General features: G+C 47.1%; 4 protein-coding genes across 6 annotated transcripts; 1 reads left to right on the top strand and 3 right to left on the bottom strand.

Annotated features, from left to right (window-relative positions):
• Positions 1-4,627: 4,627 nt before the first annotated feature.
• On the bottom strand, positions 4,628-21,738 carry NDFIP1 (Nedd4 family interacting protein 1). The gene is made up of 8 exons (XM_051631386.1): positions 21,580-21,738; positions 12,522-12,609; positions 11,278-11,408; positions 10,411-10,498; positions 10,110-10,234; positions 8,526-8,592; positions 7,815-7,920; positions 4,628-5,678 (listed from the first exon to the last, which is right to left on the bottom strand). Exons 1-7 carry the CDS (start codon positions 21,616-21,618, stop codon positions 7,817-7,819), a joined length of 642 nt encoding a protein of 213 aa, XP_051487346.1. The 5' UTR covers positions 21,619-21,738; the 3' UTR covers positions 4,628-5,678; positions 7,815-7,816.
• Positions 21,739-26,829: 5,091 nt separating this feature from the next.
• GNPDA1 (glucosamine-6-phosphate deaminase 1) lies at positions 26,830-31,759 on the top strand. Its single transcript, XM_051631380.1, has 6 exons — positions 26,830-27,064; positions 27,138-27,239; positions 28,344-28,526; positions 29,140-29,324; positions 29,900-30,074; positions 30,362-31,759. The coding sequence occupies exons 1-6, from the start codon at positions 26,941-26,943 to the stop codon at positions 30,457-30,459; spliced, it is 867 nt and encodes a 288-aa protein (XP_051487340.1). The 5' UTR covers positions 26,830-26,940; the 3' UTR covers positions 30,460-31,759.
• Positions 31,760-34,178: 2,419 nt separating this feature from the next.
• On the bottom strand, positions 34,179-41,631 carry RNF14 (ring finger protein 14). Of its 3 annotated transcripts, none has more exons than XM_051631377.1 (9): positions 41,465-41,631; positions 40,265-40,465; positions 39,578-39,759; positions 38,737-38,888; positions 37,898-38,419; positions 37,244-37,472; positions 36,405-36,577; positions 35,756-35,886; positions 34,179-34,588 (listed from the first exon to the last, which is right to left on the bottom strand). In XM_051631377.1, the coding sequence occupies exons 3-9, from the start codon at positions 39,729-39,731 to the stop codon at positions 34,531-34,533; spliced, it is 1,419 nt and encodes a 472-aa protein (XP_051487337.1). In that variant the 5' UTR covers positions 39,732-39,759; positions 40,265-40,465; positions 41,465-41,631; the 3' UTR covers positions 34,179-34,530. The 3 variants fall into 3 exon arrangements, with proteins under 3 accessions (XP_051487337.1, XP_051487336.1, XP_051487338.1); XM_051631376.1 differs by lacking the exon at positions 41,465-41,631 and adding an exon at positions 40,988-41,044; XM_051631378.1 differs by lacking the exons at positions 40,265-40,465; positions 41,465-41,631 and having other exon boundaries at positions 39,585-39,671.
• Positions 41,632-41,786: 155 nt separating this feature from the next.
• HSPA4 (heat shock protein family A (Hsp70) member 4) lies at positions 41,787-60,041 on the bottom strand. The gene is made up of 19 exons (XM_051631375.1): positions 59,850-60,041; positions 55,735-55,792; positions 53,970-54,110; positions 53,169-53,291; positions 52,687-52,786; positions 52,145-52,278; positions 50,058-50,302; positions 49,587-49,663; positions 49,159-49,310; positions 48,086-48,192; positions 47,611-47,744; positions 46,994-47,175; positions 46,500-46,589; positions 45,828-45,980; positions 45,171-45,296; positions 44,336-44,443; positions 43,906-44,025; positions 43,336-43,497; positions 41,787-43,070 (listed from the first exon to the last, which is right to left on the bottom strand). Exons 1-19 carry the CDS (start codon positions 59,954-59,956, stop codon positions 42,870-42,872), a joined length of 2,520 nt encoding a protein of 839 aa, XP_051487335.1. The 5' UTR covers positions 59,957-60,041; the 3' UTR covers positions 41,787-42,869.
• Between the last annotated feature and the right edge of the window lie 907 nt (positions 60,042-60,948).

Consider the following 60,948-nt stretch of genomic DNA (forward strand, 5'->3'; position numbering starts at 1 on the left):
AGTGGGTTAGCTTTTGGGGTGTTTTGCCAAGTCAGGGTTAGGGCTTTGGTCAGAGGTTAACATGTTTCTGCTGCCCAGCTCCTGAGCTGCAGGGTGCTGCCCCCAGCAGTAACTCACCCCCCAGAGCTCCTAAGTGCAGAGGGGCAAATTCCAACAAGGATCCGGAAGAGTTTTTGCTGGTCCCACTTACCTTTATGCAGCTTAGAGAAATAAGTTTCAAGAGAATTATTTTCCTGTGGCATGGGATGCCAGGACTTCAGGACGAGCTGCTTGTGCTTAGTTCCTACAGTTTGCACAGGGGCTTCACAGTGTTTCTGTGAGAAAAAAACTTGGAAGCAACAGCTCAAGCATGCCCCTCTCCAGAGAAGAAGCACCTCGCGGCACAGGATGGCGGTGCTGCTGGGGGTTACAGCCTATCTAGGGGTCTCGGAGCAAGACTGGGGCCCCGGGGAACTGCTTTCCCCCAGGCAGAGCTCCCCCCGCCTGCTGCCGGCAGGGAAACCGCAGAGCGAGTAACCCGGGCACAGCTGCGGCTTTGGGAGCTCCCGCCCGGCCGCAGCTGCGGGCAGGACGAGCAGGAGCGGGCAGGAGCGGGCAGGACGGGCAGGAGCGGGCAGGACGGGCAGGAGCGGGCAGGACGGGCAGGACGGGCAGGAGCGGGCAGGACGAGCAGGAGCGGGCAGGACGGGCAGGACGGGCAGGACGGGCAGGAGCGGGCAGGAGCGGGCAGGAGCGGGCAGCGAGCGCAGCTGCACCGCACGATCCCGCCAGCGCGGCCCGGGGCTCCTGGCGAGGGGAGCGGCCCCTCCGGGCTCCAGCCGGGGCCCCGCGCAGTCCCGCAGCGCCAGAGCCCTCTAACCGAGGCTGCACCGCGCGTGGGACGGGGCGGGCGGGGGCACGAGCAGCTGCCAAGAGCCCGAAAACATGAGCACGATGTCACCTGCAGGCGGCAGCTACCGGAGGCAGCGGGGGGCGGGCAGGGGGGACACCCCGCGGCGCGACCCCCTGTCCCGGGCACGGGGGGGGCTGGGGTGGCCCCAGCGGCCCCGCGCAGCTGCAGCCCCTTGTCTTGTTGATTTGTTTTGTGGGGGTTTTTTTATTATTATTTTCCCAGATCGCTTTAAATGTCCAGATTAGGACATAATTAGAAAAGCAGCTGAAGTGGGGACCCTGCGAGGGCGGCGACCTCGGGAGGAGGCAGGAAGCGGCAGAGGTGGGTGGGCTGGGGGTGCAGCCCCGCACCCCGCCGCGCCCGACGGGCACCCGGCAATTAGCACCGGGCTGCAAACGCTCCTTCTGCACCCCCCGCCTCCCTCCCCCGCAGCCTCAGTTTCCCCATCTCCTCAGAGAAAGCAGGGGGTCGGTGGCCGGGCCGTGCTGAGCCACGCCGAGTGCCCCACGCACCGTGGGACCAGCACCGCTGGCTCAGGCACAAGGTGCCCCAGCTTCTTTCCATCCCTGGGTCTGACCCATCAGGCTTGTCCGGGGACTTCCCCGCTGTCACTGCTCCCCTGCCCCGATGTGTGACCGTCAGTCCCTCCCGCTCCAGCCCCAGCGGGCACGGGGCAGCCGGGGGGGGTTCCATGCGGGGCTCCCTTATCGCCGCCCCAACCTCTGCTGGTTGCAGATTAGTGGCGGGAGCCAGTTGGATTTGTTTGGTTTCTGTTGATGGTTATTAGGCAGAGGAAGTGCCAGAAGGGATTTTGACCTCGCGTTTAAACCTACTCCAATTAAAGCCACTGAGCCTTTAATTACTGCGCTCCAGCCACTTCGGTTAAAGCAACAACAAAACGAATCGCGGAATCTGGTTGAGGATGGGCTTTTCTTCTCATCGGCTCTTCAACCTGCCACCTGCTTTGTCCATGTGCCGTGTGACGATGGGCTGGGGGTGTGTTGGCCCATGAAGCCCCTCACGCTGCCTCCAGACCCAGCAGCTGCCACAGGTGACACTGCTCCAGGGGGATGCCACGGGCAGGGGGCACTTGGCCCTCACCCACCCCCCTGCACACCATCCACCCCTGGCCAGAGGATGCTCCAAGGACCATCTCCTGGTGCTCAGATGGCTCCAGCTGACAAACACCCAAGGTTACCGTTCAGGGGCCCATTAGAGCCCACCGAGAGGTGATGGGTGTTTCAGAAACACTGTTTCTTTACTTAGCAGAACTATTGAATAATTCAATTTGTATAAAAGCAGCCCAGAGCTCTTTTGCATGTTTGTCTGCTTGGCTCTGGGGCACAGACAGTGTTTTACTCATTGTGGGACTGCTGCACGTTTTAGCCCCTGGTGCAATCCCTTTCTGACACTCCAAGCCCTGGGCAGAGATTCCACACCTTTTGCTTTATTTCTTACACCCACTTCTTTTAGGTTTTATTAACTTATTTAAGCTTAGCAAAACAGGGCTCTTATCTGTGTAAGTCCTACAATTTAAAAATAGTTTCTAGGATCCATCCAGGGGTGGATTTTTTTATGTTAAGCCATTACTCATGCTCTGATATTTTCCTTCCCTGACCAATGTTTGTCCATTCCCTAAAAATTTCAGGAAAAAAAGGAAAAAAGCAAAATGGAAATTCTTGTCCTGAGTGCTGGAGTTTGAATTTAAAAATGTGTTGGTTTGAGTTTAAAAAAGAAAACCAGCGAAGAAGTATCTGCAGAGGGGAGAAAGTTGCCAGCTTTGTGTGCCCCAAACACAACACGATCAATTCATCACAGCATTTTCCTGGTGAGAAAGGACTTTGGCAGTAAAGGAAAAGGGTTTACAAAAATCATGTGTCAATCTAGCAATATTTGTCAACTTCTTGGAAATACAATTGTGTATTAGCTAGAGCAAGAGGAGAGAGGGGAAAGTCTTTTTTAAGCAAGTGGGAGGTCTCCCACCTAGTGGTCTTGTTCCTCAGCATAATCCTCAGTTTCTCACGGATGGGACAATTAGCACCGATCTTTGCTCTGGAGGCCGAGCTCCCCCCGGAGCCGGCGGAAGCGCCTGGACAATGGGCAGATCCCATTCCTGCCCTCCACGGCCCTCCCACCTTCTCTGTTGGCACATTTGATTTCCTCCAGCACGTGCTGTTCTCCCTTCATCTGATCCTTCCCCCCTCGGGTTGCTTTTCCTTCTTTCATGGGAACTGGAAATAAGATCTCAAGATGCACTTCTTCCAATACCTGGAAAAACAACCTTAGAGCAACTTTCAAACGATTGGAAAATACTTCTAAAAATCAATTGCACAAACAAGGGCAAAGAAAGCGACTCCTCTGTAGCACAGCCCAGCTTGTCTGTGTAGGGCTGTTTAACTAGTGTAACCATTTTGGGGATTTATGGTGGAATAACCTGCACCAGCACCCAAAGCCTCCATCCCTCTTCCAGGCACAGTTGGGTGAGAGGAGCTCGGTCCTTCTTGCGTAGAAATGGTGATTAGATTTAATGTGATTATCTGCAGAATCTTAATCTCTGTTAGCATTTCTTGCCATCCCCTCCAAGGCCAATGGCCAAAGGAGAGTTAGGGCATTTGTTTGGATCAGTCCCTCGCTCAGGGGCTGCATCCCAGCACTTCACTGTGCTCCTCACAGCTGGACCTGAGCACGACTCAGATGGTGACAGGCCCAGAAACCCCAGGGTTGTCAAAACGCAAACAAATTTAAACCAAGGGGGTGAGGGGAGGCAGGGCCATGGGCTGAGGTTTCTGAGGTGCAGGCACACACAGAACAGGAGGTGTGACACAAACCACCCCCCCAGCAAACTCCAGGAAAATCCCATTGTTGTGTCTTCTGCAAAGGTCTGAGCCCTGTTGGGACCTGCTCAGAAGTTTATGCTGGTGGGAGGGGAAAACCACCTGGCCGAGAACGTGCCATGGGGAAGGGCAAAGGGGACTGGGGTGGCCACAGACCTGCCACTTCCATGGTATAAAGTGGCTGAGCTGTCACAGACCCAGGATCATTTGAGCTTGGAGGCAGTGCCAGCCCTGGCTGAACACAAAGGGGGGTTCCTTGGGTCCCTCACCCACCCGCTCCCAGCACAGCTCCGCAGGGAAGGATGGAGCAGGAGGTGCCTGCAGCTTCGGGCCACCGGATGAAGAGAAACAGGAATCCCAAATATTCCAGTTCTCTGAATATACAAGACCAAATAAGGCCCAGATGCCTAGAGAGTAAACACAAGGCTGACCTACCAAGTTTGGGCAAATGTGATTCCGAGTTCCCTAATGCTGCAGATTTTGCCTTCGGGATAAATGGAATAATTCTGTCTACACTTACTGTTTAAAAAGGCAGTTTCTGTGTAACCTCCACCTGTCTGTGTCAGCCCCAACTGCTTGTCTGCAAGGACTTCACGTGTGGGAAGTTCAGCCATGAACTAAAACCATGAACAAACCCTTTCAGGAGGCAGAGAGGTTATAGATGTGAGACTAGGAAAAAAGCCAGCATTTCCCCCAAAATGTACAGAATTGCCCTTTCCTGACCTGCCCAGTTGGCCTTGGGGACTGTCTTGGGGTTTGGAAACAGACACCTTGAAGTGGAGATTTGTGTTACACCTTCTATGGATAAGGAGTGAAATTCCCACAGATAATCTCCATTTGTAATCAATAACGAGGTGCAATGAAGCATTGAAACTAAACAAACACTGCTCCACAGCACAAATTGCTACATAAGTGACATTTATTAATGTTCTGCTATATTTACAGTTTTAACATAGTAAAACTCCAAAGTGAATTACCACTTGGCAGAAAGCACAAAAGTGCACGTTAAATCTACAGTTATAACACATCATAGTCTCTGCTAACACAAATTATGAAAGCAAGAATTACAAGTATGTTAGGAATTGTCTCAAAAGTCCCAAGCCAAAGGGAAAAAAAAGAGAAAAATAAAAATGAGCTTTGTTTTGCAAGGTAATTTTTTTATACAAAGTTGCAATGTCATCTTTCATTTTCACACTACCAAGGTGTGCTGTGAAAATCCCTATAGAGCCTGAAAAGTAGGGAGTGTGGAAGTGAAGAATGGGACAACACTGAGGATACAGACTGGTAAAAAAATTAATGTTTGTGCTGCCTTCAAACCAACCCCCTGGCCCCAGGGCACCTGGAGGGTCTGCCCTGCAGGGACCCTCCCAGCCACAGCCAGCACGGGTGCTGTTGGGTGTGAGCAGCAGAAAGGTGCAGCCGCAGGGATGCCACCCCTTGTCCTCACAGCACTGCCACCCCTTGTCCTCACACTGCCACCCCTCCAGCCCTGTGCTCCCCCGGGGCTGTGCAGGCTGCAGAGGCCAGAGCAGAGCCCGGGGCCAGGAGGAGGAGGAGGAACTAAAGCAAGTGTGTCCCCTGCTGGCCCCGGGGACAGGCTCAGGCGACCCACAGCACGACAGACACGGCCCGGGAGAGGCTGTACGAGCACGTCACAGACTCACTGCAATAGCTTTTTCAAACATTAGCCACTATGATTACAGAATTCTGCATTAATTATTAAAATTTTACACCTAGAAACAAACAGAAAGAAATGCTTCTCCTTCCTTTTTTTTTTTTTCTTTTTTTTCCCAACAGTACTTTTATTTCTTTATTTGTTTATTTTTATTTTAAAGCAGGTGAGGATTTTTTTTTTTTCTTCTGCTCCAGAGTCTTGATTCACTTCCTGCAGGTGTCCTGTTGCTTCTTGAGGGGTAGTTCACTAAGGCAGGAAGACGTTTGCCAGAAAACATCTGTCAGAGAAGGATATTGAAGATTGAAACTATAGTTAGGTTGTTGTTTGGGAGAAGAGAAGGATGTAGAACACAAAGAGTGCAGGATGCCTAAAGGCTTATGAAGCATCTCTGTGCACAATGACCTGCCTGGAGGGAAACACCTCCTGTTCTGTGCACACTGGAGAGTTCTGAAGAGTTAAAATTCCTCAGAGGGAACAGACACCAACACAAGCACCAGCCTTACCACTAGGCTCCCTTCCACCAGTTAGTCTTTTCTGATTTGCACTGATTATTCTTCTCCTCCTCCCCTACTGATTTTCTAAAAGCTATCCCTGCTCTAAAAGGAAAATGATCATTCACCAGGCCCTTCTCATTAGGCCCTGCAGAGGAAATCTCATCTTAAGAACAATGATACACTGAAAATGCAAGTCTTCGGTGGTTTCCCCGCTCAGAATTTCAGATTCAAGATTTATTTTCAAGGGACATATAAAAGTTTTAATATTTATAAATTATTCTGGACATTTATCTCCACATATCTAAAAGAGAGGGTGGTTTTTGAAAGCTCTAACATGTCCAAAAATTAAAAAAATACATTAAAAAAATGTTAAAACCTCTACACTTCCATCCTCACAAGTAAGGAGCCAAGCAAGGTCTCTAAAATTGTAACTTGAAATTCCCAACACAGGAAAAGCCTGTGCACCAAGGAACCACACAGCTCCTTAAAAAGTTTCAGTAAAGGAGCAAAATGCAAAAAATTGTTCAATGAGAACAAACTATGGATGATGCAGCTGATGCTTAAACATGATCAGACAACTGAGGGAAACAAACTCTCTGGTGATTCAGCAGGAATTTGAGAGGAATTACAGATCCTGGAGGAGGTCATAAAGCATAATTTTGTTAAACAGAACTGAAACACTTAAATAAATTGACTGAACTATTTTTACACACTCTCACCAGTGGGAAACACTGCACAATGCCCCTCCTGTATCATGTGTCCTCATTACAGGCTACAAACAAAGCAGAATCTTATGCAATTTGCAGTTCCTAATAAAAGGCAAGTGCATTTGGAAACTCAAGCCTTGGTTTTAATATCTGACAATTTAATGAGCCCAAATTTAAAGCTGGGGTTTGTTGGGTTTCTTTCTACCCCTGTCCCAGCTGCAATTGCTTCATCCCTGTCTTGGGGAAATCTGGTGTGATGATGACACTTCTGAAGGGAGCATCATGTAGCACCACCAGCTGGGAAGCAACCTCGGGCAGGATTTCCTTCCCCTAGGGGAGGGACAGTTAATGCAAGGCCATTATCTGCTGTCAGCAGGAAATCAGGCTGCAAGGGCCCAACTACTTAAGCCTCCTTCTTTAAAGTCCCATTAGGAAGACAGATAGTTCAGCCTTAAAGCTAAAGACTTGTAGGCATTAAGGTCTGGAAAGATTTTCAGGCAGGACAGTATGTTCAAGTCTGTGGGAGAGCTTTTAAAGAGCAGAGGTGTGCAGGAGTTTTGTTTCTTCAGGAACTAGGCAGAAAATGCCAACAGAAGGCAAAATTCAGACCAATTGTTCCTTCTGGGACACGAGCCAAAGACATCAGCACAATCTTCTAACATTTTGTGACCTTTACTCATGAGGGAGATTTAGGTGAGACATTAGAAGGAAATTCTTCACTATGAGGGTGGTGAGACACTGGAACAGGTCACTCAGAGAAGCTGTGGCTGCTCCATCCCTGGCAGTGTTGAAGGGCAGGTTGGATGGGGCTTGGAGCAGCCTGGGCTGGTGGGAGGTGTCCCTGCCCATGCAGGGGGTGGGTCTGGATGATCTTAAAGGTCCTTCCAACCCAAACCATTCCATAATTCCATGTTTAGGACATACCATGTGTCTCAGGCATGTGATCTATTCTGAAAGACACACCTGCCAAACACAGTCATGGAATCCAATCAATATAGAATTCCTCAGAGCAAAAACTCAGAAAGAAATGCCAAGTATTCCTCTGCTCCCCACCAAGTCAGTCTGGACTCTGCAGGAACAAGAGCCAGAACTGGGATACCAAGAAACAACTGTTTTCTGATGCCTTGTGTTCTAAAACTATTCAAGCAAAGTCTGGCCTAAAAGAGTCACTACAAAAAACAAAACTTAAGTTCAGGAAAGTAGAAAGTTTACCTTTAGTAAATAAAGAGAACTCTGGTTCTGGGGAGAGTGGAAAAAGTATCTGGCATCTTCCTAACCTTTGCATAATTAATGAATCCTCTGAGGAACAGCAGAAAACCTAGATGGAAGAAACACATTTGTCCAGTTAACACAGGTTTTGCTTTTTCAGTTAGAAAAGGAGCAGTTAGTTCAGCTCCCCAGTACCAGCACAGAGGAACCCAGGTTGCTGGGATGCACAACAGCTGATTAAATACAGCTTTTTTTTTTTTTTTTTTGTATCAATGACACCTAATCTTTCCATTTCAGACAGCCTTAAAAACAAACTTCCCCTGGGCAATCACAAAACTTCTGACTCCACATGAGACCCAGTCCCTTCCAAAGGAGGGGAAAAAAAAAAGAAGAAAGACCACAACCCACTCTTCCATTTAAGATGAAGAACAGAAACAACATCAGTTACTCTAAAGACATGCATTGTTCTCCTCTATACTCCTGGATGGTAAACAGGATGCTGCCACCAAGAAATGACAACAAAGGGACAGTGTCTGTGTGTGCCTTTAACACCCAGCAGGCATTCAGCAAGGGGAGGAGTGCTGGGAGAGTCTCATTTCAGTTTCACCTCTACACATGTTTTAATAGCCAGTAAAGCTGTGCTCAGAAAAGCCCTAATTGCACTTTACAGAGTTTCAAGATGCATTCCCTCTTTCCCCCAGAACAAACACTCACCTAGTACAAGGAAGACCCACCAGAGCCAATACTGGCCATCAAAGTAACCAGGAAAATAGGTGGAGAACTGAAACAAATAAATTTAAAAAAAAAAATTCAGTTAGAGCACATGGCAGTTTCTGAACCCAAATGTTTTCTCACTGATTTCAGCAGTAGCAGACCAAGCCCACTGCACACACATGCTACATGGCCTCCACTGCTCAGGCTGAAGGGAACAAGCTCTCTCCAACAACTTCTATTTCAGTTTTTCCTACACCCATCAGACCAACTCCCAGACCATGGGGAACTTCACTATGCCAGTGGATAATGCAGCATATTTTTTTTTGTTTTAATTTTATTCAGGTTTGAAAGCCTAACAAAATGTAAGCTTGTTATAAAAGTTTAAATCAAATCCAGAATTAATGCCACCTGTTTATGTCACAGCTCTTACTCCAGCAAATAGTTCCTAACTCCACTGTTACAAGATGACCCCAAAAATCTTGACTTTCTACAGAAAAAGTTAACAGATACTGTATTTACAAATTACAATTCCTAGCCCAAAGAGACAAAGTATGAATTGGCAGCTTAACACCAATGCTCTCTACTTCCACTCATGCACAGCTAATAAGATTTTTTGCTTGAAATTCAAAGTTTGAGCTCGGATGCCTCTGGGCTACTTTCAGACACCTTCTTTTCACAGGCTCCAAATAAAGTTCTTCTGGTATTTTCTCACAGTCCCTCAAAAAAGTATTTTTACTTTTTTTTTTTTTCTTTCCTTCCATTCCTCCATCATCAGTATATCTATAGTCTCTTTTTTCTTTTTTTCCCCCAGAAAGGTTTGTCTTTCTTCTCCTCCAAGTTTCAGAAATGCTCCCTCAGCAGAGCTCTGTGCTCAGCAGGGCCCCCCAGGCTCCCATCACACAAAGCAGTTCTGGTCAGTTCAGCCCCTTCCTCTCCCTGCCTGACCTGCTGAGAGGAGGGAGCCCAGTGGATGTTCCAACAGCCTGGATATGGTGGGAGTTTATATGGAAATAAAGAAAACCAATGTGCTCCTCCTGCTCCTCTGCTGCCTGTGCCTCAGGCAGGACACACCAGAGGGCACCAGAGGGCTTCTCCTTCCCACGACAGGCAGCAGCTGCCTCCTCTTCCTCCAGCAACAGCAACCCTGACTCCTCCTATTTCTCTACTCCCTCTTTCCCTCTCCCTATCAGCCATGCTCACGGTTATCCCACATTTTAGATAACTGTTTTTTTTCTCAGAGGAGCACCAAAGGAACATCACCCAGGACAGGCACATCTCTCTGCTGACAGCAGGGCTTGCCTGAGCTGGATCAATGTTTTACAGGGATCAGATCGTTGTCAGCACACACAGACAGAGCCATACTTGGCTGTGCAATCTTTCTTCTCTTTTCTTTCAGTAATAATCCCAGCATATAATCAGGACAGAATGATGAAAACTCTCTGTTCTCAGTGAGTAAGGGGCTCAAAACCTATTTTGGTATAAAAAGTTAAATTTATAACTAACTTCAGTATAAGGGGGATAAAAATGAGCCAGGGAAAAAGGGTACCAGTGTCTATGTATGTGTTTTTTCACTACACAACTTACCCTGACAATAAGGATCCATTTGATAAGAGACAGTCCAAACCCAGAAATGGCCCCGTATCGTCCTGCAGCTGATGTAGTCAGACAGAAAGACAGGAAAAATCCAATCCAGTTGAAGAGGAATGCCACTGAGAAAGCAGGAGAAAAGCAGCAGGTCAAGCTCCCTTTACATTTCCAGGAAAAAAAAAACCCATAACCCTCTTGCACACTGTTTTTTCCTGCTGCTACCTAAAAATAAATGTGAAAATCACTCCAGCTGGTTTGTGTCAGTGCCTGGAATAAGTAAGTTCCACCATGTACTTACTGAAGAAAGTCAGCATGAAAATACCATCATTTCCTATCCTCAGCTGGTCAGTGTCATCAAAGTCATCCCGTGTCACAAAGTCATCATCCTGCAAATCAAAAAGACACAAGACATGGGTGGATTTACATCCATAGGCTTCAAGTGCAAGCAGAAAAAATTCCTGCTTCTCATCCTGAAATGGTGCAGGTCATGAAATACTACATCACTGGTGGTATCTTGTTCTTTTAAGACAGTCAAGACTGGGCATGTTCTTGTTCATACTGTGAATTCCCCTATTCAATAAAACAAAAACAACCCTCACCACCTCAGGAAGGAATCTGGCTTCTGTGAAAAGTATAACAAGCAGTAAAGATATAAAGCTAGCAGGGGTGGAGGAAGAGGTAACAAGAGATCATATTGAGAAGATAAAAATAAATAAAAAATGAAAAAACAATTACTCCAACAGAATGGTTTTATCAGCCTTCTATCAGCTACACTGAACTCTGGAAAAGTCAACTAAATAAGGGGCAGGAGTATCCAGGGTAGATGTGCTAGATGGATGAACAGTTAATCCTAAATCTTCTAAAAAACAACCAAACCCCAATAAAAACCCACAGTGACAGTGCACACGGACACAGGGCAGCTCCTCTGTCAGCTTGCCAGGCTAATCTGCACAGCACATGGTGGCATTTCTGAGAGATCTTACATCATCACAGCAACCCAGAGGAAGATTAAAAAAACAAACCATCAGCCCCAGAGCTCTTGGGGTGTGTGATATCACCAGCCCAAAAAGCTTAAAAAAGAGTCTAGACACTTGATGGGCAGGAGTTAAACCAGAAATTCTACAGGAGAAATGTGAAGGACATCCAGCCAGACCAGCCTACTCACCCGCCCAGGAACCAGGGGGATTGTGGCTTCAGCCTTGGTTCTCTCCGCCTCATCATAACTAGGCAGTGTTGTGGCCACGTTGTAAGATGGAGGCTTAGGAAACCCTGACTCATCCTTGTAGTCAAAATAAGCTAAAACAAAAAAAGTAAAAAAAAGTTATATAGAAGGTAACTTGTCAGTTCCTGAAGAAACCCGTGATGGGAATGAGAAGGGTGTCAGGTGACTTCAGCAGGAGACATCCGTGTCCCAGACTGATGGAGCCTGCCCCTCCAAAACAGAAAGTGAAAAACACAGGAGCACCTTATCTAATGTACAGCAACAGGCAGAGCACTACACCACGCCTGGCAGGACTTATTTTTAAAACAATGACACAGGATGTGTCCCTCCTGGTTTCATTAAACAGAAGCAGTCAGATTTTCAAACCCCAGGAGAGTCAGAGAAGGATCACTGCAAGCCTGAGCCCACCCGTGATCAATTTCTCCAGAGAGAGACTCCAAATTGTTTTCTGATGGAGGGAAAAGGGATTGGAATAAAAATCAAATGAGCATTTCTGAGCCCCAGCTGCTGAGACTCAGACCCAACAGAACATCTCCACAGTGTGTCCAGGCAGGACACTCCATCAGCAGCTTGAGAAACACAACATTCCAGATTCTCTCCAAAGCCGCTGCCTGCTTGAGAAACTGACAATGTGCTGCATTTGTCTCACAAATGTTACTTGAAAAATTGACTTTGAAAGCTCTGGAGGGAAAAATGACAAGACTTACCTTAGCCAGAGTACTCTGATCCATAACCAACACAAGACTAGCTGTTCTGCTAAGAGCTATTAGCCACTTGACAGCATGAAGACTCAGAAGTACAACTCTTGCATCCTGAGCTACTAAAAACTGCAGAAAAAGTGAATTCTTCAATCCCCTTTAAGTAACAAGTCATTTGTGGAAGGAGCACAGCATCATCCCAATGCCAAATAATGAGGGGGGAACCACAAATCCTCGCAGCACTTTGATTTTAATTGTCTCCAATCTACTGAGAACACTGTGAAATGTAACTCGAACACCCCTTGATGGGATGACATCAGATGGATGTAGCCAAAATGCTTTTTCTAAACCACAAGTAACAACAGCCTCTCTGGATCAATTCTGATCCTTCACAGCCTTGGTGGGGATGCTGCAATGCCATCCATCAATAAGAAGAATGATGAAGAAAGAAGAGAGCAATCCCAGCTCCTTCCTCTGGGCTGGACATACCTGTACCCTCGGCAGAAATGCTGCTGTAGGGCGGCGGCGCGTCGTTCACCACCGGGGCAGCCTCGCCTGGCTCCTCTTCATTCTGCAGCTGAACAGACCCCCCCAGGCAGGAGAGGTTAATGATGTGCCTCCAGTTCTGTGGAATTACCCCTCTAGTTTTAATTGCATATAACAGATTCTTCTGGAAGAAGTCTGCTCTACAGCAGCACGGGACATTGCAGCAGCTGCCCAGGCTCCCTCTAAAGCACTCCCACTTGAAAGGTGGTTTTAAATAGCATCCTCACAGCCCTGGCCTCTGGCAAAGCACAGCACACCTCCCTTCAGTACCTTTTGACTTCCTCAGACTGCTCAGCTCACACTGCTTAGGAGCTGCATCCATTCCAGTTGAAGGAATACCAGGAGATACGCAACAAAAGCCTCCACTGCTGCCTGTGGCTTTGCCAAGGAAGGTGGGTTTTTTTCCATGGATACATTATACAATGATAATGCAAGTATGAATCTTGCCATTTCCCTTCAACCTTTCACACTGTGTGACTGAAACAGAGACACACTGAAACGGAGTTTATTTTGTGCACTGCACTTCCTACAGGCTCTGTATAAATAACCAAGCAGCTCATCAAACACATAGCACCACTTGCATGAAGCTGGGATGCAAACAGGCTTTGAGCAGAGCAGCTGGTGATGCCAGGCCAGATGCATTCAATGCAGAAACACACCAGAAAGGAATTTACAAACCAGCTGCCATCTCGTTTTTTATTTCTTTCCGTTTCTCATCATCTCATCAGCAAAGAAATTGAGCTGAGATGCAGCAGACAACTTATTTCAAAAAAGCAGCTTGGGACTGAACCACCTGCCCGAACACAAAGGTACTGCCCCCTCCTGTCATCACCACAGAACCCTGCCACTTCTCCCTTAACATCTTCAACTGTCCCCTCCTGCTAATGCTCTAGAAGTCATCCATAATATTTTGCTTTCTTTTCTTTGGAGACATGTTGCCATTCAAGTCTTTCCCAAGCATTTCATGCAAGGAGGTGGGAGGGGAGGATATGTTTTTATTTTATTTGTGTATCTTACGAGGGGAAAAAAATCAGCAAATCAGCTCACAGTTCTAAATTAAAGTCTTGCTTTACACCTACCTTTTTCATGCCTTGGGTTTTTATTCCTTTTGCTGCCTAAGATCCAAGATCAAACTACACCCATGTCCTCTGTGAAAAAGCCTAAACTTTTTCCTACATTTAAATGCAATTCATTGGACCTTTCCATCCAAACCACAGCCGCATGGTGAACTGGGAGCCACCCCAGCCCTAAAAGATTGCAGAGAAGAGCACGGATTGTCTCTGCCCTTGCCCTCCAGGCACACACCCCTCCCAGCTGCACAACCCAACTGTGCACAGGAGACGGACCTGCAGGTCCGTGGCACAGTGTCCCAGTGTCCTTGCTGGCTTTTCACCCAGATGTCCTCCCCACCCCGCTGTGTTACAGCTCCACCTCAAAAGGGTTTGAAACACACCTGCTGTGAAAGGAGTTGAACCCGGTTTAAACGCCTTGAGTTGGAGGAAAGGAAGAAATTATACCAGGAAACATGAGAAAAAATTCAGCAGCACTGTCACCCACTGCAGCTGTACCTAAACAACAAGAACATCACAGCCCTGCACTCTGTGTCACTGCCAGGTGAAGCTCACCTTGCTGCACCAAAGGGAGCCTCCATCCTCTCCCCATCCATTTTCCAAACAGGAGAGGCTGAAAAAAACAGAGCTGGTCAGCCCAAGCTTGCTGGGTGAGGACTGCCCACGTGGCACTGAGCTGAACCACTCCCTTGAAGGAGAAATTAAGTGATCCAGATGAAAATGTAATCCGCATTACACCCGCGCAGCTCCCGCCCAGCTGCCGGCAGGAGCCATCTGCAGCACCCTGACCCTGCCACGGGTCTGTCCCTCCAGACATGCCTCCATGGATGCAGCTTTAATTAGCACACCAGCAATTAACATGATAAGCTGCAGCAACTCCTGTAACAGCAACGCAGCTTCATCTTCTTCAAAGCAGCTAACTCAGCGTGAGCCTGTCCCCAGAAACAAAAATGCCTTATTTCATAAACTCCATGGAGTTCAGTCATTAAGAGAAAATGCAAACTCGAGAAGTAATTGCCTATTAAAATAAGCTTTAAAAAATAATAAAAAAGAGAGCACTGCTGCAGAGCCCCAGGAGTAGCCTGCACACAGCACAAGAGCCAAACTAAGGGATAATCCTGTAAAACACAGTCAAACTAGTGGGTTCAGTTTCTCCCAGCTCCATATCTGGTCTGTGAATTCCCAGAAATGCTCCACACCAAGCTTATCTTCAGTCCATCCATGAAAATTCAGTCCTTCTACACATTTTTTCTTCTGCCTATGCAGGACCCAGTCTATTAACAAAGGATGAAAGGCTCTGAATCACCAGGGACACTGGACACCACATGCCCTGTGCTACCTGCTCTCCTGGGGGGGTGGGGCGAAATTAAAACCCTGATCTTTGTAAGAAGACACATACAACCTGAAAGTACAATCACCAAGGAGGGGGAAAGGAAAGCACCAGATGTGAAAATACTGCAATAGATGAGATAAAAGAGGACACAGATAGTTGAGAGTAATATTAACTCCTACTACTGGAATCCTTACAAGGTTTTCCTTTCAGTGGTAAAAAGAAAAATACACTCTTACCACTGCCTCGTGTGGGAGAAAGCAAGCTGAGTGCACTGCTAGCTCCAAACCACTGCAGTTCAGGTAATGACACAAAAATGTAGTTACTTCTCAAAGTTGAGCTAGAGGCTGTGGAAGGTACACAGTTATAGAAAACAGATTATTCTCCTAATGGACAAGGTACACAAATGCCTTCCAGCCTTTTTAATAATTCCAGGCATCTAAAATTCAACTAAGTGCTTATTAGCAAAGCAGAAAGGGTTCATGTGACAGGAAAAATGAGTCATGGTCAGCTCTGCCATGGCCCAGACTGCCCTGGCTGGGTGTTCTCCACCTGCCCTGGGCAGCAGGGACACACCGTGGGCAGGGCCATGCCAGGGGCTGCACAGGCAGCTCCCCCTGGGCCACTGCCCAGAGCCCTCAGTGCCCTAAGACCAAATGAAAGTCATGTCTGGCTGGTCTATGTTGCTGAGGCTGTGGGGTATTCTTTTACTTTATATATTTATATATATATATAAAAGTTTATTTTCTTTCTTATCTTTTATAATCCACTGATGGATTTCAGCTTATGAAGCACGACTGTATTAATGCCATTAAAAATAGTCTTTACAGCAATGCATACACTTATTAAAACAAAATTTTGGCTGTGATTTTTTTTCACCAGATGGCTAAAACAACAGAAAGTTGCCTGGCAGAACAGGTAAGGCCCAGGGATGCTTATTTTCCAAAAAAAGAACCACCAGAAGCATGGCTCTGAGCAAGAGGTCGCCTCTGTCGGCCACTTCCCCCTGCTCGAGACATACCACGTGTGAATACACAGTAGCATTCAAGTTCAAAACTCACAGAATGTTTGGAAGTATTTCCACATAAACTCTGAAGAAAGCATTTCCAATAAATATCTCTGTTAGTTCTTCCAAATTGCCTAAACGTAGCACAGTTTTGGATGTTTTTTTTCCCCCCTCACCTTGCCCCAGGCCTTAGGCTGCAGCAGATATTCATTACACTAAGATTTTTGTGTAAGTCAGGATTACCACAAGCTGTGTCTCAGCAATACATCATCAGTGACACACTAACTCAGCACTCTACCATCAATGTTTACTGCATCTCAGTCCTTACTTTCTGTTCTGTCACGCATGGTAGACCTGCACAGAAATCCCACAGGAATCCTGGAATGAAGATACCCCTAATCCAAGCTCATTTTTGTTGTTACTATGGTTTCTGTGAGCTTTCAAAACAGCAGATACTGAGGCTAATGACAGAGAATTGGTATTTTTTAAAAAGGAGACAGGATTGGTTTCTTCACAACAATGAAATCATCACCTGGGCAAGCCAAATGCTAAAAAAAAATGTGTGTATCACTACTACATTTGAGAGTGCTCCATCAAGGCAACAACCTGCCCACAAAAAGGTGACACCTCACTCCCAGTGCAACACTCCTCACTTTCCTCCTTCCACATCTCTGGCCTTTTGGAAGCAAATGGAAGTTTCTACCAACTCCAAAGCATAAGATAATTCTTTTTTATTGACTGATGCTTCAGTCTGAACAGCCCCTGATTTGAATTCCTGACTTTTGCCCAACGCTGCTGCAGATTCCTATAACTTACCAGTATCAGTATTTCTATAACTTAGTATCAGCTTATAAATCAGCAGGAATAATGACCAGCTATTAGACGAGCCAATCCACGCACCTCAGCCCCTCTTCCTTGATCAGCAACTGTTTTCTCCCGCAGGCACTTCCAGCTGATTTAAGGGCAGGAGTGTGTCAGCCCTGCCTGCCCCAGCTCTCAGGTGACACTCCCGGCAGCCGCTGTCCCAGCAAACCCCCCCACTCCGGGAATTGCTGCTGCTCCTGCCCAAGCCCTGCACTGGGGACTCGATTCCCCCCAGAGCCCCGAGCACACCCAGCTCTGGGCAGCGACCTCCGACGTCTCTGCCAACCCGAGCTACTCCCTTTTAACAAAGGACTGAAGCCCTGCCTGCACTCCCCCTGCCCCAAAATGCTCCCCCCGAAAATGCTCCCCCCTTTCCAGCCGGAGCAGCTCCCTGCCACGCAGCGGGATGCAGAGGGCAAGGAGCAGAGCCCGGCAGGAGCAGCCCCGGGAAGGGCACGTTTGCAACGACCCTCCCAGTCACCGGGGTAAAAAAAAAACCCTCTCAAAACGTTACTCATTCCATCAAAACACAACTCACGAGGGTGTTGCTCTTCCCTGACTCACTGCAGTTAATGGCCTGACAACATGGAAATACACCTCGGTCCTGGGGAACAGGCTGATCCAATTCCATTGTCTCTGTTCCAACTGGGAAGTCTCCTGGTCTGGCCAGGCTGTAAACCAGAGCTTGGGTCAGCCCAAACCTGTGCCCACGGACTGTCCTCAGCTCTGGTGTGCAAGATCTTCAGACAGGAGGAGGTTTTTACCTTAGAGAGCTGTAATTAAATTTCCTGCCCCTAACACAGCGTAAGGCCTTACCATGATATGTAGGATCACATTAACATTTTTCTGGACATCACAGCAAAATAATTCAGGATCTTTTAAGCACTTTGAAATCTCTCTTTTTTATTATTATTTTCATATGAAGAATGTTAAGTATCTTCAATGAAAAAAATCCTCCTGTGTCACCATATATCAAATTTGGATATCTCACCAGAAGAGGCAGGAACAGAAGAAATGGACACACCTTAATACTAAATTTTTCTTCTTAGTCCTGATGACAAAGAACCAGAATTGACACACACAAAACTTCTGCCATTTGCTTTGGGCATGACTCCTCCTCAAGCCCAAAGCCAGCCCACCTGAAAAAGCAGCACATCTGTGAGCCACTGACCAACCCAGAGGCCTGAGGGACTGTTCCTACTTCTGCTTCCCAGCTGGGAAGCCACAGGAAGAGATACCTGAGATAATACTAAGTTTGCTTGCAGGGCTATTTTCTGCCATTACACAAGCTATGTGCTGGTAGTGGGCTACTAGCTCCACAGCATTTCCCAAGTCCTTTGAGTAGAGATGGAATCTACTTTCCTTCTGTAACTACTTTTTCACATAGACTGACTACAACCTTGCAAACTAGCAAGCACATCTTAATCACACTACCAGTACTTCTCCAAGGAAACCAATAGTCACTAACATCATTATGGAACCAATTAAAAAATAAGATATATTCTCACTTCTCTGTTTCAATCTGCACACCCATTTCCACTGAAAAATTAAAGACAAGGTTCAGGTTAACACAAGTTGCCAACTTACATCTGACTCCCTGTGTCATGCCAGCCTCCCCAGGTATTAAGTAAGCACTGTGATCCTTCCTGGATTTAAATTGTATTCACACTGTATCTTCAGCAATGTATTTATTGTGCAGTTTCACTGCCAGAAAACCAAACAAATGGAAAAACCTTTCTTCCTTCTATTAACCATTTACACCTCCCCTTACAAAATGATTGATGACCCTTGTAAGCCTTCGACACCCAGAACAGGAAGAAATAGCACTTAAAAGGAATGTCTTATTATTTAACACACCCACCATTTTCTATGTGGGTTTACGTTACTCATATACATCACAGATTGCCTCAAGTAAGAAGCATGCCTCAGTTAACAGGCAGTGCAAATAAACCTATTAAAAGCCTGGCTATTTTTTCTAGAATGGAGGCTAGATTCTATTCTAAGGATGAAACACAGCTCTGCCCCTGAACTCACAACCCAGGGGTAATGCTCAAAGGGCTTTAAACCACCTAATCCTAACAACATTGCTGTGCAACTCCCAAAGGCAAGTCTAAATGACAGCAGCCTCCCAGCGTCCCTTTTCGGGACACAGCACCGCCCAGAATAACAGCCCCAGGGCGTGCTGCCGCCTTCCTTCCCCCCAGCATATCTCCCATTCCCACCTCCAACAAGCACAGCCGGGTCAGCAGCCTGCAGAGGAGGAACTGGATGCAGAGCCCTGCCCTGGTTACCCTGCCCGCCTCCAGCTCCCTGCCCCAACCCGTGATTCCCACGGAAAGGAGCCGGGAGAAGCAGAGATCCTTTCTCTGGAGTTTCAGCTCTATTCTTCACAGAGCTGCACTTCCTCAGTACACTAGCTCAGACTGCCCCATCATCCAGCAGCGTCATCGCAGGCTATTTTTTATCAGATTATCTAACGCCAGAACAAAGAACCGGGGCTAGAAAAGTTGGCTTTAGAAAATAAATCATATGCCAGCGCATGTGCCATCAGGGAACAGACCCAGGCTGTGGGTTTGCAGCAAAGGGAGCTGCTGGGCTGCTCAGCTCAACCCCATCTGCAGGGCAGCACCAGCTGAGCTGTGGGGCAGAAGAAGAAACACTCAGCTTTCAGTTACCACGTCCTGTTGTCCTCAGATCATCCTCATTAACTATCACCTTTTTTTTTTTTTTTTTCCTGAAAATACATACACTAAGGGAATCCTACAAATATTTCACATGTTCAAACAGTGCCTGCACCTCAACACACAGGTTGATACCCCAGTAACACTCTGGAGCAGGGGTTCCACGACCCTGGCACACTTGGTCTGTGTATCACATTTAGCTCTACAGGAACCACCTTGTTATGTGACAGTAAGTTTCAAAATTCTCAGTTCTCCACCACTGCCTCATAAACGAATAACTTAAAATATTAAATGAGCTTGTCATTTTCTGCAGGCAATCTCCACTTACTGGATCCTGTACTCAGCTCTAGGCCTTATGGTATCAATTCCCTTCAAGTCTTTCACTCACTGGCACAGGGTATGTTCATTAATTGTACATTTGTGCACACAGCAAGTTTCAATGTATGGAAAAAATTGACCAAAAAAATATTGAAAAAAATGCTGGAGAGACTCTCCCATCCTCTCATCTCCTCTTCATCTAAATATCAATTCAGCATCTGTAGTTTGACAGCTTGCAGGGTTTTTTGGAGCAACACAAGCATTAAGAACCAGTTCAGCAATAACACACTTCGCAACAACGTGAATACCAGGGCTCTGGCAGAGGGTGAGGGGGAAAAAAAGCCATTTCTAAGCACCTACGCTGAAATTAGATCCATGTATACATGAGTTTCTGATTCTGAACCCTGCTACACCAGGCGTTTCATAGAGCCTCCATTATCTGCTTGTCTTTAGCAGTACCAACCCCCTGGGGCACAGCCTGCCTCCCTGTCTCTGCAGCACCAGTGCCTGCTCTGTGTCTGTCAGATGTGTTAGCAAGACCTGCCAGAACCACAGCTTCACACATTTCTCTTTAAGGAAACCAGGATTGTACTTATCAGTCAGGTTCGGAGTTGCTGAAGAGTGTCCTTCAGCACAATTCCTTGCCTGTCTCCACAGGCTCAAGGCAGCGGGACACGAAGTGAGACCCCTTTTTTGTGAAGACATTTGTTGGGGTCAACACCAACGACAAGACTCTGATGGGAAGACCTGCTTATCTGTACCTGCCGTTTCTGACAACAACAGTGAAGAGACTGGTGTCCATAAGCCAACACATCTGTTTTGCACAGAACAAAACCAACACCACCTAAGTTTTACTTAACTTTTACATGCCCAGTATGTAAAAAATAGGAATCTCCAGCTGTCATGATGAGACTAATATTCTAATGCCAACGGGAAGGTGAGCCTGCCCAGGATGAAAATGCTACCAAGGCAAAGTCCTCACAGTCATTTAGTGTATAAAATCTCTCAGGCAGGAGAGAGCTGTGGGCTGTTCTGAGGGATTTCTCCTTTACTTTCAGCCACGAAGTCCCCCCGTCAGAAGCACACACGCCCGGAGGACACGGCTCCCGCAGCACGGACACCTTTCTGCACGGCTGACCCTCCCGATAAAGCCCGTCCTCGCCCTCGGGGGGCAGGGAGGGGAGCACAACCCCAGCCTGAGGAGGCAGCTCCTTAAGGGCAGTCTCTGGCCCGCGGGAACGGCAGCCCGAGCCAGTGGGGACCACACGTGAACTAGCAGATAAAATGACCGCTCAGGTCAAGGCGGTGCAGAGGGAGCGGGGCTCCCGGGCAGCGCCCCCGCCGAGCCCGCTGCCCCGCAGCCCGTCGGGCCGTGCCCGGCAGGACAGAGCCCTGCGCACAAGGTCGCGCCGCCGCGGCCTGTCCCGGGAGCGGCCGGGGCTGGGGCAGCGCGGCCCCGCAGCCAGCGGGAACCGGCCCCGCGGCCCGCCCAGCGCCGGGAACCCCGCGCTCAGCCCCGGCCCGCGCCCCGCGGCCGCTCACCGCCCCGCTCTCCCCTTCTCCGCAGCGGCCCCCGCAGGCCCGGCCCAGGCCCCGGGGCGAGGCCCGGTGTCGGGGCAGGGCCGAATCCCCGGCCCCACAGCGCGGGGCGGCGGGTCCCGCCCCAGCCCAGGCTCCGTCCTCCCCGGCGCGGCCTACGGAGCCGCGGCGCTCGCGTCCCCGCCGCCCTCACCTGCTGGTAGCGGCCGCTGCGGGGCTCGGCGGCCGCCATGGCGCTCGGCGGGGCGGAGGCAGCGGCGGGGCGGGACGGGGCTCGGCGGCGCTGCCCCAGCGGGCAGCTGCGCAGGGAGGCGGCGGCAGCGGGGGCTCCTCGCTGCGGGCTCCGCTCCCGCCCCCCGCCCGTCACGCTCGGTCGCGCCCGCCTCCCGCTCCGCCCGCCGCGGGGCCGGGCCCGGGGCCGCCGGGCGGGGGGCAGTGCTGGGCCCGGGCCGGCTGCTCGGGGCCGCCACGGCCAGCCCGGGGCCGGTGTGGGCCCGCAGCGTTCTGGGACAGCCGCAGGAGGCCCCGCACAAGCTCCGCGCACTGCTTCTGCGCTAAGCTGTGCTGTGCAGGGTGGAAGCTTCCGTAGGAAGCGCTGAAAGAAACCTGGGAGACAGAAAATGGATGTAAGCTCGTGTAAAACTGAGGCCACCGCAGTGAGGAGCCAGCCGCTTGCTGGCCAGCCGGGCTGGCTCCGTCCCCCGCGCCCGCCCGTCCGCACCGGGCAGCTGGACGGGCAGATCCGAAACCTCAGTCGACAAGAAGCAGACGTAGGGAACCGTGCAGAGGTAGAAGGCTGTTTATTCGGAGAGTTTTTCCACAGAATCGCAGAACAGTTCTGGCCGGAAAAGACCTTTAAGATCGTTGAGCCCAACCTTCAACCCGGCTCCACCAAGTCCATGCTAAACCATATTCCTGAGCACCACATCTACATCTTCCGGGCTGGTTAAGTGACTTTCCAGCTTGTGTAACCTTTATTTTCTACGTGTGCCGTTCAGCTCGAGTCAGGATTTTGCGAAACTACCCATATCAATCCCTAAGGTTGATGAGGCTTAAATGTATCAGCTTTGGGAGGAGGAAGGCTGGATCAGCCCGGCTGGGATCCCAAGCTGCGAATTCAGGGAGTCGCAAGCATTTAAACCTGAGGACGTGGTTTTGAACTGCATAGTCAGTCATAAATACATGCCTTAATGCTCGTTATTCAGTACCACAAACAGATTGGGCTTCTGTTCTGTATTCTGCCTTTCAGGAGCAGGTAGTGCTCCCGTGCCTTAGTGAGAGGAACAAACACAGTCCCCGTGGCGAAGGAGAAGCAGGAATCATACAGGATTTTAGGCAGGAATAACCTCAAAGAGTGACTCCTGAGAGATGCCAGAGACATGAGGAGAATGCAATTTTCTTGCAACACCCTTAGATTTGAAGGAGCTGGGATGAGCACTGCAGGCACTGACAGATTGGCTGGTTTCACCTTTCCACAAGATCCACGAGCTGCTCTAAGAATGCCTGCAGAAAGAAGCTGGCCTGATGACACAGATCTACTTGCTGTGGAAGTGGGATTATATCCCTAAGTAAGGCTATAGCCACAGCCATAATTAGCTGAACACTGATTGACTTGGACATCGTAGGGACTAAAATAAGAAGCAACCTGTGCATGTCCTCAGGAAAGATGCTGCCAAGGATCCTGAGGAAATGGGGAAACAGTTTGTGGCACAGCAATTTTGGGGGCAGCTGGAGGCAAATCACGGGCTAATTAGGCCATCAAGACTGAGCAAGACTAATTCAGGAGAGGGAATGGCAATTTTTTCCAGCTGCTTTCTGTGTATGGATTTTGTTTTCTTAGGTGGGGAAGCTCTGTAGAAAGATGCTGCTGTGGTTACAGCGGGGACTGGTTCTGCTTTCATTTTCCACATGGTTTTAGGCAAATCACTTCATGCCTCTGTGTTTTTTGACTTTTCCCCCAGTCCAAAAAACGTGTTTTCTCCCAAGAGACGTTCTGAAACCTGAAATCAATACTTTCCAGTGACTTCCGCAGGGGACCTGCTGTGAAAGTATTTGAAAGTAATTGAAAGTGTTACAGAATAGCATTAGAGTGAGTCTTCTGAAATCCTAGCACTCCACAAGTGTTCCTTTAATTATAGCGTGTGACTAAGCAATGAAGGGAACATTTTAAATCTACACTTTGTGATAAATATTTAACTCTAAAAGCTAAATAATAAACCTCAGAGGCAGGGTGTTCTACAGCTAGAATAAGAAATAAGCAGGACATTCAAACTAGATAATTCTTCTAATCTTTTAGTGATAAATGACCCAATTAAGAAAAAAGCAAAGGCAAAGCATTCACATAAGCTAATGGGTTGGATTGTACCTCTGAAGCTCTCCAGTTTAATGGCTGGATCATATGTAAGCAGGCTGCAACTGGCAGGGTAAGAAAACTAAGATGTGATGGTTTTGGAGCCCTAACACTGATTTCACCAGCAATCTTTGTCACTCTATTATTTTTTTCAGCCTACTGGAGAAATCACTGTCCACCAATGGTTAATTTAATCTTGCCATCCAGATTAAATCCCTTACTGCACAGACCAGCAGTTTTTAACCTGCTGGGGAGTGCCAGCTTTCCCATGGGAGCCTGATCTGCCAAGATGGGAAGAGGCTGGTGTGTCTGCTCTCCCGAGCTACCTGCTCCTGCCTCAGCCTGTTGGGACCGCCAGCAAACTCCTACCTGGGATTTGACTGCTGCTGGGAGAGCTCAGCACTGAGCAGGGCTTCCAGAAAAGAGCAGATTCCCTTCAGATTTATCCAACATGGAATCTTGCTTCTCCTTTTCTTATAAATAGGGGTGAGAAGGTGAGTGGAACATGCTGGAGCAGGAAGAGGTGACAGATCATGGATATTAAAAAGAGTTTTGAATTATAGGATTTGGATAAAGGGTCTTTTATGGAGACAATTTATTTAATTGTTACTTAAAAAAAAAAAAAATCCCAGTGCTACCAGGCAGCTCCCAATAGTGAAAGGCCTGGTCTCTGAGCACTGTTGACTCTAATCACTTCAACACAGAGAAGAAGAAAATGCTGTGCTTGTTAGAATCCCTTGGTTAAACTTCAGCTTCTTCTGCAGATGAGTGTTTGTTTCCTTCCATCTGCTGCCTTTGCAAGGAAGGAAAATCAGCCTGTTCAGATACCAGGAAGTTCTTCAACATTTGAACAGCTAGCTGTAAAGGCAGAAACAATAACATGCATAAATTATCATACCTAAAAATACCCTGCTTGCTAGTCACACAGCTAGCCCAGCCCTGGAGCAATTCCTAAGTAACATAAGAGTGCACAAAAGACAAGATACACGGGATGTGGGCAGAGCAGGGCAGCTGCAGTGGCAGATGCACATGCCTGTCTCTCTTGCACCATTGTCATTCTCTCATCAAAACACGTTTTGCTTTTACTGGGAGCTGCCAGCTGCCTCCTCCGTCTTTGTGAACCCCGTCTGCCAAAGCCAGATTTGTACAGGAGGCTAAAGCAAGAGCCAGACCCTTTGCAATCCGCAGAGACCCACAGCATGGAGCTTAAACCAAATCCATCCTGCGGCTGGGGCAGCGGGAGCAGCGTGGGAGGATGCGGGAAGGCTGATCCTCCAGAGCAGCAGCTCCATCGCTGGCGGGGGCCAAGGAAGGCAGGGCAGGGACAGGCCGGGGCTGCAGGCAGACAAACCCGGCCGCCCCCGGGTCATCCAAGGCAGGGACGTGCCCGTTGCCCCACAGCTCACCGCGGTGGGGAGTCCAGGGAGCCTCTGGCAATCCATTCCTCTGCGGTCTGTGCCTCCGCTCTTTGCCCTTCAGCAGCCCTGGCCGCGTTTCCACGGCGACGCCGAGCGCAGCCCGGCGGGCTCCCTGCGGAGCGCGGGTGCTGCCGCCGCTCCCGGCACAGCCCTGCCGCGGCTCGGGCTCTGCGGGGAAGCAGGGGCGGGATGTGTCCCGCAGCGCAGGCCAGGAGAGGGGCTGCACAGAGCCCCCCGCACCGGCAGGGCCTGACAAACGGGCTGGAACAGCCCCAGCACAGGGGCTTGTCCGACCACGGCCAGGTCCCCGCTGTCCTTCCCTCCCAGCAGAGACACGACCCCTCCTCAGTCCTGTGCCCATGAACCCACCGACGCTGTGATTCCCGGCAGTGCCCAAGGGACTGGTGGGTGGAGCACACTGGTCTGACCCAGATAGGATATATGGAAGGGCTGCTTCAGCCAGAGCCCAAGCCCAGGCTGCCCTGCACTGCAGGAGAGCTGAGGCAGCTGCTGCTGTCAGCTCCTCACCCAGCACTGCAGCCCCTGAGATCCTTTCCTGCCTGCTGGCTAACCGCTGCTGATGGAAACACACAGCACTTGCAATTTATTTAGTCTCTGTGGCCTAAAACTCTTCCCGTGTTCGACCACAGCCATCTGGCTACACCCATCATTCCCCATCCAAAGGCAAACCAGGCCAGGGCTTCTCAGCATACACGATAAGACACTGTCAAGAGCACTCAGTCTAGCCAGGCTGCTTAAATTATTAAAATAAGAAGGAACTGCATGGGCTGGATCCTAGTAAAGCAATTTATATGACTTTTCCTTCCAGTGAAAAGCTGTCTAACTTTGAAGTAAGAGCTTTGCATCTCAACGATGAACCAAGACTTTGCATGAAGAGCTCAGGTACGTTTCCTTGAAGGCAGCTGGAGCAAGAGCAGGAAGGCCTGTTGGGGGTGTCACTGCTGTCAGGAGCAGCAGGTCACAGCCTGTTCCCTGCAGAGGGCAAATCCCGAGGTCCCTACTGAACACCTCAAGGGCGAGAGCTGCTTGCTCCTGCCTGGGACACGGCTCCTGGCTTTGCTTTGGGGATGGAGGGAGGCACCTGAAGGGCACCCCAGAAACCTGAAGGAATAAGGACATTTAAAGATCTGTTGCCTTTCTAATACACGTGGGGAAAACATCAGTTTGTCCGAGCATAAAGCACAGGTGAAGCGTTCATCAATTCTACGCAGACAGTTGGCAGCCCGGGCACTTCCTTACTGGGTGTGCTTAAATCATAATTTACGATGACGAGACCCTGGCCCAGGTTGCCCAGGGAAGCTGTGGCTGCCCCATCCCTGGCAGTGTTGAAGGGCAGGTTGGATGGGGCTTGGAGCAGCCTGGGCTGCTGGGAGGTGTCCCTGCCCGTGCAGGGGGTGGGACTGGATGATCTTAAAGGTCCCTCCAACCCAAACCAGTCTGTGATTTATCGATTACCTTGAACTCCGGCCCTGCGACCGCCGAGCCCGGCGCGTCCCTCCCCTCCCGCTCCGCGGGGCCGCGCCCGGAGCCGCCGGAAGGGGCGGTGCGGGACGGGGCGGGCCCGGCAGGGCGGTGCGGGACGGGGCGGTGCGGGACGGGGCGGGCCCGGGCGGTGCGGACTCGGCAGGGCGGTGCGGGGCGGGCCCGGCAGGGCGGGGCGGTGCGGTGCGGGGCTGCGGTCCCGGTCCCGCCCGCGGGGCCGATCCCGGTGGGCGGGTGTGTGAGCGGGGGGCGGTGTAGCGGCGCTCCCGGCTCGGCCCCCGCCATGAAGCTCATCATCCTGGAGAACTACGCGCAGGCCAGCGAATGGGCCGCCAAGTACATCCGCAACCGCATCGTGCACTTCGGGCCCGGTCCCGGGCGCTTCTTCACGCTGGGGCTGCCCACGGGTGGGTGTGGGGGCCGGGAGGGGCGGCGGGGCCCGCCCCGGCCCGCCCGGCTGAGGCGGCGGTCTCCCCGCAGGCAGCACCCCGCTGGGCTGCTACGGGAAGCTGGTGGAGTACTGCCGGAACGGGGACCTGTCCTTCAAGTACGTGAAAACCTTCAACATGGACGAGTACGTGGGTGAGTGCCCGGCCGTGTCCGCGCCCGGTGCTGCCGTCCGGGGCGGGGGGCCCAGCCGGACCCGCCGGTTCTGTGTGCTGGGTGGGTGCAGAGATCCCACCGGGAAACGATTTCAGGTAAGGAGGGTAACATCGCGCTAGCCGAGGGAGTTTAACAGGAGCGAGGAGCAACGGGCACAGGTTGGAACGTGGGAAGTTCCATTCAGATATGAGGAAAAACTTCTTCACGGTGGGGGTGACAGAGCCCTGGGACAGGCTGCCCAGGGGCTTGTGGAGTCTCCTGCTCTTGGAGATACTCAAACCCCACCTGGATACAGTCCTGTGGAAAGTGCTCTAGGTGACCCTGCTGCAGTGGGAGGGTTGGACTAGATGATCTTGAGGGGTCCCTTCCCACTCCAGCAATTCTGTGATTCTGTGAAAACCTATATAAGAAGTATTAAAAGGTCTCAGCCTTGCTCAGCATTACCCACACTACACACTGCTGCCTTTACCTGCACTTGGGCTTTGACCAGGTGAGCACCCATCTTATCACTGCTGAGCTAGTGTGTGATATTAACCCCCACCTTTGCTCTGGGGTTGGGAAGGTCACTTCAGCTCCAGGGCTCTTACAAGACTGATGTGATGATACCCTTCTACAGCCAACATGCATTCCTGTAAAGATAGCAGAGGACTGCCTAATTTATGAAGCTGTGATGAAATAGTCTCTTTAGAAGAAAGATTAGTGGGCAACCCTAAGGCTCCAAAGGTGAAAAAAATACAGGCTAAATATTTGCTAATACTAATTTTACTCTAGTCAAGAAGTTTTTCTGTGGACAACTCTAATCAGGCAGCATTCGAAAGGAAAGAAGTCATGCAGTGAGTTTTTCCCAGGCTTCTGCACAGTTTTTAACTGTCTTTACTAATACAAACTGGTAGGAATGTTTGCTTTTCTGGAATATGCATCACATAAGTATGAGCATGTTGTCCTACAAGAGCTAGTGTGATTGATTGAGTTTTGCTTTTTAGGGACATAAAACCTCATGAAAGCTGAGGGCGTCACAAATGACAGGGGTGATGTGTGTTATGTGTGATACTCTGTCTTAGTCTGTATGTGCTCTCTTACCAGGTCTCCCAAGGGATCACCCAGAAAGTTACCATTCCTTCATGTGGAATAACTTCTTTAAGCATATTGACATCTCGGCAGAAAACGTTCACATCTTGGATGGCAATGCACCTGATCTACAGGCAGAGTGCGACGCATTTGAGGATAAGATCAAAGCAGCTGGAGGAATTGAACTCTTTGTTGGAGGTGAACACCCCGAGGTGTGGCAGTCTTGGGGTGCTGGCAGGGAGCACTGCCTTCCCTCCACCACCTACCCCCTGTGTTAGCAGGAGAGTTCCTGATTTTCATTGCAGTTCAGTAGGTCTGCAGTGGAAGCCACCCCATCCGCCATGGCCCTGGGTGCTTGTGTGCTGGCAGCCCTGCCTTCCAGTGCACTGCTCCCCCAGTTTTAATTGTTTCAGTCTGGAAAGTGAATTGTTGAGGAAACGATGAGCAGGAGCAATGGGCAGGGCTGGGGTTGTACCCAATACAGAATGTTTCACAAGTGCCAGTGCCAACTAGAACCTGCTTGCAGTAGTCAGGGGGGGCTGAGCCAACAGGAGCTCAATGCCAGCTTTTCCCATCAGTTTGCCCTGAGATTCTGCCATCTACTTGCTGTCCCAGCAAAAGTAGGGAGGGGTCTCTGTTGGCTTCAGAGGAGGCTTTTGCTATCATTCCTACCAGAGCAGAAGAATTGCAAGTGTTCTTCTCAGATCTGTATCTGTTCCTGGAATGTCCTCCTCACAGGAGTGCTGCTGGCTCTGCCTCCTGCAGTACCACAGCAGCCACTGTCCTACCTCTCCACCTCTCTCTGCCACAGGTATTGGCCCAGATGGTCACATAGCCTTCAACGAGCCCGGGTCGAGTTTGGTATCCAGGACACGAGTGAAGACCTTGGCTATGGACACTATACTGGCTAACGCCAGGTTCTTTGATGGTGACCTCTCCAAAGTCCCCACAATGGCTTTGACAGTGGGAGTGGGCACTGTCATGGATGCCAGAGAGGTTAGGAGAGAAGCAGCGGCTTCACAGTCGAGCAGGGCTTCCTGCAGCAGCTCGAGTCTCCAGCCCGTGGGCAGCATTGCACCCTGCTGGCCCGGGCCTGCTCCTGCTTTCCCTGCCACAGGCAGCTGAATGCCTGACAGGCTCTTGCGGTCTCCTGTTTTTGCTCTGCTAACACATTTGTGTAGCCCTGCAGTGCACTTGTGACCCCCAGGGAGCTAGAAAAGTTTGGGAGGGTGTCTTTGGTTAAGAAACTCATCTGGGGAAATAAATGCAAGAATCCCTGGTTACACCAGCAGAAAGTGAGAGCCTCAAGTCTATCTTGATTTAAACTGATCCCAGTATAAAGGTGCTTAACAGGGGAGCTCAAAGTATCCAAATCATTACAGTGACTGACCAGGCTATGATTTAGTTGACAAAGAAATGCAGCCAGAGCAAAGAGTGAGATGCAGCCAGAGGCTGGGGAGGACAGGGCCTGTTGTCCCAAGGGAGCGGGGCAGCTGTCCCAGGCCAGAGGGGTGTGGATGTGCCCATGTCTGCCAGGCCCTGACCGCCACTCTCTGTGTCTCTGAGTCCAGGTGATGATCCTCATCACAGGAGCCCACAAAGCCTTTGCTTTGTACAAAGCCATTGAGGAGGGTGTCAACCACATGTGGACAGTGTCTGCCTTCCAGCAACACCCCAACACTGTGTTCATTTGCGATGAGGATGCCACACTGGAGCTCAAAGTGAAGACAGTAAAATACTTTAAAGGTGAGCGTTTGACCAGACCAGGCAGCTGTTGTACTTAGTTTTTTAGTGTCACAAGCCGTGCTTTTCATTAGATGTTTCTGTTTACTCAGCTCCTGAGGGAGTACATGCCTTAAATACAACAGCTGAGATGTACAGTGATAACTAAAGTGCAAAGGGAATGCTTAACTGTGTGGGCACGGGAGCAAAGGACCAAGAACTCTAGTAATGCCCAGGTTCATTAGCATCCAATGAACGAGAGTTTTGCTTTATTATGTCTACTGAAGTCATCTTCTTACTACCTACATCAGGTTTAATGCTGGTTCACAACAAACTTGTGGAACCTTTGTACAGCATGAAGGAGACAGGAGCAGGAGGAAGCCAGTCGAAGAAGCCCTACATCGACTAGTCCTGCTGCTCAGAGGAGCTGAACCAGCTTTTCTGTTGGAAACCAGCTGTGAAACAAGCGAATTGATGCAGAAATTCATCTCACAATTGTTCTTAAATTAGCAAAATGATGATGTGCTCACTTTTATCCATTAAAAAGGCAGATGCCAAACACCTGCCTGCATTAACCAAATGAGGATGGGATCCAGTCTACTGTGTTCTCCAAATTTCTGCCACTTATTCTCTGAAGGTAAAGCCAATGGTGAATGGGTTGTTTAACCTATGAAGCAACTATAATGATGTGGACTGAAGGCCCCAAAACTTAAATGTGAAGATACCTGAAATTCCAGTGTTGCAGGAACCAAACAGGTGCTCACTTTGGGCTGTATTCCTTGCAGTTAGGACAAGTACCTCATGTGTCACTCCCCCTCCACATGTGAACACTCTTACATTATAGTCATTTAAAATGAACTGAGCTTGCTCAGCCTGGGGAAGGGAAAGCTTCAGTATGACCCACCAGCAGCATGCTTCACAGCTAGGAGGTTCTCAGGAAGATGAAGCCAGGCTCTCCTGGGAAGTGCAGCAGGGGGAGATGAGAACTGACAATGGGGCACGAGTTGAGACAATCTGCTAAGACTGGATTGAAGGAAAAAACCTGCGAGGACAGTCGAGCAGTGGGGCAGGTTCCCTAGAGAGGTTGTGCAGTCTCTGTACTTAAGAGGTTTTCAAGTCCTGACTGAAAAAGCCCTGGCTGTGCCCCCCTTTGAGCCATATGAGACTTGAGACCATCTCAGCCAAAGGGAGGCCAGACAGCACTGAGCAGTGGTAATAATGCAGTGCCATTAATGCAGTTCATCTTCAGTTTACACGTCCACACGGTTTTATCTGTTGCCACACAAGAACCTTACATGTTCCATTTCAGTGTAATTTTCTATGCCCTGGTGCTTTAGGAGGTATCACAGATTTTGCAGAAATGCCCCCTCTGTGCTGCTCAGCACTCTGGTAACTGTGTCAGCACAGAGCCTAAGGCAGTGAGGTCCCTCTCCCCCCCAGTGCCTTACATTGCTACAAGGCCAAAGAAGCCTCAAAGGAAACACTGTTCTGTCTGGCCTCAGCCTGTGCTGTATCACAGAAGCCCCACACAGGTGGACAACAACCTGCTCTGGCCAGTCTGGAACCTGATGCCTGGATTTCCCATCAAATGCTGTCATGAGAGGGGCAAGGCAAACTGGGGAGCATTTCTTTTCTTTGTGCAGAAATGCTGTAAGCTCTTGATCTGTAATGTAACTCTCTACAGTAAATGTCTTCATTTCTTAAACGGCCATGGTGTCTGTGTCTGCTGCTCAGTCTCCCTGTGCTTATGAAACATGGAGCAGCTGGTGTGGCTGAGCAAGACCTGCAATGCCAGCTTTGGAGAGGACACCACCACCTTCAAAGCGTGGGAAAGACCTGTTCTGCACAAGATTTCTGTCACCTAGAACCAAAGCTGTACTGAAAGCAGTTTGGTAGGAACAGCTACTGCTGCTCCCTGCTTCTGAGCTGCCTGCCCTGCCCAGTCTTTGCTGGCAGGTTTCCACTGAGCACCTGCTATGGCCCTGTCCTGCCAGGCAGCAGCCATTTCATGTCAAAAAGTGGAGATCTTTAAAAGGACAAGGTCACAGCTCTCCACCTAGTACCACAAGATGCCTGCAGATAATCTAATGCTCCTTCTGTGAAAGCACAGAAATGGAGAAAGTGAACTTGGCCAGAGGGAAAATAAAACAAGGAAGAAACTCTGTGCCCTGTTACTAGAGGTGCCTGCCTTGCTCTCTGTCCATAAAGACAAGATTCTGGTTTTTGCTGTTCCACTTTTGCCACTCCAGCTGATTGTCCTATGAGTGCAGTCACCTGTTTGTCCCCTCCTCAGAGGGTCTGTCCTCCTCTACCTCCCTGCAGAACATGGAAGTTCCAGCCCAAGGGTCCCCCAGTGCCCAGAATTCAGAAACAGTGGTGGCTACATCCCTGTTCCTCCCCTACGCACAAAGCTCCTGAAAGCAGAGGTAGTCCATACCAACACCTTCAAATACTTCACCATAGCAGACATTCCCAGCCCTGGTCTCTCATCCCAATGTATCCTTTGGTGTCCAGGCCCTGCCCTCAGCCCACCTCTCCTGGCAGAAGGAACTTGCCCAGCTCCCTGTAGGCTGGAGATCCAACACCAGCCCCTCCATCCAGGCAGGAGAATAGGGTTTAAGCACAAGCAGCTGCCCACATTCACAGCTTAGAGAGAAGAAAGCCCCCTCAGAAAGCAGGCAGCTTCTGGAATCACCTGTACAGTTAAAAATGGTGGCCAGGGTGGAAACTGCCATGGGGATTGCAGCTAAAAGCTGGCTCCATCCAAGGCAGCATTCCCAGAGCAGTGGCACAACAGTCACCATCTTGCAGGGCCCTGCATCTTCCAGGGCAAACCACAGCTCTGGGCACACACCAGCCTCCACACTCCTCTCAGCCTGGGCTGGGCTGTGCCATTCCACAGGCACCATTCCCACTGGGAGCAGGGCAGGGCTCTGCCCCACTGACCTGTGCTGCCCAACACCTGCCACAGGGAAGACAACCTGGGAGAAAACGGCATTTACTGGCCTCAAGTGAATTTAATGTGTGTGAAAGGTGCAGGAAATATAATTTAAACCATACACAACATTTCCCTACACACCATCCCACAGCCTAAACCAAAACAAGAGCTGCCCTGCCCATCTCATCTTTTCAATCACTGCTAATTCTAACAGTTCAGACTGTCCTCCTCTGCCACGGAACAGAGCAGAACTCCCTTTGGCCAGACACCCAAGTAAAAATCTATTTACTATCAGTCAAAACTGAGTTAAGAGGTGTTCACCTTGAGGCTCCAAAGAGTCTTCCAGCTCCTGGGCTTGCCATCCAGACCCTGCTATTCATTCTGAACACAGCATATGCAGCTTCAATTTAATATTACATTTTTAGACCATACTGCAAGTGGAATAACTTCTAAAAAAAACACAGTGGTTCCCTCCACCAGTTACTTTCATGCTCACAAAATCACTTACTGAAATTTTAGGGGAAACAATTTGGTTTTTGAAACAATTTGAAGTGCAAGAATGGTGGAAATAAGGGATCTAGTCCAGAAGAAAAACTATCAACTAATAACATTTCACATATGAAGAGTTAGTAAAAAATAAATTACTTCATCATCTGAGAATAAAAGGTAATTATTTTCAGTATCTTGAAGAACTCAAGTTAATCTCAACTAAGTATCCATTTTAAAAGTGTTTCAGTATCTGGTACTTCCCCCCCCACTCACTGGCCACCTGCTGTTCATGGCCTCAGCCCTCATTACTGTCAGAATGAGAGGAAACATGAGTGAACACAACAGCAACACTGAGAAGAGGCAAACTGATTCCAACCTCTGGAAATGGTTGTTGGACATTTTCTGCCAGAGCATTCAGTAAAGAGCCAAGGCACTACACCCAGTAGGATAATTGGTTTTGCCACCATTAGAAAGTATCAGTGCCAGAGTAACGAGTTGTTTCTTAGAGAAAAGCATCAGGAAATGCTACAGCAGCAACAAGTTCAGTTGCTGCCACAGAATAAATTTTCTGTATTGTACAGAAACCTCTCCTTGTGCAAGCAGCACCACTGAACAGCTCCAGAAGAGCCCTCCAGCTGCTCCAGAACTGCCCAAAACCCCATGATGGATGTGAGCCAAGATCCTCAAAAGAACAGTCTCACTAAAGGGAACACACAAATATTTTTATGACTTGGTGCTTCAGATCTGTTTGCTTTTGAAAAAGAGACACCTCTTTGTATCTATTTTCCCAGTATATTTCTAACTTCTGACTTCCTCTATTTGTCTTCAACAACAATTACCATTATGAGGCTCTTCCACGATGATCCTGACCACAGGCTGGGTCAAATGGTCTCCTTTAGTTTTGGCAACAGCCTCTGAAGTGTGAGTATCCTGCAGTGCAAGATAGTTACCACTCCTCTACCATGTCATGGAAGTGAAAAGCAAACCAACTTGACACAAAAATGGAAAGCATCTGTCTCTGGTTTGTTCAGCTTTTGGTGCTACAGAAACCTACTAGTCTTCATCTTCATCCTCCCAGAACTCACCATCCATATGCCTGGCTTGAAACAACCTGCAGGACAGCCAAGAATATACATCAGGATGTTAAAAAACGTGAAATATGTAAGAAAAAAAAAGGAATTAAAAAAAAAAAAAATCAACCTAAATGTGACCAAAAACACAAAAGCAGCAACTTTCACTGGATTTCTGTCAGCATCACAAACCACTCCCACTGCAATCAAAGTCAATTAAAATCAGCTGCTCTGCACTTGTGCAGCTCATGATTCCAGAAGCTTGTCCAGCACCTCAGAAATATGATGGCTCAAGAAATCCCTGAAAATATGAATAGTCCAAAAGGTACTGAAAGGAGCCCAGCACCCTGCATTCCTGGCTGTACACAACAGCAGCCAAGCCTGCCTGCTCCAAACAGCTTCAGGCAACACAGCTGGGCTAACAACATGTAAGCAGAGGTGGAGGGGACAAAAGGGAAGAAAATGTGGGGGGTTTTAAATAAATCAGAGGAGCTTAGTCCCAACAGGTAGAGGTTAAGCTAAACTAAAAGAAAAAAGAACATGAGAAGAAAAACAGGAAGGAAAACAGGGAAGTGAAAAAATTACTGTTGGGGCAAGAGGGAATGGTGAAAAAGGGCCAAGAACAGAAAAAAAATGAATCCTGGCAGCCACATCTACTACAGCAGAACAGATGGTGGAGGATGGAGTAAACTCCTGGTATTTTGACTTTTGTATCCAGGCACCATACGCCACAGCAATGAGCAGATAACCCACTGGAACACACACAAGCTTAGGGGCTGCCAGTCTGACCCTTTTCTGAGCTGCCTGCTCTTCCCTCCCCCCAGACAGCAGCAGGGTGCTGGTGTAAGCCAGGTCTGCAGCTCCTTAGAAGCAGCTTCCTCAGCCAAAACCTTGGGTTTGTCTTTTCACACACCTGAGCCTCTGCAGAGGCTCACCACAGGCTGTCTCAGTCTGAGGCAGCAAGTCAAGCATCACGGACAGGCCCAGAAGACTTGTCCAGAATTTTAAAACAAAAGCTCTTAAAAGCCAGAAGTTTCCCAACTCACTCCTGATTATTTCATTATTAGTGTTGGGTCCTTCTAAGTGTAAATATTTGAGAGAAGAAACACTGTCTTAAACTGCACAGCCACAAAATTCAAGGTAGGGACTGTAAGGAAAAGCAGAAACATTAAGGGGAACAGCAGAGCAGAATGTGTGTGAACACTCACCTGTTGAAGCAGGGGGAAGAGGGGTCATTGAAATGCCTGTAGGGGTTCACCCGGGACAGGGAGCCCATGCAGAGCCAGCAGAAATACTGCATGCAGCCCGTGCAGGTCATCTTGTTACAGCCATCCAGCTTCTGCCAGGGGGAGGGAAAACAGCACTGACAGCATCTGACCCTCAGAACAGTCCTCGAAAACACAGTCACCAACCAACACCTTTTACACTGGTATTTTTTCACTGTTCCAAAGAATTAGGAGCTAGAATCACAGTTGTGAATTGACTATAATGCTGGAAATTAGTATTTTTCTGAAGCTAGTTTTATTTCCTGGCTGTAGCCTAAACCAGGAATGGCCTGGAACACATGGAAAACAACAGGATTCATACAAATCCACAGTCAACCTGGATCTTCTTAGCACTGAACAATACCAGTTGCTGTGCTCTCTCAAGTCCCTGAGCTCCAGCAACATCACCTCGTTTTCTACGTAACACAGACAGAAATGGGAAGTTCTTTTACCAGTTCCTAGAAATTTACTTTCCAGGGTGAACCTGGAGGCTAAAAATAAATCCCTGTTCTAGCCCAAACACAGAACTGACTGAAGGGATGTTAGTTTCTGTTGAGAGTTGCTCTGTTCAGCCCTTCCCCTCCATGCTTACCTCTATGTGAGTCCCACAGCAAGGGCAGGACTTGGAGTTCTTTTCCAGCCACTCTTTACTCTCCATCTCCTCAAGGGCCTTCTGAATCACTCGTTTGCCATACCGTTGTTCCAAGAACCTTTTTGTTGCCTCATCTCCTTCCAAATAATCATTTTTCAAATCCATTAATTTCTCTGGGGAATAAAACAAGACAGGAAAAAAACCCAATACAAATCTCACAATCCATTATATATACTATATATATATATATATGTATATTATAAGGAAGTCCAGCTAATATCAGCATGAAGTATTCTCAAAGGAAACTAACACCATTAATGAAAAAGCAAGTAAAACCTTAGAATACATAAGAAAACAATGAGAATATTAAAACCCCTCCACCTCAAAATTCAACAGTTTCACACTGTTTCACTGTAAGATGGAATTACAAGTTTACAGTGCAAAATAATCTGGAAAATGGAAATATTTTTTCTGAACATACATTTAAGGAAACTTTGTCACAAGACTTGGGGGCCAAACAGACAGAGAAGCATCCACCTGATTCCAATATCAGCTCTAACAACAGAAAGCAGAGGATTCACAGGAAAGGATAAAAAAGGGCACATACAAAATTATTCTTTCTCTGCTCTGGTCTCTCAGCATTTGGCAATCAGCAGCTTAGGGGCTCTCTGAACGTGGAGTGTCATCAAGGGAATACTTTTTAATTGCTAGCAACAGACCTACTCCAGATGAACCTGTCTGACCTGTCAGAAAGACTTTCCTTGCTTCACTCCTGACTGTCGGGGTTTCACACAAGACTTAACTGCTCCTGGATCCACCTCTGACCCACAACGACTCACCTGCAGTGACTTTACAGGGAGAGACCCCATGGTAAGTCATCTTACAGAGGGTGCAGAAAGCATAGTGGCAGCAGGAGCACATGCCCATGGTGCAGCCTGGCTCCTGCATGACCGGGGTCTGGCAGCCCGGGCGAGGACAATACACCACATCAGCCATCAGGTCCAGGCTGGACTGCAGGAGCAGGCGGTCGTACCGTGCAAACAGCTCCTCTCCAACCAGCTCCTTCACCTGAACACACAGCAAGGACAGCACACACACATGTGAGATCCTGAGCCTGCCAGCTTCAGTGAAAACCAGCATGTTGGTGAAAAGGTACCCACAGCTGGGATGACTCCACTTTATAGTCTCCAATAGGTCATGAAAATACTCCTGGAAAATGCCCTTTTTGTAACAATTAATCAGAAGAAGAGCATGCAGTGCCAAGTGCAACGGGACAGAAGTTTCAGCCCCAACCAATGCCTGCACTGTTGCAGTGGGCAAAACATGCCCAGCAGTCTAGTTTTAACTCTGATGCCTCCGTGGGGCTCAGAGCATGAAAAAACCCACATCCCAGGTATATTCACAATGCTCCCCAGGGAAAGCCACACCTTGTGTTCTCTAACTGTGGGTAAGCTAGCAGAACTCTGCTGTCCCTGCTCACACACTGCTATTACCTGGCCAGGAGTAGCCACAGAGGAACACTTGGGTTCTGGGCAGTTGAGACAGCGGACCTGACCATCCCTGATCTGGATTTCAAAGTAGTCCTTCAGGCAGGCTCTGCAGTACACGTGGCTGCACTCGGTGAAGTACATGCATTCACTGCCCAGCTTCTCACAAAAGCAGATATTGCACAAGTACATCTTACTGTTAAAGCATTTCCTCCTCTGAGCCTGGTCAAAGTCCAAGATTTCCCTGATCAAACTCGACAAGGACTCCACATCCTGCACAGCTCGTGCATCCACTTCTTCTTCAGCTGCAGCAGAGCCTGCTGCACCTCCACAATCCTCAGTGTCCAGAGGGACTAAAGGTGTCCTGCTCTGCTCACTCCCTTGGTGGCACATTTTTAGCTCGTACGGGGAGGAAATGTTCAGATAACTCAGTGTTTCTTCCTTCAGAAACTGCATCCAGGCAAATAAGACCACACAGCCCCGGTTCTCTTCCCACACATTGTCTAAGTGCTTGCAAAGAGCACTGAGCTGGGAAAGAAAAAAGAATTCCAGATTTCAGTAAATTCTGACAACTCACAGGTCCTCTCCCTCGGTTCTCCTTAGAGCACATGTGGATTTCAGATTCTGGAGTTTTTATACATGGATGCAAGATTTCATTCCTGAGAACTGTGGCCAAATAAGAACAGGTGGGAAACAAAAGAGCAGCCCACTGAAAGAGAAATGTAATAATTTATGTCTCAATTCTACTGTCATCTACTACGTTACCACCCCCCAGAGCTACCATCAGTGATGAACTTTCTCGTGCCCACAAAATCTCTGTTAAAATGTTAAAACTGTTTGCAAACCTGGGCTCGGGAGAGCCATTTTCCACTGAGGGTGAAGATGGGTGGGGAGGTGGATGGGTAGTCTGGTGGGAGCTCGAAGTTCAGCACAAGGGGAGGCAGAAAGCAGACAGTGTATTCAAACCTGCTGCTCTGGAGACTTTCTGTGGAATTGCCTGCACCAGAGAGAGTTGGGACAGCTTGAGAAATAACAGATAACTAATGAAGTGCAATGGTTTATGACAGCAACCAATGGATCTCCTTTTGTTTGACAGACTTCTGGGTTTACATTTTTTCATTTGACCCTAAATTACAAAACTTCTCAGTGCAGTAAAGTTTTGGGGGTTGCACTGTAAACAGTTTGTCGTGAGCTGATGCCGGGGGGCTCTCAGCTGTCAGGATGTTTTCCTGACTTCCATCCTCCCCAGTTTGGACGGGTTGTTGAATAAAACCAAGGGCTCACACCTGGTGCTTGCCTCCCACAGAGGAATGGGACCCTATTTTAGAGTTTCTCACAGGTTCCCACAATGGTTAGATGAGTAAACACCAGCCCTGTGAAACACCAGATCCTGCACAAGCCAAGAACCCAGAAAGACACACCCTCAAGGAAAAAAAGAAATAGTAAATTAACTTAAGTAAGTCCAAAGAAATAACATGGCTTATCTCTAATTTTAAAGCTCACTAAAGAGGTTATATGTACGAGGATGAAATCACCCACTCAGATCTAAACCCCACAGGCACAGCACAGAGCCAGGCATGGCCTTCTCTGCTCCATGTCCCTAGAGCAGCAACCATCTAAGCAGCTACCAGAAAACCAACTTGGTAAAAACCTGATTTCAGGATAACACAAAACATCCCAACTCACCACTCACAAAAATTTTGAAGTTTTGGGGCAACTCCAGACAAATTCTTGTTTCTCCTCCTTGGGCTGACTCTGCTCTCTTGAACTCATCTTCATCATAAATGCTAGCCAGGGCCAGCAGCTCGTCCTCCTGAGCTTCTTTGTCTTCTGAAGACATTTAAATTTTCTGTGGAGCTAACACCACCCTACAAGATCAACTGAGTTAACACATCCTATTCAAACTACTAATGGGGGGCACCTGTTTCATACTACTGTAACAAGATTTAAAAACCCAAGTAACTGATACAGAGCTATGCAAAATGTAATTGAGCTTTTTCACAGGTTGAGAAAATATTGGTAGCTTTATAACATAAAACACCTTAACAGAGCACTGAAAAGTCAAAAAGCAAACAGTTAGTGGCCAAACACAGCTCTAAAGGGGAAACATGGTGAAATACAGTGATGGCAAGTGACAAAGGCATTTTGTTAATGTCTGAAAGGGAAAAATAGACTGAAAACCAGGAAAACAGAATCAGTAACAGTTTCACCCACCCAGTGTTTTAAAACAAGAAACACAAAGCCCCGTTTCTGATTACAACTACTGCAGATACCACTAAGAAGCATGACATCCTCCACAGACGCCCTGCAGATGCTCTCCCACACCATCTCCGGGCTAGATGTGGGGAAATAAAGCCACGTTTCAGGGATTACCTTTTCGTTCACAGCTGCCCAGTGGCAAAGCTGTAGCTCCTGGGGACTGGCCAGGGGCAGCCAGACTAGCAGGGGCAGGGCAGAGCCCCTGATCATTCCTCTGGGGGGATCAACAAGGGTCATCAACTTTTTCTCCCAGAAGGCACGAAAAGCGTCGGGTTTCTCATCTCAGTGCAGTTACGTCGGGTTCTCCAGCGCTGCCTGCAGCCAAAGAAGCAAAGGCACGCCCAGAGGGATTCAGGTCCGCTCCGGCCGGTCCCAGCAGACGTTCCCTCCCCCCAGGAACGCAGAAGGACCTTCCCGCAGCTCCCCCCGCAGCTGCCGGCTGCAGCCCCCGCCGGGCCCCGGGAGCCTCCCAGGGCCCCGCACAGCTCAGCGGGGCCCCGCGCTGCTGGCTGGAATCCCGCACGGCGCAGGGAGGCCGGGAAGCAGCAGAGGAGAGGCAGCCCTGCCCCAGCAGCAGCGCGGGGCCCGCCCTGACCCGCAACCTCCGGGGCGCAGCGGGAGGAGCGAAGCACGACGCGCCCCGGCCCGGCCCGCGCCCCGGCAGCCGATCCCGGCTCTTCCCGGGCGGTGCCAGCGGGGCGCCCCGCACCCCGCACCCCGCACCCCGCGCCCCGCGCCCCGCACCCCGCGCCCCGCGCCCCGGCCCGGGCCGCTCCGGCCGCCCCGCAGCCCGCCCGGCGCTCCGGCCGCCGCCCCCGGCCCCGCCGGCCCCGTTACCTCCGCCGCGCGGCCCGGGGACTGCGGGGCGGGCACGGCCGGGCCCGCGGGCAGCCAGGAGCGGGGCGGAGGCAGCGCCCCCGGCGGGCGGGAGGGCCCAGGCAGGCCGGGCTGCGGGGCGGGCCCCGCGGGAGCGGCTGGTGGGGGCGGCCCCGGGGGGGGCCCCACCGCGGGCACCCCCGAAAGCAGCTGCTCCCACCGCGGGCACCCCTAAAAGCAGCTGCTCCCACCGCGGGCACCCCCGAAAGCTGCTGCTCCCACCGCGGGGACCCCCGAAAGCAGCTGCTCCCACCTCAGGGACCCCCGAAAGCCGCTGCTCACACCGCGGGGACCCCCGAAAGGCACTGCTCCCACCTCAGGGACCCCTAAAAGCCGCTGCCCCCACCGTGGGCACCCCCGAAAGCAGCTGCTCCCACCGCGGGCGCCCCCGAAAGGCTCCGCCAAGCCCCGCGCTACCACCAGCCCCCGCCCCGCCACCTTCTCAGCAGGCACAGAGCGCCCTGGCGTGTCTCAGCTCCATGAAGGCAGGCTCGTGTCTCAGCTCCATGAAGGCAGGCTCGTGTCTCAGCTCCATGAAGGCAGGCTCGTGTCTCAGCTCCATGAAGGCAGGCTCGTGTCTCAGCTCCATGAAGGCAGGCTCGTGTCTCAGCTCCATGAAGGCAGGAGAAGCTGCCGAGCTCATGAAAGGCAGCCCCGAGAGGCCGCCCGGAGGTTGCAGGGCGCGGCAGGGAAGGACGCAGCCCTCCCACCCCCCCCGCCACCCTTTCCCTATCGCAATCAACAGCGGGAGGAGGCGAGCCAGGAGAATCCAGTGCATTTATTTCTTGCAGCAGCTGAACGGGTGTTTCAGCTTTGGATTTTTAACACATAAAAATTAATGTTTGCAAGTTTAATGACAATCAGTACTAGAAGCAAATAATTGTATAAAGCTCATAGAAAAAAAAAAAAGCCAAATCAGTCAGGTCTTTCTTTTCCTGGGGAAAAAAAACCAAACCAGAACAAAAACCCAAGCATTCCAAATGAAGGCCTCGTAGAAGCAAGCATACCCCCTTCAGAAAGTTAGGAACAAGTCAGGATGGACTAGCTGTGTAGGCAGCTGAAATACAAGTATTCATTCCTTCTACAAGCAGTTAATTTAACAAGAGAGAAGTTCAGATGGTCTGATCAGCCAGTGAGTTTGCCAGGAACACACACCCCTGCCTAAGGGCACATCAACAGTCTGACCTGAAGGGTAGAGCTGCTGTCTGTGCTACACCCTGGGTACAGGAACCAGAGCCCAGGCTGAGCAGGCACCAGGTGAGGGCACCAGCTGCAGAACAGAGGTTTAGTGCTTCCACCTACCTCTCCCACCCTTGTGTAACCATGAACTCTTCAAGTGCAAATCAAAACAAACCTAGAGCAGCGTTAACACTAAAACAAGGGCTAGAGTAGCATGAGCAAAGGGAAGTCTATGCTTCAGGCTGTCAGAACCCCTCTCCCCGTGATCTTCTTGCAGTCCTAGTGTTAACGGGCACTTCATCTAAAGGTTGTTGCTGTAATTCAGGAGAGAAAGTGAACTAACAACTTCAGAGGCTGATGTCTCACTACTTTAAAATAAAATTGACTCACTGTGGACATCAGAAATGGAGAACAAGCTTATGGCTGGTCCTGTAGGCCTAGTAAGAATACCAAAACTTCTAAACATAGTCATAATGGCAAGAAATACTGCTTATTTGAGTAGTTAGCTACCTAAGTGTTCTGACTTGATGCATTCACCAAACCTCTCCAAAAGTTTCTCAGAGTGCTGTGGTATTCAACTTGCTTCCATTTGTATTCAGAACGTACAAAGTTGACAACTTAAAGCTTTATTGCAGTTTGCAATAGTATAAACAAGTGGTGCAGTTCAGTCAATGTCCATTTCAGGAAGCTTCTTCTCAGGGGCAGTGGGGGCAGCAGGGCCCTGCTCAGCCCCCTGGGACCCCCCATTGGCATCTCCCTGTCCCTCCACTGGTCCGTTGGGTTCCGCTGGTTTCTGCTCCTCCTTTGGGAGTTCCACTTTGGGTTTGGGTTTTGTGACTATAGGATTACAAATATTTGCCAATTCCTAGAAAACACAAATAAAACAGTCAGGAGATGCTTTTGTCTACCAACAGGTGTACTTCAACCTGCTGCTGAAATGAGCTTTTGGCACCACCAGATGGATGTTCAAGCAGAGGGCTGATGCTGCCCACCACATCTGACAGGTGACTACCCAACCACTGTCCTTCTGTGACAGATTTCTCACCTCAGAGTTTTCCTCTGAGCACAACCAACTAGTCCAAGAAACTAGAAAGACTGATGGAAACTTGGAATTATGTAGCAAGACTTACTTTTGTTTTAGCTTGTATCTCTTTAGCTTTTATAACCGGGTCCAAAGTAAGACTTCTCTTGTTCTGAAGATTAAGTTTATTGTTCATCCACTCCATAGCTTCATTTGCACTCTTCTCCACCTTTGCTACATCTGCTTCATCTAGATGGTCATACTGTTCATCCTGAAACAGCCAAATTAGTAATAGCTGTGCAAATATTTGTTTTTAATATCTAAATTTAATGCTTATTTCTTCAAACTTTTAGCTTCAAAATACTAGAAAAACCACTTAACCAAAAAGCCATTCTAGTTAGCAGAGCAATTAGGCTGATGACCCACAGCTCTACCCAGACAGCTGAAGTCCTACTGCTGCTGCCATTTTCCTTCCATGAGGAAGTCAGCACCTGATTAAAAACAGATGGTCAGATTTTCAAGCCAACACCCACCCCTGAAAATATGACAAACAAACATCAAGAGCTCAGAAGGCAACCAGGAGGTTGCACCAGCTTTTTGCTTACAGGAGCTTCCTTAAAATTCAGACAAGATTTGTACCACTTCCTTACATTTGGAAGAAATAAAAGTATGGAAATACCTTCGCTTTGAATGCCTGGACAGTTTTCATGTACTGTTGAATTTGCTTCCCTAAGTCCTCAAATGCTTTTGGTCTTTCCTCCGATTCTTGAAATCTTGCCTGAATAGGTTGACCCAGAGTCTGAAACAAAGTTCAACAGATATCAACAACTATGCAGCACCACAGTATGGTCCTGCAAGATTTAACAGGGTACATCAGCATTTCTGAACTCCTCAGAACTTCTACTCTTCTCTCCACTTACAGGACTGAGTCTCCTTCAACCCTGTTTGGTTTCAGATCTATTGAGATCTGCTTCTCATACACGTAATAAGCAAATGACATGGTTTGTCACCAGTGCTCACCTCTGAACCAGCAGACCTGAGGCAGCTCCCTAAGTGAACAAAGCTCTCTAGATCCAGTAAGTTCCAATGGGAACATAAGAACCGTTTACCTTCAATTCTGTCAATTTATCAATGTAAATTTGTTTGGGTTGGTCTTCCCCATCTTCATAAAGCCAGTTTTCTGTATCTTCCAGCTTCAGAGTGAAACTGTTACGATCCTGAGGCAACACATATAAGACAGGCAGGTGAGACAGTTCTGCTGGATGGCAGAACTACATGATACCTGGAACCTTTCTGCAAGGGTTACATTTTTAGAACGTGCAGACACTTGCTGGCAAGGCCCCCATTATCATCAGTGGAGATCTGATCAGGAGTTTGGAGTAATTCACCTGACTAACGCAGTCATCTAACCTACAATTATATTAATTATGCATCAAGCTCCTTTAGTACACCAGGGAAAGCTAATTAATAATACCAAGGGATTTTCAGGTGACGTGCTCAGACACAGGTGCCCACATTTAGTCACAATAATTCCACCTATTATGTTCCTAAGTAGAATTATTCTTTTTTTTTTTCTTTTTTTTAAATCTTAAATTAATCCTAAATACTGACAAAGAACCAAAACAGAATAGGTTGCCTTAAAAGTCACTGTAAAAGTGCTCCTAGTCTGCTTCAGTCTGAAAACACGTGCTCTGCAAGTATCTTAATTGCTGCAACTGCTTTGGGAAACAACACCCAATATACCCTGGGTACCATCTGCTTGTACTTGGGCCACATTTAGTAGGTTCTCTTCATAGCTAGAAAGGTTAAAAGCTATTTCTCCAAATTTGTAGTCTGAAAACACAGTCTAAGGAAACACAAAATATGATACAGTCGAAGGTTAGTAAATACAACTGTTCTTTGCAATGAGATACATCTCAAGACAATCAAGCCAGAAATACTCACATCTTCACTAACGAATTTCTCATAAATACTGCAGAGTTTATCTCTCATATCATACACATATTCTTCCACTGCATTCTTGGCATCATTCCTCTCTTTCTCCAGCTTGTCCTGCATTATCATTTTACCCTGTGAACAAGTTGTCAAATCAGTCAGCTAAAAAGCTACTTATTTACATAACAGTTAATACATTTAGTACTTCATAGGTTCACATGTATTAAATACATCTATTGCCAGGACACCTTGTTAGCAAAGGCTTAAGTGTGGTTTATGGAACTGTTCTGAAACACAGCACATGGGTAAAAGCTGATTTCAGTTTTGGTGGTTTATCCAAACCAGTACAGAACAATCTTGTTCTGCTTGAAGAACCTTCACCCCAACGGTAGCAGCCACTGGGTACCTTGCAACTGCAGCTGATTTCGGAAAAAAAGAAATCACCCTGTAAACTAGCTTTCCTGCAGGGAAACTCTTCAGGAAGAGTTCCAGCATTCACTTAACAGGAATAATATATTTTGGCTTCCTGGGGCAGTTCACCTCAGAAAAACACACTTTTTTTTCCTTTTAATCTTCTCTTGATCACCCTTAGCCATGTTTTAATGAACAGCAAAGTTTCTGGAGATCAACCAGTGACATTTTTGGCTTGGTCAAGCAAGAGTTTACCTCATTCTCAATGAGTAAGTTCAGCATATCCTTCCCTATCTGCCACACCAACTGGTTCTCAATGGGCAGGTCCACAGTAGTAGTCTTTACTTTAGCCTTCTTGGCTTGAGGAGGTTGATCCACTTTCTTGTCTTTTGAGTCAGCCTGAGAGGTCTATAATAAAGAGATACATTCAAGGTAAAAACAGCATCACCAGTCAGTTCAAGCTGAGAATTCAAGACATAATAGAAAAAGTATTACTGAGTTAATGCACCTCAACATCAGAGCTACAAAGCGTGTGCTGTTCTGACACTTCAGCTGTTGAAGTCAGAGACAATGAATCCAATCACTGACCTTTTCAGGGCACACTGACTGCAGCCCTGGGGTGACCCTGCTTACAGGGTAACACCCTTTTAGTATTTAAGTCATTGAAAACGAAACTATTATTTCTTCCATCAACAGGAGAGTTCACCCATTTTATCAGTACCAGGTCACTTGACAGGTCTGCAATTATCCATGCCATTTATGTACTTCTAAAGCTTTCATCACAATAGGGACTACCAATATGCTCAAATAAAAGCTCAGCTTCCAGAGCCATGACAAAGGCAGCAGGTAAGCTCACACACTCCATGTTCTCAGGAATCTTCCAGAAGTTTCCTGTAGAAAAAGAGAAGTCTCAAACATTAATTTTACCTCCATTTCTTCAGACTCTGCCTTGTTTTCAGGTTGAGGTTGCTGCTGTTCTTCAGTCTTTTGTTGCTCTTCCTGGTCTACTTGCATCTTCTGTAATTCAGAGATCCAGTTTGACACGTTAAACAAAGCATATGCAGATCATTGCTTCAGTTCTTACACTGATCACTTATATCTAATCCTCTTTAGGTAAAAGAAACTGAATGAAAACTGAAGTAGTCTTGAGACTAATTATAAGCTTCCAGTCTTTGCTTAGGCAATTAGCAGCTCACTCCCAGATTGATTAAGAATTTAACCATGTCTCACAGTCCTGGTTTCAAGAGATCTGTCACTGGCACAACATACTTCAAATTAGTACTTTTATCACATCTTATTTCAGTTGCTGGACATGTCCACTCAAACCTCATACAACTCTTAGAGGCTCCCCAGAATTTGGCCAATTGTGCTTCATCATAAAAGCAGTTTTCTAAGCAGGTAACAGCAATTAAGTCTATTACCTCTTCCTCTTTTGCATGCTGATCTGTTTCCATAGGCTCTTCATTCTCATCAGATTTATGAACCTCCACTAAAGATGCACTTGAAACACTGAAGATACCATGGATATTTACTCTAACTTTGACTTTCACTTTTGAACTGGATCCATCTGTTTGAGGAGTGACCTTCTGAACCAAGAAGTGAGCTAAACAATCCCAGAAAGAAAAAAACATACCATTTGATTAACTTAATCACTGAATGCAAAGTTAAACCTGACTGTTGCTAACAACAGATCACTGCAAAGTGCTCAGAGGATATCAAATCCTACTTAAGTCAAACCACTCAATTTTTTCAGCAGTGCTAGGATACACAGCTGTCAGAAATCCCCTACAGTGTGTTGCAAAAGCTGGTGCTACTTGTATGGACTAAGTATGGCCCCTTCAGGTTTGCTCCAATATTCACATGCTCTTATTTAGTCTGTTTGTCCATCAACTTCATGTTACTCCACTCATTTTACTGTAGATCCATGACTGAAAATCTAAAGCATTTGTAACAGGTTGCACTTCCCAGATTACATAGACAGAAGTCCCAAAACATGTACAAGACTAATACAAGTTTAAAGCTACAGAATGGTCTTCACCTATAGCAGGATCTGGGTAAGGCAGCTCCTTGGGAGAACTGTAGTATGCCTCAAGGGTAAAAGGTTCCTTCCTGTAGAATGTGAGGACCTTGGAAAATGGAGCCGGATGGTTCTTGGGAAAGACCTCACAGTCACTGTAAAAAAAAAAAGAAAGCACTTGTCCAATATGTGGGATTATGCAGCTGATAAAGCTAGGAAGAGTTTGCTAGATACTCTTGTACCTTAAGGAAAATCTTCTTTAAGTGAGAAGAGTGTCTCCCAACCTTTTAGGTTATCATAAGACTGACAGCCATGGAGGAAGTGCTAAACTGTCATCCACCCTTGGTTTTGTTCTCTACTACCATTAACTTCAGAGAAAGTATCAACATTTGAATTGTTAAATGGGCCCTACTTTAAAAGTGCTATTTACCCTAGCTGTCACCAGTTAAGATTTAAGCTGTAAGTAATCATGCAAGAAGATTTAACTTTTTTTTACCTTAGCCCATCCTCTGCTGGTGAATTCCATCGCAAAGAAATAGGATAGAGAATCACATCTGTGATAGAAAACTCTCTCACTTTGAATGCTGGGGACAGGATAGCACACTGGAACAGCAAAGAGCCACATCAGCCATTCAAACATCAGGTGAATGGTACTTTAACTCAGCAATTAGGTATTTATGCTGCTTAGTATGTACATTTACTCTAGGCTAAGGGAGACTAATACTGATGGACTTGGGACCTGTGTAACAAGCACTGGAAGCTCATGTGTGCCCTTCCTTTTCAGGAAGCTGTGACAATCTGCTCACTCTGGAAGTGAAAATACACAGCGTTTGATTTCAGAGTCACCCTGTTGTTCTGTTTGCTATGGTTGGGCTACTGAACGTAGGAAAGCAAAAAACCTCTACGTTACTCCTCAGAGTGACACAGCACCAGGCTCTTTGCACATCCTAACACAAAATTCTCTTTTTCAGCAGACTCCAGTAGCTAGTTCACACCACTGATGAGGCAGCTGTAGACACACAGTAAACACTTGAAGGGAGGAATTAGGTAACAGAGCAAAATTAAGGTGCATTCAAGAGATGGGAGCACCAATAACTAGAGTATTTACCAGTGCTTAAGCCATTCAGCAGTGCCTAACCCCAGCTCAGGACACAGATTTCCATCAGCAACAACTCAAGCTTTCATTTCCATCCATGTTATTAAGCAGTTGTCATATCATAAGTCTATCAGTACTGCTGAAAAAAAAAAATTAAAAGTTTTCCCCTTGTTTAATGTAGGCCTGAGAAGAGCCTGGAGGGGAAAACATCATTCCAGGAGCTCAGTCCCAGTTTCCAGGCACAGCAGCAGAGTATGTGTTCCACTTGAATGAGCCAACTGATCCAGCTTCAAAGAGCACAAAGGAATCACTTCATGCAACTCTTCTCATTCCTGCAAGTGTTTTCCTGAAGCTTATTTGAATCCATTCTATGATACACATGAAGTATCTTTCATGTTACTTGTGGACTCTGCCTCAAGTAGTTGCAGATTTCAATAAACACACTCACAGTTTAAACAAATAGCACTTTTTACCTGCAGGGCACAACCTCGTGCAACGGCCTCATCTGCATTCAAAGTCGTGCTGACTTCTTTGCCAAAAAATTTACTGATCTTCTCTTTTACAGCAGGGATTCTTGTGGTACCACCAACTATCTCTACTGCATAAATATCCTCCTTCTTTAACTCTAGAAAGGAGTCAGATATTAGCTTTAACAGATTACATGTTTCTGGTTTATACTAACAACCTGACATTGTAAACTAGAAGTTTTACTAGAACAACCATTATTTTAAACCTGCTCTCCAAGCTTCTAAGCAGCAAGCATTTCAGAGCTTAGCTTGTATGAAGAGTTTTAAAAAGCTTCTAACTGCTAAGCTGTGCTTAATCCACCAGTTCAAGTTCTGCCAAGGGAAGTGTGCACCAGGGATGTCCCCTCCAGCACACAGAACACAGACACACTTACTGGCCTGCTCCAGCACACTGCGGAGGGGTGGCTCCACTCTTGCCAGGAGGTCATCACACATCTCCAAAAATTTGCTTCTGTTGGGAGAAGCCAGAAATAAAGCTATAGCAAACCACAAGCAAGTTAAGACTGCAAAAGCAACAGGATGCCAAAATGGAAAGAGTGTCATTTTAACTACATCCTGCAGGGTCTTCTCTGCCCCAGCCCTAGTTTTGTACTTATTTAGTATCTTCTCCCAGACAAACTTGGTTCTAGTAATCTAGGCACATTTGCAACATTCCAAGCCCTCCTTCCTAACTTGAGGCCATGGACCAGTCTCCGAACATTATCACTTTGAGCAGCATCCCTGCATACACTTCCCACCTCCCTCAGGCCTAAGCACTGACACTTTATTCCAAGTTCCTTTCCTGCCTGAAGCAGCTCAAATGAAAGGCACTCTACAGCTCACCTCTGCAGAAGCAACAGTCTTACCTGTTCATTGTCCCAGAGACATCTATGTCATTCATGAAGCACTCTATGTTCATGGGGAGGTCAGAGGCATTGGCACTCATCAGTTTTTTCAGTTTTTCACACTCCTGGTATAGCCTCAACAATGCACGAATCTTTGACTTGATGTCCAGTTTGTATTTCTTGCCAAACTCTTCACAGAAGTATTCAACTAACACCTCATCAAACTTCCTGCCTCCAAGTGTTGTATCAAAGGATGTAGCAAGAACCTTAAAAAAAAATTGAACTCTTCACTAGTAGTACAATTTGTGATTACTTGAGTGAGCTAATTAGCAGTTAATGTCAAAGCATTTCTGCTTCAAAGATAATGCAACTTCAAATGAAAGCAAGTACCACGACATTTCTATGGAGGAAGAATTATCCTAGTGCAGCCCCAAGAGAAAAAACCCAGTACAGTTAATTTTCATCCCCAAGGAGTTTCTTTTCTGAGAGCCTCATCTGCAAGTCCAGCCTATCCCAAACAATAAAGCCACCTCCTATATCCACGGACACTGCAGGCAAGAACTGAGCTATTCTCTTCCGTTTCACAGCAATTTAAGTAGCAAATGCATCATTAACATCTGATAGTTCGTGTGGATTCCAATTGCAGTAATAATTATACACATCCTAAGTGATGTTGTTTGGTTTTGATATTTTTTTTAAAAGCCAAGCAAGTCTAAACCATTATTATCCTATGCCTTTTGTAGCTGATATTAGATATGTTCAAAGCACTGTGGGAGAAATAACCACCATTACCATGGACAAATTCTAGCAGCAACACAAGTGTTAAACCTCTTTGTGAATGGTCATTCTCACAAGAATTACAGCACATACAGACAGGAGTGACAAGCTGCAGGAAAAAAAGAAACAGATGCTCTCCCAAAAGCTGAAAAGCAGCCTTGGGCACTCAGCCTTCCTGTAATGAGGTGGCAACTTTTAAAAGAAATGTAGGAAGACAAGGCAAGGCTTAGGAGCACAATCTGTTCAGCAGCTTGTACAGCAAGCAGACCAGAGTTTCCAAGTTCTGCTTAGCCACTGTCAGTTTGAATCATCTCCCAGTTTAATATTTGATGCCTCATAAGGGTGGAACATACTTACACCCAGCTAAAAATAAAACAGGCAGAGAATAAATGTTATTAACTCTTGCAAATAGGTGCTAATTTTTGATGAAGGAATTATCTGCAAAGAACATTTGCAGACCATCCATCTTAGCTGATTCTACTCCTTAACCATATTGTGAACTTAATTATTTTCTTTAGGAACAGGAATTCATAAAACTATCACATTATTCTCAATACTCTTCAGACTAGGTTTGGTCTCTGCACTGTTTTAACTCCCTTGCTGTCCAGCTCTGTGCTGCACTCAAAAGCACCCCTTGCATGGTTTCACAGTTGAAAAGGCAAGTCTGAGAGAAGCAAAGTAGGTGATTTTTCCTCACAAGAGGAAAACTAATGTTTTCAGAACTCTTGCCTTGTCTTCATTTCACTACTCCATGCTTTAAAATTGGTGTTTGTTTCTCTAGCCAATTACAGTTATCAGAACTGCAAAAATCCAGACTGTAATCTGAAAAGAGCCAGCTAGGAAGTATGAGTACTCGCTGGAAAATAGCAGCATTTTAGCAACTTACACTTAGCAGTACAATGTAACCTGCTTGGCTTCCATCAAGTAATTTAGAAGCTTTTACTCTTTGACAGTTGCTGTGGTGCTTGTGAAAGACTGTCACTTACACCATTCTAGGAATTCCTGTTCTAATGCTCGATCTCATGACTGAACTCCAGTACTTTTTGGAAGCAGCACTCAGTCAGATATGGTAATTTATGAACAGACCATTTATTCCAGGTTTTCATTCTTTGCCAAGGTCTGCTGATGTTTGCTTCCTCCACATATCACTCAGCAGCTCTCTAGGTCCCTGCCCTACTTTTAACTCCAGACAAAAGTGCAATTTTAGAATATGAATTGAGCTGCCTGGATCTGCTCATGTAAAGACAGGCAGCCTTGCCTGTGACAGGCCAGTGAGGTACTGATGAACATTTCTACTGGTAATTAAAATGGATGCAGAACAGATTGCTTACTTTTAGTTTTCCTTTGTTGAATGCACAAACAGAAACTTGATATGCAGAATGCCCCATATCCACAAAAACAACATTCCGTGGCTTCTCTTCCAAGGCAGGCAGGTCTTGCTTATAGATTCCATATGCCAGGGCAACTACAGAAAGAAGAGTCAAGAGTATAGTCAGGACATTCAGTTCTGTAATTCCTTCAGAAATCTACGGTATATCAGTAAACAGCATTAGCGTTGCATCTGACTTTCAAGCTACAGAAGTAGGTCTCTTGTTAAGACAAAAATCCCAGTGCTAAAGGAACATAAAAGAACATTAAACAGCATCAGCCCCTCCCAGCAGCTGCATTAAAACTGACATTTAAGAGATATCTTTATGCCTCCGTAAAGTGATGAAAAAACAGACCAGAGCTTAAGAAACTTTATCGCATCTAATCTACTTCAAGTTTACAAACCCAACAGTAATTCCAGAGAGCAAGGATCAGTGGTAAATTAAGAGCTCTTTTATATAATAAAAATAAAATATTAAGTGAGGGAGAGAAAGGAAGGTATTACCTGCAGTTGTTTCATTTATTAGCTTCAGACAGTTGAGACCAGCAATCTGTGTGGCATCCATCACAGACCTCCTTTCTGCATCTGTGTAGAAACAGGGAACCTGCAAGGAGATCAGACAGCTAATATTAACATTTAGAAGAGCCATCTTCAGCAAAGTTACAAGAAGGCTGTCTAGAGTCTCAGCAGAAAACAGCTGAGGCACCTTTCAAATTTCATGTTTACTTCAGTTGCAATAAAAAAAACACATTATACTAAGACAAAGTTACTTTTAGTGAACCTTTTTCCATTCCCTCTCACAAGCCACTCATTTTAGGAGCAAAGAACTAAGTAAGTCTAGCTTTGAAGAAGAGATGCAAGAATCACTTTTAAACTGGAAAGGCAAATACCTGAATATTCAAGTTCAATGGGCAATTCAATGCTGCCATCTTTTCAGTTCATGATACCAACCAAATACGTAAGGTTATTTGCCATCACATACTTACAGAAACAACACAGTCAACCACAGGCTTCTTGAGCGCATTCTCAGCAGTCTCCTTCAGTTTGGTGAGGAGCATTCCTGTCACCTGCTCAATAGTAAAGTTTCTTTCTTCTTCCATATACATGGCCTTCAAACAAAAATTGTGCACACATCTATTACACTCCAGTAAAAATCATGAGCTATAAACATAAGGAACAAATGCATAACAATCTTTACTAACTCTGAACAGCCTTCTGACAGGTTAGCTTGTGCACAGCAGTAACACAAACACTGGAATGCACACTTCAGAATACACACACAGCTGCTCTGGGCATAATTTTTTTTTTTCTTGAAGCCCAAATGCTAGAGAGTGCCCAGGATGCCTTCCTCCCTACAGTTTTGGAGTAAGTAAATTTGTTACTGCTAAAACTCCAAATCAGTTCAACCACTGTTGAAAAAGAAACTGTTCTCATTACCTCAAGCACTAAGCTTACATCTTACACCCTTGCAGTATCTGGACAGCAGCTAAAAAAGCACAATGGCCAAGCAGCTTGCCTTCCAAATTCACCATGGAGGGAAGGAAAAAAGCACTGCTGAAACAGCTTGTGAGGGACTGGCTTTACAAGGCAGAGAAATTGTGTAACTGTAAATCAGTCTCACCCAGTGCCTAGAGAGCTCATCTAAATTATTAGTCCTTTATTCCCTATTTAAGACTTTCAGTTCACAAGACAACAGTAACTGCAGCAAGCAGATTCAAAATAAAGAGATAAAAGGAAACTTCATCAGTTTTTCTCCTCTGGCTCTTTTTCAAAGATGCCAGACTTACCTTGATGCCAGTTGAGCCTGTTGGCAGCTGGACAAGTTCATAGGCAAGGCTTGCTTTTTCAGCTTGAACAAAGGGATCTGAGAATGCACGACCATGAAATCTTTTAAAACTTTGTACTGTATTCTTTGCATTTGAAATAACCTAGAGGAAAAGAAATCTTTAATACAATGTGTCAGGGGAACACCTGAATTTCAAACAGAAGACAGTTTTGTTCTCATGCTTCTCTTGCCAGAACATTTTTGTAACTTGTGTCTTAGCAGTATCAGGTCAGTTGCTAGAAGGCAACTTCCCTCTGACTGCTCAGGTACCCTACAGGAAATAACATGTATGTGAGAAAAATGAGCCAAGATTTACCAAAAACTGATGAAAAAGGCACTTGAGTCTCAGAGTGTGAATCTTTAAAAAGATCCTTCAGATCCTTAAACATTTTAGCAAAGTATCTTTCCCATGTGTTGTTTCCTGTCACCCCACCTTTCCACTGCGTTGTAGCCAGTGATTTGGCAAAGATAACAAACACACTGATGTAAACTCCAGTTCAGGTCCATTCAGAGAGACTCTCACAGAACAGCTCAAAGACCTCATCATGAAGCTTGAACACTCAGGAGGGCCCCAAGTTGATACTGTCAGCTTGGTTTAACTGACAAAAGGTAGCTTGTATTGTATTAACAGCAGTGCAAATGGAGAAGTGGAAAAACATGATACCTTGTTTTCACATGATGGAAGTCAACTTGTTTAATTCTTTCATTAGAGCAAGACAGATACCAAGAAAAGCACAGTAACTGACAGAGCAGACAAGCACTGTACCATGTAGCATTTACCTGTGACTCCATTTCAGTCAAGCTCCTATTTCCTAAGTAATCTGGTTTTGATTTTCTGTAAGTTTAGTTTCTGCAGGACATACCTCATCTCTACTGGATCTCTGTACCAATGAATTTCTTTAAGCTAAGCAGACACTCAATTCCAGAAAAACATCTGTATTTAGTTTTTAGTACAGTTCTTCTGTTCTTGAATAACATGGTTGTGTCCAGTCATTTTTGTATTCTAGACAACGCATCTTCACACATCTCTAGGTATTTTAGGCTAAGAAAAACCAAGTGTTTGAATAGTCACTTCCTGTAGAGGACTTCAAAAACAATCATGTTTTATAGGGGCTTCAAAGCAACACAAGGTGTGATACAGCAGGACCCAAATGTCTTGAGCAAGATAAACCAGAACAACTTTTTCCATTCCTTACATCACAGATACCTACCTACACCAACAGAAACTCAAAAGTACAAGCAAGAACACCCAAGACAGATATTTATATTGTAATGACAAGAGAGTCAAGAAAGCAATATATATTTACACTCAAGTACATCCCCTTTCTGGCAAAATTATGCATTTAATAGAATTCTACAGAATGTGGCCACATAACTAAAAGCTATCATAGAGTACAATATGTGGAACGAGCTAAGGTAAGAAGAAATACTACTGCTTAGCTGTGGAATTTACATTTGCAACCTAAAAAAAATATTCAGTATTTAATAGAACTTCTTAGTTTTGTACTTTTAATTATGCATAACTATCAACCCTTAGATTTCCATCCAAGATGAGAAAGCAGCATTACGTGCTCAACAGCTGAATTAAGCTCAGCTGTTCATTACAGTTATGGAGACAGTAGGAAGCCAGCTCAGAGATATCGGTTAATCTTCACTGATTAAAATACATTCTATTCATCTGATTTGTTTTAATTAAAGTTCTTTTACCCAAACTATGTAAAGCTCACCTGGCTTTTAGCTGCAGCCCCAATCGAGCGATTCTTAGGTCCAAAGGATATACATGATCTATAATGGAGGAGAAAATTTTCCAGTTAGGAAGTGATTGGTAGAACTGTGCTGTGTTTTTTTTTGTTTAAAAGTGTTGATTAATATTAATTAGACTAAGGTTATTTTAAACCGTAATTGGTCCATTAAGGAAGCTGGTTACTCACTGCAAGGTATGCATAGAATGTTCTGTGAATTCCAGAGAGAAATGGGCATTCTAAGTTCAGCTAAAACAGCAACACTCCTCACTGCAGAACACCACTAAACCCAGATTCATTCATGCTACTTCAAGTTTTACACCTAAGCTATGATTGAATAGACACTCTTTATCTCAATAACATACATAAGCCACTCAAAGGGAAACTGTTCGTTAATAACTCAAGAAACATTCAGCCTTTCAGAAGAAATACCTGAGGTAAACTGAATATTAAGAAACTCATTCCTTCATGTCTGTACCAAATGCTAACTAAGCTTTTCAGTTTTAAAGCAAACCCTTCACGAGCAGGAAAACAAAACCTGCAGAGAAAAGTTGGTGTCCATGAGTTTCATCTGTACTCACTGAAATAAGGCAGACTACAGAACATAAAAATCATACTTTAAACTACCATGTGCAGCTTACAGTTCTGAAAAATAAAGAATTTTTAAAAACCTCCTTTTGGAAACAATTGCCAGCCCTGTTAAGCCTCTTGATTTACACATTTAACAAATTGTAGAAGCCCTAACAAAATTAAATCCAGCCCCCTAATCCAAGTTCCCCATACCATTGAGGTAAACTTCTTGGGGGGGGGGGAAAAATGCTGTTAGTAAAGCAGATCGCACAACCTACTGAGAGCACCATGATCTGTTCTCTAAGGAGCTGCCCTACAGCAGGGCTATACCTTAGGGCTGCCACAAGACACAAATCCCAGCCCAGCCTGACGTTTAGAACTGGTCTTCCAAACACAATTGAAGACTAGAGTGATACAACTGCATTGGTTTTATATCTTCCTCCAATTTATTAATAACTTAACAAATGAAACAAGATCCACCCTAAAGCATATATTGCAACAGAATCACCATTTCTGAATGAACCTGTTATTATTTGAAACAAGGGACTCCTGAGCAAAGAGTGAGGAAGTTCTGTGTGATGCAGCCCCTTAGGCCCTTACGAAGGGAACAGGAGCTGCAGAGCATACAGCTAAAAACATAATGAGCCCTGGGCAAGAAGCTAGTTATTAATTTACTCTGGTCTCCAGAAAGGAATTAAGACACAAATTGTTGCTTTTCTCCTGGCCAAAGAAAAAAAAAAAAAGCTATCCAGCTACTTCACTGCTAAACTCACAAGCCATCAGTCCCCAGTCACTACAAATCCACTGATTATAGAACCCTTTAGACCTGCCAGACTAAAGCCTCAAGGCAGAAGTATGTCTCAACAGAAGGATACAGCACAGCAATAAAAAAAAATACACGGTCCTGTATTACACCCTGGGGATAAAAACCGTAAGTGCATCAATTCTTCTTAAACACACTTGGCTTTACAATAACAAGCACACTTCTCCAAGGAGCTGCAGTTGGACAGATGAAATGGTTCTACTCTGCTCCTTCCCAGCCCTCCTCCCAAGTTAAGCCTGGCTCCCAACCGAGCCTTGGGGACCCAGTGCAGGGGTGCACGGGGAGGGAAGAAAGATTTTTCAGCCAGTCTCATTCCCCAGCTCAGCTCACCACAGCAGACAGGGTTAACTTACTAAATACAAATGCTATTACATGATTTACTGAAGGGGAATAACCACAGCATAATCACAGCAAAGGTCATCAGAGGTCTAAATGAAGCAACCTCAGAGCTCTGAGCCTCCTTAGCACACTGCAGGCACTACTTCACACTTCAGCCTGAACCTCCCACCTGCTTTCACTTCCCTGGAAGCAGTCCTGGCCCCTAGCATTTCCTCCACGCTGAGCATCAGCACCAGCTGCCCAAGATCCCTTACAACTGCTTCACTCAGTCCAAGGCCCTTTATCCTTACCTAGATAATGAAACCACCTTAAATTGTTTTCCTCTCACTTTTTCCTAGCCTTCTCTCTACAACTTTTCCACTTTAAGAATATCATAGTCAAGAGACAAACATGTTTTGCACTGCTTTTGGACAGACAAGGTACAGTTACAGGATTCTGGAAGAATCCCAGTGCAGAGCTGAAAGCAGATTCAGTGTGAATGTCACCTGCACCACCAGCAAGTACAATGTGTCCAGCAGGATTTAAATTACTAATACAAATCTTTACAATAACACCTATTTGCTAAACCTTCCCAAAACCTGGATGTCAGCACAGACAACATAAAATAGTATTTAACCTGAGCATGAGCTGACTACTGAGAAAACCCATGATAACACCTCACACGACTTCCTCCCCCCCACTACCCTACAACTCACCACAAACAAATGCTAAACACTGAGTTTTTAAATGAGATTTTCTGTTTCCAAGACAGATACTTAAGAGTAATTAATAATTTATTTTAATAGATGTGTTTGCTTACAGAATGGCTTTCTGCATTCCCTCAGAACAGTATTTGGAGATTAAGTCCTGCTAAAAACTCCATTATGCTCATTTTTTTCTGAAGTTCATTTCAGCCTTTCATAACTGAATTATTTCCTGAGAGATGCTGGTGCTGGATATTGTGTATAATTTGTCTCCTTCAAGAAGTGACATATGCCTTCACATCTCACATATATAAAAGCAGAACCTCAACTCCCTGAGGAGCAGATGCCTAGTACTATTAGTGAGCTGCTTTGAAATACTTTCCTAGTACATCTAACCTTTAAACTTCCACATTAGTGGGAACACTTAGAGGAGACTAGTTGTTACTCTAGCACATGTACCAAATTAAAAATGTCCTTCTCCATTTATTCATTGCTTAGATACAGTAACAGGCAAACAGAGTGGAGGTATTGTCTAATGAGAAGCAAGGTCATCAAGACAGCTTTCCAAACAGTTCCCCTCCCGGTTTGATGCAGTGGCAGTTCCTTTTCCACATTTATTTTTTGTAATTCATTTTTAAGAGTTTGATCCCAGTTCTCCCTCTCCTTCATTGCCCGTTTCCTATAAAGCAGTGCATAGTTTCCTTGAGAAATGTGTTGGGAGGCCTATTTATGTAAGCTGACTTAGAATACACTTGTAAACACTGTCAAATGTAACGTGCTTCAAGACCAAGTTCGCCAGCAAATTGCTATGCTAGTCAGTCCCACCTCGGGAGAGCAGATGTCCAAAGATGTCCTGCTCATTCACATCCCAATTCCCCAGCCCCATAACTCATTAATCTGGCAGCTGGCTTGAAGAGAAAGTTTAATAGACCAAACCCTCAAAACAAGCACAATTGTTTTTGAGGTATCTTGCTGAATAAAGAAATACAGGCTGAAGGTAAGGCTGCTAAGAAGCTTTTTGAAGTGCTGACCCAACGTCAGGCCAAGGGGCTTGCACAGACCTAAGCACCAGCTCAGCATTCACCTGCAGTTTGGGCGCACTGAGGGAAACAGGGCTTGAACTGCGGGAGAATAAACAGGTATGCTAGCACAGAATCACAAACTGGTTTGGATTGGAAGGGACCTTAAAAACCACCTCATTCCAAGCTCCCTGCATGGGCAGGGACACCTCCCACCAGCCCAGGCTGCTCCAAGCCCCATCCAACCTGCCCTTCAACACTGCCAGGGATGGGGCAGCCACAGCTTCCCTGGGCAACCTGGGCCAGGGTCTCACCACCCTCATGGTATCAGGGTATGTCAAAACCCGGTGTGTAAATTGATAGGAAATTAAGCTTTGTTACTTCCAGCAGTGCAAGATACGGTGGCTCTTTTTCTGTATTGCCGGACCTCTGTCCTTTTAGTCACACAAGCAGCGCCTTGCCCCGGGGAAGCCGCCTGGCCATGCTGCACGGGAAGGGAGGGAGCACGGAGGGTCACGCCAGCACCTCCCCAGGTTCGCCGCCCGGTACCGATTCCTTCTTTAAGCCCTTAATAAACCTGCTTCTCCCTCCCGGCCCCGCGGCGGGACAGGAGCGGGCCCGACAGCCGCGCTCCCGGCCCCGCGCCTCAGCCCCGGCCCCACTCACGGCGTGCTGCGGTCGCTGTACTCATTAGCGATGGTCTCGATGCCGCCGGCGCGGGCCACAGCCACGTAACAGCTCTGGAAACCCAAGTCGATGCCCACAACCGACATCGCGGCGGGGCCGAGCGGCGGGCGCGGCCTCGGGCGGGCCGGGCCCTTCTCGAAAGATCCCGTCGGGCCGGCGAGCGCCGCGGAGGGAAAGGGGCAAGTCTCGCGAGACTGGCGCCGGCGCCACTGCGCAGGCGCGGGGCGGGGGGTGGCCATGGCGGAGCCACCCCCCCGCCTTCCTCAGTGCGTTGTTTTTCTTGCGTTGTTTTATAAGAATCGGAGAAAAATGCCACAAAACCAAGCCTGGGCCCCACCGCCAAGGCTTTTGTGTTGTTTCCTTTGGGGTCTGAGGCTTTCGGTGCCAAGAGAAAGGCCGTTTTGTTCATTATTCCCCCCCCCTATGGCGCCTGATCCGCAGGGATGGGGCCTGCAGGTGCCGTGAGGGGAAAAAAATAAAACCCACCATTTCTGGAAGCGGCACACGGGTTTTTATTGCAGAAAAGCGCATAAAGCGCCCCGAGTGGCTTTATTTCTCTGTCAGGTTGTTGTCATTTTGTGTCCTGTCAGTTCAGGGTGACCACGCCGAGGAGGATTCTGCCTTCCTGAAAGGGCCACGAAATCTGTTGTTCCTTTTTCCTATTTCAGCAGCCTCAAGTGCAAAAAAACAAATAAAATAGATAGTTTATGATACTTTGTAGATGGCACCAGAGGCTGGTTCGGGTTGGAAGGCAGGATGGTGTAGCTGCAAGGCCCTGCCACACACACTGACAGGGCCTGTCGACAGCATCTGTGAGGGATTCGACCTTCATACATCTGCCAGATTTTACAGCAGTAAGTAGTTCAACTGACTTTTTTTTTTTTCCTAGACCTGCTCTGCAAAACCAAGCAGAAGGTGCAGGGATAAAGCCACCACATCTGAGCCACCCATATGCACGCGTGGAAGTATCCAGTCCTCGTTAAACCTTTCTCCATGTGGGAATTCTGAGAACATGGGAGACTACTGATAAAATTTGCTTTACATCCAGTAGGATTTGCAGTATAGTTGTGCTCTAATC

This window comes from Apus apus, chromosome 13 (assembly GCF_020740795.1).
Source record: "Apus apus isolate bApuApu2 chromosome 13, bApuApu2.pri.cur, whole genome shotgun sequence".
Taxonomy (NCBI): Eukaryota; Metazoa; Chordata; class Aves; order Apodiformes; family Apodidae; genus Apus; species Apus apus.

Bases quoted from the DNA above. Each gene is read 5' to 3' on its own strand.
- NDFIP1 (XM_051631386.1), bottom strand. From the start codon at position 21,618: ATGGCGGCCGCCGAGCCCCGCAGCGGCCGCTACCAGCAG. The intron at 8,593-10,109 runs GTAAGTTGTGTA...TATTTGTTTCAG, and splicing joins AATGGATCCTTATTGTCAGG to TTCTCCACCTATTTTCCTGG. The intron at 7,921-8,525 runs GTGAGTGTTTGT...TCTTCCATCTAG, and splicing joins GTGGGTCTTCCTTGTACTAG to GTTTTCTGCTGTTCCTCAGA.
- GNPDA1 (XM_051631380.1), top strand. From the start codon at position 26,941: ATGAAGCTCATCATCCTGGAGAACTACGCGCAGGCCAGCGAATGGGCC. The intron at 28,527-29,139 runs GTGAACACCCCG...TCTCTGCCACAG, and splicing joins AATTGAACTCTTTGTTGGAG to GTATTGGCCCAGATGGTCAC. The intron at 30,075-30,361 runs GTGAGCGTTTGA...TACCTACATCAG, and splicing joins GACAGTAAAATACTTTAAAG to GTTTAATGCTGGTTCACAAC.
- HSPA4 (XM_051631375.1), bottom strand. From the start codon at position 59,956: ATGTCGGTTGTGGGCATCGACTTGGGTTTCCAGAGCTGTTACGTGGCT. The intron at 53,292-53,969 runs GTAAGTCTGGCA...TTTTGTTTGAAG, and splicing joins CAGGCTCAACTGGCATCAAG to GCCATGTATATGGAAGAAGA. The intron at 44,444-45,170 runs GTGAGTATTTCT...GTGTTGCCTCAG, and splicing joins AGAAATTCGTTAGTGAAGAT to GATCGTAACAGTTTCACTCT.
- RNF14 (XM_051631377.1), bottom strand. From the start codon at position 39,731: ATGTCTTCAGAAGACAAAGAAGCTCAGGAGGACGAGCTGCTGGCCCTG. The intron at 38,420-38,736 runs GTTTGCAAACAG...TTTCTTTCCCAG, and splicing joins AATGGCTCTCCCGAGCCCAG to CTCAGTGCTCTTTGCAAGCA. The intron at 37,473-37,897 runs GTAATAGCAGTG...CTGTGTGTTCAG, and splicing joins CTGTGGCTACTCCTGGCCAG to GTGAAGGAGCTGGTTGGAGA.